Below are 69,389 nucleotides of genomic sequence, written 5' to 3' on the forward strand. Positions count from 1 at the left end.
AGCGGTTGCTTGAGAGCCTTTGAGAGTCACCCCGGGGGCTTGGATTGGGTCTCATGAGCAGTTGAGCGGGGCTGGGAAAGTGGGGGGCTGGGTGCAGAGCTTGGCGGAAAGGAGGCCTCTGTGTAGGACAGGTGACAGATGCAGGGCCCCTGGGCCCTCCTGGCTGTCTAGCCTTGGAAACTCCCCTCTCACCCCGTGACTGGCGTCCCCCTCCTGTCCTGACCGCAGGACGCTCCAGGTCCTCTGGGAAGGTCTTGTGTTTTCGGGGAACAGGATGAAAGAAAGGTCACCAGCTCCAGGTGTGAGTGCCCTTGTCCACTCTGGGGACCTCCCACTGGAAGGTGCTGCCCTGGCAGGACTTTCGGGGGCTTTGCGGGTGGAGGAGGGAGGGCAAGGAAGGGGGCTGAGCATAGCGAGTGTGGATGGGGCTGGCGGGCTGGAGAGGCCTCCCTGGGAGGGCACCGCATCCCTGTCACAACCAGGGAGGTGGCTGGAGCCCCGCCAGTGTGCTTGGAGGAGCCCTGCCTCCCTGTCTTAGGTGCTCACCGTCTCTCTCTCGCCTCCTCCACCGCGTTCATGGCTCAGCTGGGCCTCCCCCTTGGGCTCGCCCTCCTCCTTGGTCACTGGGCATGTCCCCTGAGCCTGGGGACAGAACATTGACCCGTGTGTGGTCATCAGGTGAAAAAATGGAGACTGTTTCAGGGCAAAATATTCCACTGAAATGGAGGAAAACATGCCCCATGCGCATTTAGGAATAATGCTGCGCATGGAAGCCCCGCCAGAGATATTTCTCATGTTACAACCCATCTGTTAAAAATGAGCCGCTTTCTGTACTTCCCTAGCCTACATTTGGTCGTCTGCTCTGTTTATTCAGCGAAAACTTGGTCCCCGTACAAAGCTACCTCAAACCTTGGCAGATCATCCTGTTCTTCTGCTGGTCAGAGAGGGAGATGGGGTCGTGCGAGATGTTATCACCCGCAGAATGAGACTGACAGAAAATGAGAGCAGCAGAGTCTCCCTCAGGAGCGTTTCAAGCACATCCAAGTACTAATTATAGAGTCATAACCTGCGGAAGAAGGGAGAGGAGTCTGGAAAAAAAAATGTGCATTTTTAGATCATTTTAATAAACTAGAGAGGAGACGACCGGCCACGGAAGGCGAGAGTCCTGGGGGAGGCCTGGGGTGGAGCCCCCACGGTGAAGCCAGCATCCTGGGCTTATGTCGCACACGGGGCTGCTCCATTTAACCATCACCCTGCCCACACGTGGATGGTTGAGATTTGAGAGGCCTTCTGAAACAGCCATCGGTGATCACTTTGGAGAACAGTCCAGGGAGCTCTGCGAGGCGACCAGGCTCTGTGTGGTCCTTTCTGCGTGAATGATACGTCCCGCCCTTTGATTGGACTGAGGGTTCACGCCCGGCTCAGAAGTGTGGTGTGGTCAGGAAGGAGGCCACGTGCCCCAGGGGGACTGACCAGCCCCGTCAGATCTGCCCCGGGGAAGTCCTCCCTTCCCTCCCAGGCTGGCCCCAAGCACAGCCCGGTCTCCAGGCAGGGACCCTGGCAGCGGGAGGGGCGTCTGGAGACCTCGCAGCCTTGCAGCCTTACAGGCCAGCCGGGCAAAGTCACCAGAAGGGCCAGCGGGCCACATGCTGGTCACTTGGTCAGCAGATGTGACGCCTGCCGGGCCCCACAGCACGACGCTGTGGGGTGTGCTGCCCCTTCCGGTCCACAGGTGAGGACCGAGGTCCTGGGCGGCGCAGCAGCTCGCGGTGTAAGCCGGTTAGTCCGCCTGCCGAGAACGAGAGCCCAGCTAACCGGCAGCGCCACCCGCCACTCCTCGCAGGGCCCGCTGAGGGCCGCCCCAGCACCCGTCTGTGCAGGGAAGCTCGCGGGGTGTTCGCATGGGTCCACACACGCAGCTGGGTCCCTGTGGGGGGTTGTACTTAAAATGAGCTAAAATCCACAGTTGTGGGCATCAGGTTGATGGACCCAGGTCACTGAGTTAAACCAGGGACCTGTGGATGACCTGTAGACTCAGCTCAGTGCAGCGCAGACCAGCCGCCCCTGGGCCTCACTGGGGGGGCTTGCGGGGGTGCGGGCAGGAGCAGTGAAGGAGCTGACTGAGGCCGTGTCAGACGCGGATTCCAGGCTCGTCCCCCACTGAGGGCCCTGTCCCCTTTCTCAATGGCCCCGTGCTGGCTGGCAGGACTCAGAAGCACCTTCCTTTTCCTTGCGGCCCCGGCGCCCAGGGCGTCTGACTGGAGGAAACTCACAGGGACGTCGGGAACCTGGTGGGGCGTCTCAGGATGCTCATGGCACCGGAGGCTCCCGCCTGTGCTGAGCTGGAACCAAGCCTGGTCCAGGGCAGCCCCTTTGGGCCAAGGTGGTAGCCAGGCTGAGGTCAGGGGGTCAGGAAGCCCCACACCCCTGGAGCTCGCCTTCCTCCTGAAATCCACGCTTCCCCCAGCGAGCCTTGTCCCCGATGGGACGCTCATCCTACAGCAAAAAGGCCCAGGGAAAAGTCCCACTCAAGTTGGTTCCATCTTCACAAATTCTCTCTTCATTGAGGTCAAGGTTATTTCTAAACCTCGTTTCCAGCCCCGGGTGCTACTGTGCAGTTTGGAGCCTGGAGAGCAGAGCCTGGAGTATGAGGTTTTTCTCCAAGAGACTGATTTTATGATTAATTCAAACATCTTGGGCTAGTGAATTTCTTTGAAGATGCCTACATTTGATGTCACTGGCACAGACTTAGAAATCCACAGGACAGAGCGTAGAGCCACCCGGGAGCTCTGCCAGCACTCACAGCAGATCATATCAGGAATCCGTTTTGCCAGAAATACTCTCGTCTTTACTCCCTGCCTGGAGCTGAGTAAGAAAAATGCCGGGGCCTCAGCAGGCAAGTTCTTCCCGAGTCAACGCAGTACCAGTGTCCCCTCTCACGGTGCGTCCTTTCCACAGAGTGGCGAGGCTGGCGGGCTCCTACCCATCCTTCAAATTGAGTCCAGATGCTGCCTCTTCCAAGAAGGCAATCGTTCCCGCCCTGTCTGGCGCCTGCCCTGTGGACACCTCGGCATCCAGCCCAAGCCTCACAGACCGCATGGGGCTGGCACTGTTCCACCACCTGGCCAGGTGAGCACTGTTACCCTAATATTTTCATTTTGTACCTGAGACACTGAAGCCATCGGGAAGAGAACTTCCTCAAGGCCACACAACTTGGAGTTCAAAGGTGGCGCACAGACCTGCTCCGTGGGCCCCCTGGGCGCCCGCTTAGCTACACCAGCGGGTTTCCACCTTTTCTAAAGCTGTGGAATTGTTTCTTCAGACAAGGTTGAAAATGGAGATCCAGGGTGTAAGTCCAGGAGGCCCTCTGGTGGGCTGGGGTGGGTGAGGCCAGCCTGCATGCTCTTCCTTTGTGGCTCCTTGTAGAAACCGCTGGCTTGGAACCCTGCACCAAGCTCACGGGGATGGGGGGGAAGGCGGCTCTGGGCTCAGCACCTCCCGCTGACACTGGTCGACGGGGTTGATGGCGCCCGGTGCCCTCCCTGACGCCCTGCTGCCAGTGTGGCTCCCCGCTCCCGACTGGTCAGGGGCGTGGTCTGCAGCCTTCTTTCCGCCTTGAAGTCTCTCTCTCTCTCCAGAAGCAGGTGATCACCTTGCTGTTGTCGTCCACAATTGTGCACATAAAACTGAATATTTAAGGCCGTAAGCAGGGAACCTGGGTTTTATAAAATGACTTTATTTAGGAAAGCACTGGGGTGTGAGGGTGCCGTCAACCTCGGGTCCGTTTCGTGCAGCTTTCTACTCTGTGCCTCAGTTTCCACTCCTGTCACCTAGGGATGAGTGGAGTCCACCCCCCGGGGCTGCTCTGAGCACAGAATGAGGGGCTGCAGCTAGATATTTCACAGCAGAGTCTGGCGCACAGTAGGCATTTTTATTAGGAGAGACCCCATATCTCAGTTTCTGCTCTTCCGACATGCCTGCTGGGCGTCCCCTCTGGGTTTGCGGTGTCCTTGTGCTGGGTCCCGGCCAGCAAAGCCAGTGGCCAGAGGGAAGGGATTTGGGTGCCAGGGTCTCACCCAGGTGGTTCAGTGCGGGCAGGGATGTTGTGCTCGTGCCCCGGCCCACACCCTGTCTTGTGGCCACGCCCTCCCTGAGGGGTCAGGAAGGCCAGCCTCCCGTGCGCTGGAAGAGAGGCAGAGGTGGTGGGTGTCAGCGAGCACCTAGGAGACACGAGCTGTTGCTGCTCAGGAAGCATCACTCCGACCAAGCGTTCACTCCGAGGACGATGGGGACCTTGCGATGACACATGGTACACAAGGTGGTGTGGTGAATAGCGACCTTGTGTTAAAATCAGAAGGAAAAGAAAGATTCCTTTTTATTTCTTTCATCCTAACTTTTGACCTTCAGCTGTGTCCTGGGAGCAGCAACGGCACAAAAGCTCAAGATAGAGCAAGCCCAGTGCAGAGAAGTGACGTGACTTCACAGAACGCAGGGCTAGGGCCGCGTTCGGTGGCTGAAGTGGAAACCCCGACGACCGCGCACTTCGTCTGTTGATGGAAGCTGCTTCCCACTCTTCTGCACCAGATGGAAACACAGAGGCCCCATTATGAACTGGCACTCGCGCTGTCTCCTGGCAGTGGCTTCTGTGCTGACATTTGAATTTACGCTGGTGGCAACAAGATTGAGAAATAGCTCGTAGTTCATCCTTCTATTTACAAAAGAGCCCGTCCCAGGAGTGCGAGTTTCACTCGTCAGAAAATGCGATGCCAAGATTGTGGAAGACCAGGCGTGTTTGGTTATAATCTCATCAGTCAAGGCAATCAGCCCCTCATGTCACTCTGGTCCCGGTAATTTATCACAAAAACCTAATTAGTTTTCTTCCATAAATCAAGTTCATGCCTTTGGCAAAATCGCAGTGTTTTCCAGAGCTCAGGTGGAGTTTGGGGAATGAGAAGAAAGGCTTTCCTGGGGGAGTGAAAGTTGGTGAGAAGTGTGGGGACCACAGGTAGAATGAGGGTTAGGACGGGCCCCGAGGGGCCCACAGGGAAGTCACCCGTGGAGACTCCTCAGGGAGCTTTTCTCCTGGGCAGCAGGAAGACGCCAGCCAGACGCCAGCAGAGGCCGTTTCATGTTTTCTCCATGCGGGCAGACTGCTACCTGTGGTAATACAAACGGTGGTGCATGTCGCCCCTTCTCCTTCCCTTGACCACCCTATCTGGACAGCTGCCAAGCCAGTAACCCGCAAGACTTGTTAGTAATAGACAGACGTTGAATGGATGGAGAGAAGGATGGATGGATGAACAGATGGATGGATGGATGGATGGATGGATGGATGAATGGATGGATAGATGAGTGAATGGATGGCTGGATGGACAGGTGACCAGGTGGACAGGTGGTTGGATGGGTGGGTAGCTGGATGGTTGAGTGGATGGACGGGCAGATGGACACGAGTGGACAGCTATAACCTAGTGCTCTGGGTCAAGAGAGGCAGTAAGCACGGGATTAAGAGCAAGCCCCGTGGAGCACGCTGCCTGTGTCTTACTCCCAGCGCCCAGGACACCCACCAGGACCCTGGAGGACCCCTTGACCGTCCAGTCTCCTCTACTGCAAGATGTGATTAACGTCAGGCCGTTGTGAGGATTGAGTGAGTTAATACGTGAGAGCGCTTGGAAACACAGCAGTCTGCTGTGCGTTCGCGATTATCGTGATTATCATATCAACTGAGTGACAGAGCCCCCCCCCCCCGCCCCCCTGGCTCCTTGGCTTCTCCACGCCGCCGAGCTGGAGGAGGGTGGTGCAGGCTGCTCTCAGGGCACAAGTCCCACGGGCTCTGGCTGGAGGGTTGGGAAGCTGGGGGTGGAGCCCAGAGTCTCCATGCTTTCATGGTGTTCCCCACTTTGACCCTGGCACCGGACGGCTGACGGCAGGCCCGTGGAGACAGCACCGTGCTCTCTGGCGGAGTGTGATGGGTCTAAGAAATCCTCCAGCTGCCCTGCACACGGGGGTGACTGGCTCCTACGCTGTGTCCTGAGGGTTGGGGTCTGCACGGCGGGGGTCCTGCCTCGACTACCCGCCCACCGCTCGCAGGTGCCGCTGAGCGCCCCCTGTGTGCCGGTGCTGGTCTGCTCTGTCACCTCCACCCTCACCCCAGCCCGCGTCGGATCTTTTCCAAAAAACCCTCTCCTCCCTGCTCTGCCCCGTGTCCTCTTGACCTCCATTCGCCAAGGGCTTAGGTTGGCGTCTGGCTGCCGTGGGTCTGGGACCTCTCCTCCCAGGACCAGCAGGCAATCGCAACCGGGTCTCAGCCCTCTCCCCACCTGAGTCTCCATCTCTTCCCTTCCCTTTCCAGTCCCTTAAGTGCAGATCTGGGCGAACTTTCCTAAGGAGGGTGTAGGGTGTGAGGTGGGACAGATAAGGCCCCGGGAGGGGCACGCGGATGTCCCCCGAGGCTCCAGGGGAGATGGTCAGGTCAGGGGGTGCAGTCTCCCACGGCTTCCTTTGTGTGGGGCGGGGTCGGAGTGCGCTGGGGTAGAACAGAGACCGGAACGGGGTGTTTGGACCTCTCAGGGTCTCCTCGGGGACCCCCGGTGCGAGGACGGCCCTGCCTGCACCGGGAGCGGAGGGCCGGGCAGTCTCCGATGTAAAGAGCTTCATTTCCTGAGCTGAGCCCTGCTGTGATTTCTGTTCCCAAAGCAGCTGGTCGTGGAGAGGGGCTGCGGGAGTGACGGTGACATGTTCCTGCCGGCTCAGAAACAGGGGAGATAAATTGCACGTTAAAGTGAAGATAATCCATAAAATTGCGACGCATGGGTCGGCAGAGCCACACACGCGACAAGGGGGACGCGGCTTCTCCCCCGTCTCTGTGGCCTGCAGCCCCACACCGTGCCTGTGCTGTGTGTGCCCGGAGCAGCACCGGTCACACGCTCCCCGTCCCCGGGGTCCCCAGAGGCCCAGCTTCTCCTGGGCCGTCTCGCTGCATCCCGTGTGTCAGGTCCCCTGGGGCAGGGCCAGGCTGGGGAGGCGGGGGTGCCCACTACACGTCCGGAGGGCGTCTCAGAATGCACGTGCCTGCCTGCGCTGTGAGCGTCTCTGTTCTGAACAAACTACCCAGCTGCCCTGGCGGGAGCCCAGTCTCTACTTCCATTTGGAAATCACTGTGGATCAAACTTCCGCGGTCGGATGGGCCGGCCAGGCTCCGCGAGCACCAGTCCCAGCCCCTGCCACCCCGAGCCAGGAGCAGAGATCCCACCCTCCCCTGCCTGCCCCATCCCCACCCCCCTGTCCTGATCTTTCCGACTCAAACACCAGTGTGCTGACATTTTAATCCTCCCAGGAAAAGGCCCCCCAAATTCCTCTTGGCCCCGTTTCTCTGCCTCGCCTGTCAGCAAGCTCCTGAACGGGTCGTCCCTGTCTGATGTCCAGAAACCCCCCGCATGGTCCCGTGGATTCTCCTCTATGCCGCCTGACCCAAGGCTTTGTCTCCATCTTGAACTTGACCCTCGCGGCAGTCGAGTGGCAGACCACCCCTCCTCTGGGGTCCTCTCTCGGTTCCCTCCCACCCAGAGGGAGCTCTCTGTCCCTGGTGTGGAAGGGTCTTTGGACTGTGATGCTAACCAAGCAGACAGCGGACGACAGGATGTGTTTAAAGTGAGGGGTAAGAAGGCTTTGCTTGCTTAAAGAAGCACGGAAAGCCAGGCACGAACCTCACCTGATGGTGGGTACACAGGAGACCAGGGGACCAGAGAGACACAGCTCTGAGTGTCATTCCAATACCTGAGCACCGTCGAGGACTGTCCTGTAACACAGGCGAGGAGGAAGGCCCGGCTCAGGATCTGGGTCACAGGCCTCCGGCTCCCCTCTGCCCACGACACCCTTTGAGGCCCGCTTGAACGCCAGCTCACCCCGACGCCTCTGGTCAGGTAATCACTGCCTCCCAGCAGCGCCGCAACGCGCTGCCGGTACGTTTATTAAAGCGTTTATTTCACCCCACCTAGCATAGTAGTTAGTAATTAACCTGCCTGTCTCCTCTAATGATGGATCTCTCCAGGGAAAGGCCGTGTGTTGCTCATCACCGCACTCTGCACAGAGGGGCTGATGAGTGGATAATCTAGGGAGTCCCCAGGACGGCTCACACCTACCTGAGGCGGTTCTGAGCCCGTGTCATGTTGGTGCCTGGGAGTCTCTCTGGGACAGACTGGGCTGCCTGGGATCTGTCCATGCCTGTCTTTGGGTGACCATGGAGTGACACGGACACCCAGGTCTCCCCAGGACGTGCTGCATCCCACCCTGGGGTCTTGGGCCGGCCGACGCCCCCGGCTCTGCTGAGTCCCATCCCTGCGTGGGCAAAGGGCTCTCCTGCATTCCACTTTTCCAGTCTACACAGAAGTGTCAACCCACGCCAAATAATTTGAAGATTTCATCAATTAAAATAATGTAAGTTCGGTTAATGAAAATAGCAACGGTGGTAATAATAACAGTGAGACACTCGACTCAATCAGTACTCAATTAACTTGACTGATCCCTTGTGCTCAGAAACACAGAAGCTTTCTTACGGGAGACTTGGGGACAGCGGCCTTCCTGGTCTGAATTTCACCTTCCTGTCTCTGTGGCGCTTAAAGAATGAGGTGTGTGGCCCTACAAAACCAAGGCCAGCTCCAGGTGAGGCTGTGTCCTGCTTTGGAAGTACCATTTTCACCCTCAGTGATTCATGGAATTCGGACCTTTCAAGGTAGGCCTGGCTTTTCCAGCCTGTAGCATGAAGCCCCTTGTCCCTGGGGCCCGTGGTGCCCCGGCAGCCGACGGGGGAGGTGGGTCCTGGGCGCTGGGTGTTCGAATCAGTGTTTTCTTTTCTTTTTTTTTTTGAATTAAATTTAATTAATTTATTTAATTTAAGTATGGTCAGTTTACAATGCTGTGTTAATTTCTAGTGCACAGCATGGTGATTCAGCTATATATACGTATATATTCCTTTTCATTATAGGCCATTACAAGGTGTTGAATATCGTTCCCTGTGCTCTACAGTAGGACCTTGTTGTTTATCTATTTTATTTATAGTAGTTAGTATCTGGAAATCCCAAACTCCCAATTTATCCCTTCCCACTGCCTTTCCCTCTAGCAACCATAAGTTTGTTCTCTATGTCTATGAGTCTATCTGTTTTGTAAATAAGTTCATTTGTGTCATTTTTTTAAGATTCCACATTTAAGTGATATCACATGGTATTTTTCTTTCTCTTTCTGGCTTACTTCACTTACAATGATGATCTCCAGGTCCATCCATGTTGCTGCAAATGGCATTATTTTATTCTTTTTTATGGCTGAGTAGTATTCCATTGTGTAAATACACCACATCTTCTTTATCCAGTCATCTGTCAATAGACATTTGGTTGCTTCCCTGTCTTAGCTGTTGTAAATAGTGCTGCTATGAATATTGGGGTGCCTGTATCTTTTCAAATTAGAGTTCCCTCTGGATATATGCCCAGGAGTGGGATTGCTGGATCATATGGTAAGTCTATTTTTAGTTTTAAGGAATCTCCATACTATTTTCCATAGTAGCTACACCAATTTACATTCCCACCAATAAAGTAGGAGGGTTCCCTTTTCTCCACACCCTCTCCATCATTTATCGTTTTCCATATAAAACGTACCTATCACCCAAGCTCCACTGCTTCTTGTCTATTTCAAACCTGGAATCTTCCACCATTCCTGAGTTGAGCAGAGTCTGGCTCCCGTGCTGACAATTCCAGCGCGTGTGCCAGTCCCCTCTCCTGGGCGCAGGTGGAGGGGAGAGTGACAGCAACTTAGCACCCGTGCTGGGTGGGGCTTCCTTCTTGTCTGCGCCCAAGGCGCAGCGCAGCCTGTGCTTCCTCCTGGACTCCCCTCCACGGTCTGAAGAAGCCCCCGGACTGTCTGCGCTTTACAGGTGAGATGACTGGAGCACAGAAGTGCGGTCACTTAGGGCCGCCCCACGCAGCCCACCTTCCACGCCTGCCTTCCTAGGCTGACTGCAATGACCTGAAGCACTTTGTTAACACTTTTCCAAGGGAGAGAATCCCTTCTGAGCACGTACCTGAGTGTTGCTTTAAAGTTGTAAAAAAAATATTAATCATAAATAAAAATCTTGATGTCATTTTAAAAGAATTCAACATTTTGGAAAATGAACCTGAAAGTTCGCAAAGTTCGTGCCTGGTGTCATGCTGGCTCAAGGCTGCAGATGCACGGGGGCTTCTCTGTGACAGTGTTTTCTTAGCACAGCCTGTCCTGGGGCACTTGTGCCTGGAAATACAGAAAGGTGAGGTCCTTCACCTTCCTCGACAGGGGGGACCCCTGAGCCCGCCCACAGTCTGGGCTCTGCGGCCTCAGTGCCAGCCTCATGGGAGCTGGACAGAGTTGCAGTCTCAGGTGTCCCCGCCCACTGTGTCCAAGAGCCACAGGGCCCAGGCACACCGACACCTGCAAAGTAGCTCTCAGAGGTGCTGCCTGAGATTCTGGGGGCTTCCTAAGGCAAAGCTCTGTGGTTCAGATTCCCTCTGGGCTTCTGGGGGCAGGGAGGCCAGGCTGGGGGCTCTTTGCTGGCAGGGAGGCTTTCCTCTGATGGCTGTCCACGCCCACACACGTGCCCACGTCCGGCCCAGAGCCTGGCTGCTCTGTCTTCTCCTTTTGTGCATTAACGTTTGACATGGGTTCAAATTTCGTTTGCGTTTTTTTTTAGTCATTATCTAAAGGGGAGTGCAATTGTTTATTCAGCAATAAAACTTTTGGGGCAGCAGAATTGAAGCCAGGGGCTTGGCCCAAAGTGCCCGAGGTGGGCCAAGGTTCAGGGCGGGTGAGACGGTCAAGCACAGCCACTGGGTTACCGGAGGGGCCGGTGGTGCTAACCTACAGGCTGAGTCTTGGGGCCTGCGCCTCTGCATTTGGCAAAGCTCCACCAGACTGGATACGCGACCTGCTTCAGGGCTGTGAGGTTGACACAAGGTTTAGTGGGACTGACAGTCTGGCAGCCGATGGCTCGGGGCAGGAGGTGTGAAGTCCAGGTGGTCAGTGCAGCCAGAGGGGGCCTAGGCAGGGTTGCCCCACCCTGCCCAGCTGGGCGGAGGGAACCCCAGGGATCCAGCCTCACCTGCTGGAATACTCCTCAGGGATAGCTCTGTGTCCCTGGATCTGAGAGCTTCTGCCCCAGAGAAGGGTTGGGATGTTCCTTTTGTGTAACCCACAGTCTCTTCCCTTGTAGAACCAGACTCTCTAGGACAAGGGGTGGAGACCAGTTAGAAAGCCTCAGAGGCCCCTTGAAGGCAGCTACCAACTTCTTGGGCCTGAGCTGGCCACTGGCTCTCCTGTGGTGAAGACTCTGGGCTCGGATTCTGGGGTCCACCATCTTCCAGACTCCCCCAACAGCTCAACATATTCTTGTCCTACAGGAAGGCCAAGAGAATCAGTTGTGCCGAACAAACCAGCAGAATCTGAAGTATAGCTAGTCAAACCGAGAATTCAGAAGGAAGGAAATCAGATCTTCACCCCAATTCCTTTACGTCTTCAAGTGCGGTGTCGGGAGGGGCCCGATGTGGCCACAAAGCAGCCACGAGAAAGAGGGTCCATGAAAATGCAGTGTTTTCTCTCCGTCCAGTTAGCTTTGGTTCCGGGAAGGGATAGGCACGAGGTGCACTGGGCAAACCGCAACTCGCCACATCCCGTTTCTGACCTCGCGGTGCAGGTGGCCGGCCTGGGGAGGGGGAGGCGAGGGGGGAGGCGGGGCCGGAGCGAGAGTGCAGAGGGTGGGGCAGGAACAGGCTTCTGGCTTTGCCCCTTCGGGGTAGGACACCAGACAGGACACTGTCTTGTGGCCACACTTCTTTCTGGTCATGCCCCTCTTGACGTGGTCTTTAGACTCACACACCCCAAAGTGTCCCCGTGTAAGAGTGGACGTGGGTGCCCAGTTAAAGTCCCACTTTGTGAGCAGTCATCTTGAGATGCAGGGAACGGGGCAAAGATGGTCTTAAAAACCAAGGGAGGTGTCTTGTGTTTATCTCAAGACCTGAGCAGCGAGAGGTACGCGGAGGTGGAGGGGAGGGTCCTCATGCTCCTCCCCCCACCCCCACCCCGACCCCCGGCTTCCCCTTTTCCTATCCCTGCCCTCCAGCCTCTCCCAGAGCCCTGGACCTCGGGCCCTGTTGGCATCTTTGCTCAGAGGAAGCTCAGATCGCAAGCCCTTCTGGCCCTGGTTTCTGAGAACAGCAGAGATAATCCCCAAATGTCCTGTTTGGTGCGACTGTCTGGGGTCAGATCTCGTACCAGCAGCGTCTTTGCTGTTCCTTATTCCCCCGCAGCAGAGGAAAGGTTGACAGGTTGGTGCACGTGTAAGCATCTCAGAAGACCACTTAGAAACCCCAAGAAATTCATTTCCAGAGTGAAAACGCTTCTGCCTCATGTGAATCTGGCCACCCGGAGAAGCTGTCCTCTCTCCTGTTCAGCTGCACTTGGAGGGACTGTGGCGTCTGGAAATGTCTAAGACGAGGGTGAGGGGAAGGTGGGGGCAGGGGCGGGGGGGACGCAGTGTGTCGTCAGTTCTCAGGGGTCTGAGAGGTGACTACAGCCCAGGGAGAAAGGCCTCCCTCTCGGACTTGGCGCCACCGTATCTGCTGGGAGCAGATAAGATGCACTGACTGGTCTCGGTGAGAGCACCGGACAGGCTGCTGGGGGGCAGGCGAGGAACCAGCGTCCATGGCGCCGCTGGCTCCCTGCTCCTCCTCCTTCTGAAAGTGGAGGATGGAAAGCAGTCTCTGCCTTTGAGGTTTCCCCAGGCTTTTCGCTAAACAGCCCAGAGACCGGAAGGCTCTCCACACTGCCTGCGGAGGGCGGGTCCTCCAGGGGCCCAGAGCCGTCTTGGTGCCACGTACGTGTGTCAGGCTCTCCACGGAGCTCCCCCGTGGATTCCCGGGAGGGGTCGTCAGTGTTGGAATCCGTGTTGGGTTTTTAGCTTTTACTTCAGAAATACCTGATGCCTTCCCACCTGCTTTGTGATGTCTGCATTCCCTGAGCTTCTCCACTACTGTTGGAATTCCACCTGAAAAGCTGGAAGCTTTTATAGCAACCCTCTGGAACAGAGGGCTCTTTGTCCTGTGCGCAGAGGAAGTCTGGCGAGGTTGGTGGAGGCTGAGGAGCACCTGCAGTCGCGGCGGGGTGAGGGGGGGAAGCCTCTGCCCCGTGTGGGTGTGGGTGGGCGTCCCGTGGGCCCACAAGCCCAGGCTGCCTCCGTTTGTGGGCGTGAGCCTGATCCTGGTCCTTCTCAGCAGCCTGGAGCTGGTGAGGACACGTCCCTTGTCAACAGATGAAGGCACAGTTCTGCGAGAGAAGGGACAGGCCTGCGGTCTCTCTGCAGGCCGGGGACAGAGGGGCCCATCCCTGTACAACTTCTGGGCTGCGCTGCTGCTCCAGCCTCTGCTGGCCTCGCCAGCGCCCCAGGGTCCCCAGGGAGCAGGTCAGCATCTGGAGGCCGGGGTGTCTGTGACCGTGGGGAGGATGAGCCCCACACGGGGGCCTGGGCTTCTGCGAGTCTGCTCCCACTGAGCAAACATCCACTTCCGTCAGTTCTGCAGAGGACTCGGAGCCAGAGCCGATTAGGAAACATTGAAATAGATGACTTCAAACACCCCTTCCTTCCGGCTTCCAGATCCTGGATGTAATCTCTAGGCTTCCTTCCCGGAAAAGGAGCTGTTCTCACCACAGTGGGGTTCAGGAGCAGAGCAGTGAGTTCAGATCTAAAAGTGTGTAGGGGGAGGGGTTGTAAGAGAAACCAGATCTTTTCACATCTCCTTAAAGGGTTCATCCGCCAGGATCACTGGGGCTCCAGCCTGCTCCTGAGGTTATTCACGGAGAAGAGCAGGGAGGGCAGGAGAGGCTCTGAGGGTCAGGACGTTGGAGAAGGAGGCCAGGCTGGGGGAGGTGGGCGGGGGGGAGGTGGGGGAGAGCCGGCACCACGCCCTCTGCTCAGTCATCTCCCCCTGAGGCCTCCGGTGGGACATCACAGTTCTGCTTGAACATAGGGCCCAGAGGAATCACAAATCCTTCCTGAAACACAGGTAAGATCCCTGAATGGGTCCAGCTGGAGCGGTTTGAGACCAGCCTTGGTCCTTACGTAATTTACTCCTGAAATAACAAACGTCCCGCCTCCCCAGTACCCCAGCCAGGCATACACACAGGTGACCGCCTCTCCCCTGGGACTCAGAGTCAGCCTGCCCAGTGGAGGCGTGGGCTCTGTGTCAAAGCACTTCCAGAAAAGCCAGTCGGGGAGCAGACAGGCCCTGCCCCTCCCTGCTGGCCCGGCAGGACCCGCCCCGGGCCACAGCCTGGCTCCCCGCCCCAGAGTCTCTCAGCTGAAACTGGGGCCCAGACCTTAATACGAGGCCTCTTAAACATAGGGAGTTTGCAATCCAAGACTCATCTAAGGTGGAAAAGCAGGTGCTTGTGGCAGTTTGGACCCTCTGGAGCCTGGAGAAAAGCTGGAACCTTATCAGATCACGAAGGAAACCAAGGAAACTGCAGTTCTGATTGCCCGTTCTGCCCAGTCTCAGGCACGGGTACTGCACTGATGAGGCCCAGCCTCCAACCATGCCCACCAGCGAGGCTGGTTCTCCACATTCTCAACGGCAGGTCAGGAAACGCCCTGAGAGGCTAAGGCATCACCCCAAGGGAGTGTGACCTGGGCACAGTGGGTTCGTGTGCATTTCTAGTAAAACAGGTGCTAAGACAGACAGCGCAGGTCGTCAAAACGGCAGCTCCTTAAATGCCGTGAGACGCACAAACCGTTTACTCACTTGTATGGAGACCTGCACGTGCCTGAGAACTTGGGGTGAGGGGACTTCTAAGCCGGAGCGTAATAAGCTTGGAATCCCAAGGTGAGCATAAAATTAAGCCACTTGGCCATTTATACCATTAATTCTTTTCAAAAAGATTAAATCACGAGCTTTTTTTTGCTTCGGGGCCTTAGAAGGTGAGACCGCTTTTCAGAAGGGACCCTCCGCTCTCGTGGAGCCTGTCCGCGGACCTGCCCTTGCTCCTTACAGTGGCTCGAGAAGCGAGTTCTCTAGAAGTGGTGTCAGAATTAAGAATGTAGATCTTCTGCACCTTTAAAACGTTCCTGTGCATAGAAGGTGAGCACGGCCCGCGGCTGTGGGTCTAACCTCCTTTGGACGTCTGAGAGACTTCGGATGTTCCACCCGGAAAACACACACACACAAACCTGTAATTTCACATAAAATTCCAGGAGGTTCACAGATGCCGCTGAGACCGTCTGGGACACCACCTTCCCCTCACTCAGTGTGGGGACACTGTGTCTTGTCTGTAACAGCCATGCGTATGCCTTCCAGCACGGCGGAGGCCAGCGTCCACGCGGTTCCCTGGTCCCTGAACTCTGTAACCAGCCCAGCCTTGCTGGGTGTTTTCAAGTCGTCAGAGAGACGCAGGAAGTGAGCTTTTCCACTAAACCTGACTCGTGTCTCCAAGCAGGAAGGGCGCTCTGTGGGGCGGTGAGAGGTGTGGGTGCCAAACTCACGGCTTGCTCCCACGGGGCCCTGGGGCCCCCCTGCTCCCCACACACCCACGGTCCCCATCGGCCTGGATGCGTTGCTCCACACCTGTTCTGTGTGGGTGGCCAGCACTCTGAAATGGGGACAGATCAAATGGCCTTTGCTCCAGGACCAAGGGCACCACCTGCAGAGGGATGTAGACAGCCAGAGAGGCAGCCGCTCAGGGCCTGCCTCGCAGCAAGACCATGTCTGTACCTCGCACACTGGACGCACCCTCACTCCAGAGGGAACCTGGCAGGTCCAAGGGCTCTGGGCCTTCAGAGGGGCTGTGAGTCAGAAATCCCTGAGCACCCCGCGTCCCAGGGAAATCCTAGTTTTAGACCCAGGCTGGGGACTGCCAGACCTGGGACCCCAGAGCTGCTGTGGTTTGGGGAAGAAGTTCCCGGAAAGTCACAGGAGCAGGGCTGTGTGCTCGCCGGATGCAAAGCTGCCTGTTCTGCTTTGGTCCATGTGCCCAGAGCCCAGCACACGGCCTGCTCCAGACTCGATGGTCAGCGATTTGAATTAAACCACATCAGCATGTGTGGCAAATAATTACTGAGTACTTGCCTCCCGTGGGCTGTGAGTTCCGGTGACGGGCGGGCTCTGGGCACAGAGGAGCAGGCCGGGCAGGCTGGTCTCTGCTCCCGGGTCGGGGGCGGCGCCACCGGCACAGGTGCAGGCCATCCTACACCCCCGCGCGGAGCTTCTTCCGGGGCAGAGTCACGCCCTCTCTTGCACACCCTATGCCCCTTTCCTCCCAGTGCACACGCTCGTGCACACGCACACGTGCGCACACATGCACAGGCGCACGCACCGCCGCCAAGCCTGAGTGTAGGGACTGGGCAAGTGTGACTGCGTCTCCCGCCCTCTCCCTGTCCTTTGTTTCTTCCTTCCTTCCTCTTCTATTTCCCTCTGTCCTCGCTTCCTTCCTGCCTTTCCTTTTTTCTTTCTTCTCTGCTCCCCCTTGCTTTCCCCACAACACGGACACCAGTCAACACAATGACACTCAACACAAAAAGAAGTGCTTAAAAGTGAGAATTGGTTGTCTCTTTCCTGAAACACTGTTCATTCCAAAAGAGTCTTTTTACATTGTTTGGGTACAACATTTAGACCACCCAACTGGTAAACAGACATAAACTGACACTGCTCTAAATACATTATTTATATCGTTTAAAAATTTACAAGAAGTCCATCAATAATGCATCCGAGTGGAGAAACGTAAATTCGCTTTCAGCCGAGCCCCCAAAACCAGATTGGACTCACCTTTCTCACCCCTCTGTCCTCTGCAATCAGCACACTCCAGAACCCGTCCGGAGAAATGAGGGCAGGTCAACCACAGGGTGGAACAGACACACGCCCACCCGAGGGCCCTCAGGGTTTCCCAAGGCTTCCATGTGCATCACGGCACGGGGTAGCAAACCGCAAACTGTACGCATCAGAATTTTAGGTGTCGAGGGGTTGACGTTCGCGAAGCAATCTCAGAAATGTTAAGGGCTTTTGTGGGGGTGGATGTGTGATCTCAGGCTTCCCGGAGCTGGACTCGAGGAGGACGTCCAGGAAAAGGAACATACACAGAGAGCTTTTTTCCTTTCTTTCCATATAGTAGTTTGCAAGGCTCATCTTAAAATTATTCTTCACTAAAGAAAAAGGCCCCAGAGCACGGGGCTTGTAAAATCCAATCATTAAAATGTTCAAGGAGTCCCTTGATAAAATACCAGGTTAAAACAGCTCAGTCATTTTTTCAACTCCACTAGACTGGGCCGATGGTAAAAGCGGCCCCGGGCGCACGAGGCCAAACCCAGCCAGCGGGATGACCTTCCCTGGAAGCCAGCCTGTCCAGGAAGACGCGGGAGAGGGACGGCAGACGAGGTGCGGCCAGGTGGAGACAGGTGCGGGGCTCGCATCTCCGGGCACCACTCTGACACCCCGCCTCCGTCCGCGCCGCAGGTGGAGCTGTGAGTGTTGGGATGTGCAGGCCAAGGGCCCGGAGGAGTACGGGGGCTGTAAGTCCTGGCCCTCCTGGTTCGTGTCGCTCAGGGGATTCCCGGCTTGGGTTCCATGGCGCAGCAGCAGACTTCCTAGCAAATCCAGACTTTTAATGGTTGAATTCCTTGTGGAAAAGACAGGGTACATATTTTCTCTCAAAGTGGAGGTTTTCCTCTTAGCTGGGACTGAACAACTCTGCTTCCCCAAAGCTGAGGGGCTGTGTCCTCCTGCAGGGCCTGACCTCGTGAGACCTGGGCCGCGAGCGACCGGGTGACCTGTCCTAGGTCCCGCGGGCATGTGCGGGCGAGGCTGGGGTTAGGACGCGCTCTCTCGGTGATTAAGGCCGAATTCTTTCGATGCCAGTTGATGACTATCCTTTGAAACAGTCACTTCTTGAAAGAGGAGGGAGTGCTAACGTGCATGTTCAGTGGCGAAGCTAGAGCGTTGGCCTGGACTCTCACTATCTTCAAGATTTAAACATAAAAGTGATTTTTAGAAATATACATTACAGGGAGGAGGGTGTAGCTCAGTGGTAGAGCGCATGCTTAGCATGCACAAGGCCCTGGGTTCAATCCCCAGCACCTCCACTAAAACACTAAATAAATACACTTAATCACCTCCCCCCAACAAACTAAATAAATAATTTTAAAAATTGTATATTCACTTGTATACTACGTAAGATTTTACTGGACGTTACTATGTAAGATTTGAATATGTACACTTATGTTACAGCCATGTTTGAAGGGAAATAAGGACCCCAAAGATTCCAGCCCCCACCCCTCTTATCTGAGATGTCACCGCACAGTCCTGGGTTTCTTTGCAGATGGTGGACAGGCGGGGAGGGCGGAAGACTTCTGTCACTGATACTTGAGAAGGAGATAACAGGAGCCTCAGCAAACCCCCTGATAAGGCGCGGAGGCGCCGTGGAATGCCCGGAATGCGCTCAGGCAGCGGCTCCGCGGTGGGAGCAGCCTGGGCCGGGGGCGGCCGTTCGTGCGGCCTTCTGTGGCCAAGTCATTTCTGGCCCTCGGCCTCTTTCACCTCTGAAATGAGAAGCCTGGGCAGCCGTCGCTCCGTCCCAAAGCCTCTGCCCTCCGGGATCTGAGAGAGCAGGTTTCCAGTCCCGGACCCCGGCTGCCACGTGCGCTCGGGAGGAGCTGGCACCCTTGCGGCTGCAGCTTTGTCCGTGAGACACGTCTGCGTGGGTCGTGGAGAGCACAGCAGCCACACCCACACTGCAGCTCTCGCGCCTGTCTGCGCAGCTTCTGTCCACAGCTCATCTCAGGAGTGTCTGCTGTGGCCGCGCTTACCTCAAAGCCTGTTTCAGGCAGAGGCAGCACTTTCCTCCAGTTCTTCCTCCTCGCAGAGCTGGCCTGTGCCGCGCAGGGGGTCCGGGAGGACCGGGGCCGGCTGACTCCTGGAGACTCACCCAGGTGCGGTGGGCAGTGGGGCCTTGGGAGGAGGCAGGGCCGGGTGCGGTAGCCACACTCAGCACCGCAGCCAGGCCTGCGCGGCACGTGGGCCCCGGTCGTCCGGCCACCCACCCCTAACCAGTGATGCTCCCGTGGAGGCCCTTTGCTTTGGAAAACCTCTTCGGTACTGTACTTCTCTATATAACAGTAAGAACAACTCTCGTGTTAACGATATAAACCATGCATGTAAATCCCACCAAAACCGTCCACGCTGGTAAATATGGCAGAAGAGGAGGGTTCCTATCTAAAACTGGGGCTGCCTCGTGCCCTGACGACCCCCACCGACCAGAGGGCGTGTCCCGTGGGGAGGGAAGGGCGGGGCTGACGGATGGGGCAGCCTCCCTCAGGGATTATTTTCTGTGTAAAGGCGGAGACAGACTCCCGGGGGCTTGTGCCTCTGTCAGGAGGTGACATTCTCGGCTGTTTACTCAACAAGCACTTATTAAAGGCACATCGTATTCTAGGCGCAGGTCTAGTTCTGGATGGACAAACATAGACACTACCTGGCCCTTGTTCTGGGGAGATTTCTAGCCCAACAGGGAGACCAGCACGCAGACCCTCACTGATGAAGGGTGTGGTGAGTTCTGCCAGAGGTGGGGGGCCTGGAACGTTCCAGAGCCCAGGAGAGGGGCTCTTCAGGCAGCCTCCCGGAAGTGAAGCAGGTGTTTTGTTTGTTTGTTTGTTTGTTTTCTGTTTTTTTACTCTCCAAAACAGTTTATTAGTATGATTAAAGACATTTTCTTGACTAATGATAGAAAGAATTTCTAAACATGACACAGTATCAGTGGCTACACCTCATAACCAGTGTTTGCAGCTGGATGGAGTTGCATTGCCAGTCTTCGTTTTATTAAAAACAATCCACATTTACTGGTTCCCTGTGAAGTCATGACCGTCGCTTTGACTGGGAGTGAGTTCCCACTGCAATTAAGTATGAAAAGTACATTCTCCATAATTGGAGTGTGACCCGTGTTACTCAGCAGAGTTGATAAAAGTCCTCAGAGAGCTGGGTTTTTGTTTTTTAACAACATTCCTTGTACGCACTACAAAGAGATGATTAGTATTTTGGCTTTTTGAAGCCCTAGATGACGTTTAGAACCGAAGTCCCAAAGGCCCCTCCTTCACGCGACTGAGAACCAGACCCTCTTCCAGTGTGCGCGTGCTCGGGGCAGGGGGAGGTGGCTGAAGGGGTCTCTGACCTGTGCAGACAGGAGAGAGCGAAGGAGCCAGCCGGGAGGAGACGGGGAGGGATGAGGGCACGGAGCGTGCATGGCCCAGCGTGAGCCTCTGAGGGCTCCCTGCGCGGAGGAGGAGGAGGGACGGTTTCCAGCCCTTAAACCATGGGCTTTGTTTTGGGGCCGGATAGGATCGCAGAGGTGGCGGGAGGACAGGTTAGAGGGGGGCGGACTGGAGAGGGACCACGCAGACCCGGGAGGCTGGATACTCAGGAGGGAGCGGGCTTGGGGGAGAAACACATCGGGGCTGCCACCAGGGGACCGGTGACAGTGCAGACATGAGGACGTGGGCTGACCTGCGCCAGGGGTGGCCTCTGCCTGAGCAGGCAGTGAAGAGGTCAGCGTGCCTTTGGGTCTTCCTGCTCTGTGGCCAGGCCTGGCCCCCGGGCTGCCTCCTGCTGGTGCTGCGCAGATGCAGAGGTGGCACAAAGCGGCAGGCGGCCCGGCGACAGCCCTGGGGGCTGACAGGAGGTTCCTGCAGACCCCCCGAGGCAGGCAGAGAAGAAGGGTCTGCACTGCTGGGTGCTCGTTGACCTCGGTTTCTGCAGCGCGGCGCTACCACCCAGTGCCCCCCTGGCCTGGTGGAGCCTGCACCCCGTCCCGTTGAGTGTGGATGACGGGCACGCTGGGCAGGAAGCAGGCTGCCCGCTCCCTTCCTGCTCCCTGGGCAGAATTCATGAAACAGCACTTCACACAATAAGCCCGATGACACGAGCGCTGGCCTGGTGGCAGCAGGGCCAAGTGCTAAGGACCAGGGGGCTGGCAGGGTCAGGGCGGGAGCCACAGGCTGGGGTCAAGGGCCGAGCAGCAGGAGGACCCATGGGAGCTGGGCATCCGCTGGTGGTATCAGGGGCACAGATGGCTCCACGAGCAGGTTTGGGGGACGGAGGACATGAGGAAGCATCTCCCTTCCACCAGGAACCAGCTGACTGGGGCTGTCCCTCCTCAGGGTCCCCAGAAGCTCCTAGTCTGTCCGCCGCCCAGGCAGCGGGGTGGTACCAACTCCTGACTCACAGGGCCGGGTTACGAGCCCCAGCCTGTCCTTCTCTCGCCGCATAGCCCAGGCCTTGTTACCTAGCTCTCCAAAGCCTCAGTTTACCCATCGGCATGGTGGCCTTTTGTAGCAATAGGGCCACTGTGAGGAGTCCATGGTTGCGCCAGGCAGAGGGCCCTGGGCCGCTGCGGATGCAGAGACCTGCAGGGCACTGATTCCTGGGGTCAGGGGCTCCCGCAGGCCCCATCGAGGTCTCTCCTGACACCCTGAACCTCCCTCTCTCCCGAAATTTCCTGGGCCACCCTGGGAGTGTGCTCGTGGGGTCGGGGAGGACCCCAGCCTGGCCCTGCCCACTGTGCGGGGCAACAAGGGGCCGAGTCCTTACTTCTCCTGGAGTTGGCCATGCCCAGGCCCCCTGCACCCCACTCGAGCTTCTCAGCTCAGGTCCACCACCGAGAATCCAGAGGCAGTCCTGAGGGAGAGGAGGTGCCAGCCTGAGCCAAAGGCTGAGACGCAGCTCAGGGCAGGAAGGCCCTCTCACCGGTGGGTGTGAGCCAGCCGGCTCCGGGCACTGGGTACACAGCGGGCTCCGGTTCGAGCAGGCGTGGGGCCTGGATGAAGCTGCACGTCCTTGGCTGCTAACCAGGGAGTGCGGCACCAGGACTGTCAGGGCCATCAGTGCCGTGGGTGGGCCCTGGTCCCGCCCCCTCCTCTCCTGGGGGTGCAGACGGGCGCTGGTTCTGGGGAGCCTGCACCATCAGGCCCACAACATCCCTCCAAGGGCGGCTGGCCGGTGCCGGGCCTCTCTGGGCTGGATTCTGCAGACTGCCTCCTCCGTCCCCTGCCCGGGAGCCGGGACATCGGGAGGGCACATCCCCAAAGGGCCAGTAAGCCCTTCTCCAGGCTGCAGGCTGAGCATAAGGCCCACCCCGGCTATAGCGGGCGACCCGTCAGGCCCTGGGAACCCGCTGGTTTACGCTCAGGTCCCGGGACCCAAAGCTGCGGCTGTGCCCGGGAGACGGGGCTGCCTCTCAGTCTGAGGCTGACGGGGAAGCTGTCTTTGAAAATGCTGTAATTAAACCCAAATCGCTGAGGGGCACTGGGAGTTCAGGGGCCGGGGCACTGGGAAGCTGGGTTTGTTGTGGCTGCCAGGGCTGTGGTGAGAAGGGTTAAACAGCCCTGCCCCCCCAGGGGGTGGCGCGGTCCTGCAGGAAGTTGCTCAATGACAGACCGGGTCCAAGGACATCGAGTTCAAAGACGGAAAACAGTAGGTGAGTGCCAGTCCCTTAGGGATGAATCTAGGCCATTGTTTAAAATGAAGTGTTTGGTCAGAGAGCCCACACTTGTGCAAACAGTGAGAGAAGGGCAGGGAGGCCGCGAAGCAGCGTGGGCAGAGCCGGACCCGGGCAGGGTGGGGCCGAGCCCACACGCCTTTTGAAGAGGTCCTGCGCACAGTCAGCAGGTCAGATGCTGGCTGGATTTGGGTCAAAGGCCTGGGAGGGCTGCTCTCAGGCACGCGCGTTCCTTTCCAGCTCAGTCATCGAGCAGCTGAGGCCCCTCCCAGGAAAGCGTCCCTGAACCATCAACCGCCTGTGAGTAAATGGCTTCCCCATCAGGTGACCTCCGGGGGCTGTGATGATGGAGGACGCGGGCAGCCCAGAGGAGAGGTGGTGGTGACTGTTCCTGAGAAAAGTGGATGTGGAGAAAGGGGAAGTGAAGTTGGTTTTCTGTTAGGATGGAGAACTGTCAGAATGTGGTCTCCGACTGGGTTAGAGGGAGGGAGACCTGGGCCCATGTGTCTTCTGGTTCCAACACCTGTGCGTCTGATGCCCCAGCACTAACACAGGGGAGCAGGCTGGGTCAGGGAAGATGACACACAGGTTTGGCCACGCAGGACTCGAGGCGACTGGGAGGGGACAGGAGGGGTGGGTAGGGACTGTGAACGTGGCGTGAAGCTGGGTGAGGAGATCTGGAGCTGCAGTCCCTGACCATCAGCATTTAGGTGAACATTCCGGAAGGAGAGGGCAGGAGGGCACGGGGTGACCGGGGACGGGGTGTGGAGAGGTCAGCGGGGGACGGGCGCAGCTGAGGGGCTGAGAAGGAACAGCCCAGGGACCGCAGAGCAGGTGGGACCGGCGAGGGCGCCCGTCCACACGGTGGCGGCCCTGCACTCACCGTGGGACAAGCTGCTCCTGCAGGACCCTCCCTGGGGCTCCTCTGGCTGGAACGAGCCGCTTGGTGTCGAAATGTCCTCTCCTATGCCCGTGAGAGCACAGGGTATGACTGTGGGAAGTCTGATGGAGAGGAGCTGGGACGCAAACTGACCGTTGATTTGATGCAGTTGGTGGGTCGTGGAGTCCGGGGAGGGGGTAACCAGGGTTCCCTGGCGCAGCTAGGGCTCTGGATCGTGGGGTTGGATAATACAGAGTTCAGATCCCGGGCCTGCTCCTCGCCAGCGGGAAACACTGGTCAGGAGGCTTCAAGTCCAGCTGGCTCGAGAGGGAAGGGCTGTGTGGGCTCAGATGAGGGCAGGGGTCGGCCGCCCCTCCACCGGCCTCTGTGTTGGCTTTGCTGTCAGGCAGCCTCGCTCCTCGTGGGGACAAGGCCATCATGAGCACACTCCCAGTGGGTCTGGCTGGGTCTTGCCTGCCGACCTCCAGTGGGGGACTGGAGGCACAGAGGCAGGGGGACCACAGGTCAATTAGCAGAGGGAGGGACTCCCAGAAAGGGTGAGGCTGGACAGACAAAAAGTCCCTGGTGATCACACACACCCGCACATCCTTCAGCGAGATACCCTGTTTCAGGTCCTGATCCGCTTTCCCATCTGCAGGGGCATCCGCGGTGCCACGTTACAGCTGGATGAAAGGCCCGGGGAGCTCGCGGCCCCAGGGCTGAACAGGCACCTGCGTCTGTGCAGTGGCCGCCCCGCTGCACCGCCAGGACGCTGGCTGCGTGAGCTCCCGCCCCCGATGGAGATGTGGAGGAGCAGAGACCGGCCTCTCAGCTGATTTGGGGTCTGGGTGGCTGGACCGAGAGGCCCGGGGTCCCAAACCTCCTTTGAAGAGCTACATCTTCAGTCACAGGGCCCAGAGGAAGGAGTCCCCGAGTGGGGAGGAGGTGGGGCAGGGGCCACAGGGTCCACGGCCAGCGTGCCTGCGCGGCCGGTCTTCCCAACCACCTCTGTCCAGGGGAAGCCGCGTCTGCAGAGCCCACGACTGCACCTGCAGCGTGGGGGCTGCTGGGTAATTATTCACCAAAAGGATGAACCTGATGGCCTAATGTATGAGACATTTTGAATGTTTTCTGTTTCATTTCTTCTTTGAAAGAGGACCGAGCAGCTGAGACAGGGAAGGAAAGAAAGGACCCGTTTCTGTGTGGAATCCACCCCTCCAGCCTCCCCCACATCCCGCAGGGATGTAGGCACTTCTGAATGTCTCATCACAATGTTGGTTGATTTGTAGTCAATTACCATTTGAGAAATATGTTCTGGGAGTTTTTATTTTTTAAAATTATCTAAACACTGACATTTATAAAAAGACAGAGAGCATTTTTCTGTCTCAGCCACAGTAATGAGGCGCTGCCCTCGGCCAAACGCTTTGTGTCAGCCTTAAATGACATCAGAGCTTTTGATATTATCCGCTCAATCATAGCCTGTCCCGTCCCAATTGGGAAGGTATTGTCCTGTAAAATCTCCCTCCTGAGCCAGGATTTCCTTTCTTCTTTTGAATTCAGGGTAAATTCTAGCTCAACAAACAGCTGTGAAATCTGGAATCTCCCATTTCTGTTTTAAAATGAGGGTCTCTCTTTGTGAGGCTGGATTCACAAAACTGGCCTCAACCGCTTTGGGCCTCTCACTAATATATTTGCAAATGAGAAGAGAATTGGCACACGGGGCTCCAATTTGTCCTGCCAGTCACCCAGCGTCTCCTCCCCACATTCCTAACCAGACGGATTTTAGATCCACTAGCAGCTTTCAGCCTCAGCTCAGTGAACCCCAGCCACGCGGGTGGGGTGGGGAAGGGATGCCTGCCTGCCTCACAGGCCTCTGGGGGAGACCTGAGGGGGCTGGGTCCACATTCTGTGCTCAGAACCGGAACCAGGGAGGAATGCGAAGGGCAGATAACGGGGGCCAAAGGGCTTCATTCTGTGCCAGGGTGCTCCTGCCTAGAGCCCAGCTCGACCCAGGGTGAAGCACAATCTACCAGAACAGAGGTGGTGAGACGGTGGCGAGCATCTCGTTCGAGGGTTTGTGGAAGCAGAGCTCAGCCGTGCTGCCCAGCACGTGGGCACGGGCAGGGTGGGGCGGCCCTGGGCCTGGCAGACCAGATGCCTGAAGGCCTGAGTTCTGTTTGGTAGTCTGGTTGCTGTGACCAAAGGTGACCAGGCAGCCTCTCTGCGTGTCTACATTTGTAAAATGGAGACTGGTGATAACTTGCTGCTTGTGAAAAATCAGAGAAGCTCATGGATTTGAGAACATTTAACAGAAATTGCTCTATGTGCAGTATACACAAGTCACAGGTAAATTACTAGAAAGACTCTTGTGTTACTGCTGAAAAAACGTTTAAGATCAGTAAAACCAATGAGTGTGACAAGGCGCACTCATGTGCAGCTTGAAAAAGGGCTAAGAGGGGAAACGTGCCCTCCCAGACACAGGGACACGGAGAACAGCTGTCTGGACCAGGGTGGTGCGGGGGGGAAACATTTGAACAGCCCGGAAAGGAGAGTCCAGACTCATTTCAAGTGAGTAATGGGAACTGTAGGTTATTTAATAAACGGTGTTGAGATAATCATTCATCTATTTGGGGGAAAAATTAGATTCCAATTCACAATCTTTGCAAAAATAATTTTCAGACAAAAAACGAATGCTGTGAAAGATTCTAAAACTGATGAGTGAAAACACATGAGAGAGTATTTCAGTTTTCAGGGACAGGCAAGGCCTTCCTAAGCAAGACCCCAAAAAAGGCAAAGAAATGAAGGACTGATAAATGGGGCCACGAAGGGTTGGTGGTGTTTAATTTTTTTCCAGTAGACTTTTATGGAAGCACCACATACACAGAGAAAAGCTCTCGGATCTGTGCCTTGCTCTGACCAGCGGGCACCGTGTAACTTGGAGAACACGCCTGGAGTTGTCACAGTCTTGGAGCGCTCCCTCTCAGAGGCCAGCTTGAGAAACCCGGTCAGAGGCGGGAGGAGTGGGGGGCTCTGCACCGCCGGCAGCCGGGCTCAGCCATGGGTCTGTGAGTGCACCGCCTGGAACCTTCCAGCTCTTCCAGGACTGCGGCCTCCGCCCAGTGGAGTGCACCTGCAGAGACTGAGACTAACGCTTTGTTACTTTAAGTCATGACGTTTTGGGGTGCTTTGTTACCGCGGTGAGAGCCCCGCCTGGGAGGCATTTCGGGACCCTCCATTCTATCCATTGGTGCAAAGCCCCACTTCTGCCAACACCCCGGCTTGGGGAGAGCCAGTGCTCCTCCGTCTACAGGAGAAGAGAGCAGACCAGGAGCGCACCTTCTGCCTTTAGGGCTGATGCGCGTGGGCCCTGGGACGACTTTCCTCTCTCCTGCGTGTTCACGGAAGAGCTCTGTCTCCACAGAAGGACAGATGAGCGAATGCTCCTTCACTGGTGAGACAGAGAGACCCAGCTGCTCCCTGTGAAGGCGAGGGCGTGCTGGCTTCAGGCACAGACGGATCCAGGGTAAGACCGCAGATTTAGCAAAAAAACAGAAACCAAACCAAACCAAACCAAAACAGGACACCCAGCTGCATTTGAATTTCAGATGAAGGATGAATAACTTTTTCGTATCAGGATGGCCTGTATTAGTTCTCCGGCTGAAATTCCACTCTGCTCTTTGCCCGGCAACCCTGACCTCTGCCCTCTCTCCTTGTCTGTTGTTTCATCAGTAAACACCTGCAGGTATAACCCCGCCCAGATAGAGGCCTTTGTCTTCCTAGGGTTAAAGGGAAGCCTCAGGCGGAAAACCCCACGGCCAGTCCCTGAACTCACGAGGCGGCTGGAGCGGTGGAGCCTGTGGCGCCAGTGCGTGGTTTCTGGGGGGACCTGGGTTCTGCCCTGAGTCGGTTCTCCACGGGAGAGAGGGGTTCTGTTGCCAGAAAATGGTGCTGGGGATGTGGTGATGGCCGGACCCCAATTCACTACAGGGTCACGGCTTGCCAAAAGCAGGGCGAAAGTCACCCCACTGAAATCATTACAGCAAGCGTTGCTTCTGTTTTTAAAGGATTTTCTCTCGTTTTAGTTCCTTTCCCTTGTGTTTTAGAAGAATCCATCCGAGTCGGCAATAATGCTCCTCTCTTCCATCTTGTAAATCTGCCCAGGCCTGGGGGCAGACACTGTCAGTCGATGTCAGTGATCACGGAAGATGATGTAGAAAAAGAATTTGAACTCCTGCTCCAAGAGCTATTATTACAGCTAAACTTGGCAGCAGACCCCCACCCTGGAGCTCCATGCAGCCAATAATAATCATGAGGATGCTGATGATAAAAGCATGTTCTAGGGTCAGAGCCAGACCAGGTGGAAGTCCTGAGCTGCCCGTAGCTGGCGGTGCACTCCCAGGGCGTGGCGGCGTTTAGTTCAAAAGGACACATGGTTTACTGACTTTTGCCCTGTGGGGAAACACAGGGTTGACACCCTCGGGTCTTGTCCCCCAGGGTCTGCAGCACCGTAGGGGTGCAGGTGGGCGACCATGACAGGAGCCGAGGTGGAGACGGTCAAGAGTGGGTCTGGGGGCTTGCAAAGAGGCTGGTGTGAGACGAGGAGTGGGGAAGGGGAGAAGCAGGGCTCGGTTCTCTGTCTTTCCCACTTCTCTTCAGGAGATGCAGGGCAGACGCGGAGGGAGGAAGCCCAGAACCTTCCAGCTGAGTGTGCTCCCAGGTGGACGGCGAGTTGCAGCTGGGTGTTGTGGGGAGGGGGCGGCGAGGCTAGATAAACGCACTGCTGTCTGCGGGGGGAGCTGGCTTGGGGGGGATACCGCGCACAAACACCCCTGTTGCTCTTGCTGGGGTGTTTTCTGAGAAATGAGGGACGTGCGCCACCGGAAGCAGGCTGGTGTCCGTTTCAGATCAAGGGTGAAAGAGTGAAATAGAGACGATTTGAACTCCCCCCCCCTCCAGCAGTGCGTCGGGGCGGAGGGGCCGGCGGCCAGAGTCCTGGGCTCCGTCTGCCCAGCAGGTGGACCAGCGCCTGAAGCTGGCTCATCTGTCGCACACGCGAGTAACGCCGCTGTCCCGAGGTGAAGAGGAGACGGCGCGACTCGCTTTCCCTGCTCCCCACACACTGGTTACGAACAGGAAGACAGAGAGGAGAGGCCGCCGGGCTGTCAGAGGGAAGAGCGAGTCTGACTCCACGTGGGTCTGTTTCTCTCACGTTAACCTTTGTCTTCTGTTGCTTTGCTACGAGTTAATCACTGAAGGGAGGTGCCTGTACACTTAAATGAGACATAATGGCCCATCTCTGGGAACCCTGCCTCCCAGGTAGTGAGTGTTCAGCTAAAACTCCTTTGTTTAGCTCACAGGAAGCCTCCTGACCAGGCCACCTGTGAAGGACTGCAGGAAGGGAGAAATGAACAGTTCCCCTCCGGAGGTTGACCAGGAAATATTTGACATTAGCCCCTCCCTTTTTGCATAGAAGAAGCATGAATTCTAACTCAGGCAAGATGCTTCCTTGGGACACCAGCCCACCATCTTCTCAGTCTGCGGGCTTTCCTTGCGAAGTCACTCTTCCTTGCCCCAGCAACTCATCCCTCTACGTCCTGGCCTGCCGTGCGGTAAGAAATTCCAGCTTGGACTCAGCGACAGTGTGAGCCCATCCAGCCAGGCCACGCACGTGGCTCACTTCCACGCACAGAGCGTGTGGTCTTGTGGCAAGGCAGGGATAATCTATCATGCAGTTAGTTAATAATACACAGACGTATAACTCAGGGCTAAATTATTTAGTGCAAAGTATAAACCCTGTAGGAGTTCAGGGAAATGAATAGCTGATGTTTCAATAAAAATGTTCAGCTGGATCATTTAGGTTTGGGTTCAGTTGCACGTCACAGAAAACATGCATAAGAGAGATTTTTAACCAGATAATGGTTTATTTTTCTTTCCCATAAAATAAATCTGGAGGTAGGCTGTCTAGAGCTGGTTTGTTACACTTCCCTTCTCCCAGTATCAGGGATCCAGGCCTTTCCTTTCTGCTCCAAATTTCCTCACAGTTGCAAAATGTCTGCTGTGGCTGTGGCTATCACGTCTGCATTCCATCTAGCTGAATCAGCCATGTTTAGACAGCTTTCCTGGAAGCCCCACCCAACAGCTTCTTACACGGCCATCCCTGCAGCAGGAGCTGGGAAGGCTAGTTTCACAGAAGACACGTTTCTGCTTCTAACTTGTAGGGATTTTGTGACCCAAAGGAAGAGATTGGCTCTGGGACTCAGAGTGGTGGCTGCTGGGAGCGGGCTCCTGACCGAGTGAGACACTCGGGCTCCTTGTTCCTTCCGCAGGGTCTCCTTTCTCTCCACCCGCCCCCTCCCCTGTCCTTCCAGGCTCAGCTGGGCTGCCCAGGAGAGAAGCGGCCGCCCAGGCTGTGGTAAACACGTCCATGCCGCGGCCTGTTCCCGGGGCGGCCCGGCTGTCGGCCCAGCTAGGGTCTCATTCCCCCCGGGGCCCCAGCGCCTGCACGAGCCAGGGGCCCGCCGGCCCCGGGGGAGCGTGTCCTGTGCCGCCGGCGGCATCGCCCGCCCCGAGCGCCTCAGTGAGGGCAGAGGAGAGAGGCGGCTCAGGGGGCTCCCAGGCCGGGCCGCTATGGGTGCCTCGTAATTACTTGACCAAAGGCCTTTTTCGGTTCTGCTTTGTTTGGTTCTAAACACGGCAATTCAGCCAGGCCACCCCCTCACTGACCCCTGACCTCACTGCGGCAATGACCCCCTTTTGCTCAACGGAAGGACATTTCTGACGCTGAGGTGCCTTCTCAGATTATTTTAATTGGATGGTGATGACAAGATTCTGCGTTTAAAACGAGGTGGAGCAGGGAGCGCTCTCCCCTCACAGGTCAGCCCCGCGACGAGCGCACGGACGTGTGGGGAGGGGAGGCCCCGGGCGAGCACGAGGACAGCCAGGCCGCGGCCACGGCACCGAGAGGCCCGCTCTCCTTGTCTTTCAAAAGTAACATCGTGTTTATGAGAATGCTGTCCCCACGAAAGGCAGAACTTCATTCCAAATCTCGTCACCCAGAAATCATTACTGTCCATCTTTGGTCAACCCGCATGACCACCCTGCCCCTGCCCTCCCCGGGCTCCACGGCTCAGGGCTGGGGGCGGGCAGAGCGCTGCCCCCAGAGGCCCTTTTTATTTATTTTCCCCAGACTGCCCTTTGGTCGTTTCTTTTCCACTTCAGGTTTGTTGGTGGAAATTGTCAGAATTTTGTCCACTTACCTTTTCCCCAAGGTGTTGTTCTACGGGGCAGACGTTCGTTGGTTCCTGTGCTTCTCCACCGGACGTCACTCCTAGAAGACAATGGTGTGAAATTATCGCCTCTCCTCCTTTGGATGTGACTCCTGTGCTACTAAACCGGCGTTTACAGGTCGACTATTGACTAGGGTTTGCAGAATGATGGCTCTGTGGGCTGGCTGTATTTGGAGGAGGCCCCTTTAGTGTATTTTAAATAATTTAAAATTTAAAGGTAATTTCTGTAAAGGTCAGTTTCTGGCTTCCTCTTATGAAACTTACTGCTGGGGTCTGGCCCCAGGCCCGCCCCCAAGTGGTGCCACCTCTCAGACACTCAGCCTCCTTGGCTGCCCACCCTCCCTCAACCTTGACCTCTCACCCCTGGCCCCTGACCTCTCACCAGTCCTCAGACCTTCTTTTCTCTCCTCCCCTCTGGATGTTGATGGACCCACCCCCGCCCCGTCTGGGTTCCGGGCAGTCTTCTCTTCCCCCCGTGTCCCCCAAACAGCTCACAGGTGGCTCTAAGGGGCTCCCGGCCCACCTGCAGCCTGGCCCAGCATCCCCGCCACGTGCCCAGCTGAGCGCCTGGAGCCTGCGGGGTCCCTCCTTCTCACGCCCGCACCCAGTCTCCAGGAAAGTGGCTCCACCTTCAAAATTCAGATCTGGACCTCAGCCTCCACCCACCCCTCCCACCACCATCGTTCCCCCTGCAGTGCTCTAAGGGACTTCTGTATCACTGTTTAAGTGTCCTGCCTGCCGAGAATTGACTCTCCGCAGAGCAGCCGGCATACTTGCAACGGCTCCTCTATCCTTTCAGAATGAAAGCCAAGGGCCTGACACCGGTCCGGCCCCCTCCCGGCCCCCTCCCGGCCTCCCCCTCTCCCCATGCCTTCCTCTGCTGCCCTTCTCCCTCCTCCCTGCACGCGGACCTCGTGCCCCCGTGGGCTCCCACCTGGGGCCCTCAGCTCCCGCACCTGGAGGACCCTCCCCCGTATCCCTGTGCTAACCTCCCCACTCTTGAGTCCTTGCTTAGCTGCCCCTTCGTGGTGAGGCCTCCCCGGCCTTACGGGGTGTGTCCCCACATCCTGTCCCGTGGGTCCATCTCACTGTCTTCATCTGTCTCTCTTGCTAGACTGTCAGCGCCTTGAGGGGAGGGTCTATTCTGTTTTGTTCACAGCTGTGCCCAGCACATAGAGGGCGATACACACATAAGCACGAACTCAGCCAGTGAGCTACAAAGGAATAAGCCATGGAAAGCGAAGAAGGACTTGGATTCCAACCCCTCGTCCGCCAGTGCCGTGGCGGCTCTGTGATTCGGGGCTTCGCCCCTAAAAGGGGGGAGTCCTGCCTCTCAGGACCGTGGTGGCGCACCTGCCATCACACTGGGGCTCTGCTTGTTCACGGAAACGAACACACCTTCCAGCCGGATTGACCGCGTACAGTAAGGAGTTATTTGGGCTGGGAAAGTCACTGAAGGAGGAAGGTTTACAAGGAGGGGGTTAGAGAAGAAATAAAGGGAAAGTGTGTTCTGGAACCCCCTGCCCAGGGAAGGACATCTCCCACCCACAATTAATCAGCACAGCCCCACAACAGCCAGCGGCAAACGGGTGCCGAGTAGTCACGCCCATTTCAGAGGGTGGTGTGGAGCCGAGGCCTCCGCCCACCCCTGCCTGGCTGCCCGCGATGCCACAGCACCTAACCCTCCCCTGCTGTCACTCGTCACCACTTCACTTCTTTCTGAGCTTCTATTAATAGACGGCTTTGTGGGGACCTGGCGGAACACACCGCTTGCAATCAGCTTGAATTTAGAAAGTTCAGTTTTGAAAATCATCGATTAGATTCAGCAGTCCACGTTTCACTGAGAAATTTCAATTATCTAGACTCAATGCCTATTATTCAATTTGCGCATAGAAACCCGACATTTCTGCTTAATTTTGCTTGTGTCCTGCTGGGCTTTATCTCGTGTCTAAGGAAGTCATCGTAGTGACGATTAGGGAAGTTCCCAGAAGTACCCAAATCCCCCGAATCCTCACGTTACACTTAAACTCACCACCAACCTTCCAGAATTCCACTTTTCCTCCTTGGTTTTATGCAAATTCCAGATGTGAGGATTTACATAAGTGAGTGTTTCTTTAATAGCTTTTCCTTGAAATGCAGAGAAAGGGGCTCTTATGTCTTCCTGAAGTGGCTCTGGTGCCACTAAAACCCAGCTGGCACCTGCCTGACATGTGGGCCACACGGCGACCGTGACCGGGGCCCGTGGGGACCCGAGTGCGAGGGGCCTGGGGTAGCCGTGTCGCCCCCCTCCACCCAGAGGGGGCGGGGGGGGGTGTCTCGTGCGTCCTGTGAGCACAGCTCACACTCCTTTCCTGCGGTGCCAGCTCGGTACTCACGAAGCGCTCGCGGGGGAAAGCGGCTCCGTGCGCGTTCGCGTTACTAGTGCGGCTGGACGGAGCGCACGGAAGCTGGACTGAGCCTGGAGTGAGGTCACCGTGCGCTCCCTCTTTTTTTCTGATGAGTTTCATAGCGAGGAGACGGGCAAGGACTTGGAGAGCCTTAAGTCATCGCATGGCGACACCGGGCCACCAGGCAAAGCTGGTTTGCTGCGGGCCCAGAGAATTCTTCTGAATCCTGTGTCCTCAGTGTTCTGGTCCCGTCCTCGTGACGAGAACTCCTCCTCCCTTGGCCAGGCCTCCCCCGAGAGGGGACGGGAGGCAGGAGCGATTTGGAAGGGGAAGTGGACAGAAAGCACTGACTCAGCCCCGGGACCAGCCCCACCGGGAGGCTGTCAGCCCCTCAGGGCGCCGCCCCCGCCCCCCCAAGATGCTGGGACACACCCCCGGCGGTCCGTCCTGATGGCCTCCCAGCCAAGCTGTAGGGCCACCTGAGGTGTCCAGAGTGCCTTTCCCCTTCATCCAAAGAACACACTCTTTTTGAAAATAAAGCTCCTTGTACATAAAAAACTGTCACTAACCATTCCTGAGCCGGCATATTGGGGTGCTTCAGGCACTTGTCCCTAGAGAGTGCCTCACTAGCTTATTTAGAACAAATACGTTAAACAGTGGTTCACACTCGGCTGGTTTTCCAGGTACCGTGGACGTCACTGCTTGCCGTCGTCCCAGGAATGTGCTGCCCTCAGTCCTACCGCATGTGTAATGCATTTACCTGAAAAAGAAAGCAGTTTTCAGGGGCTCCAGGCCATGCTGGCTGCTGGGAATCCGGAGAGGGAGGCACATGGGCCTGTGTTTGGGTCCCCTCCCTCCCGAAACCTGCCAGAGCTGCTGCCTGCCCCGGCTCACAGCTCTGCTTCTGGGGTCCCCCCCATCCCACCATGGCGGCAGGGCAGCCGGCCTCACTCCTTGTAGTGTCTCTGAAGGAGCCTCGGGCGCACGGAGCAGGTGGGCCTTTCGTGTGTGTTTGAGAGACTCTTCCTATGAGTAAACTTACGTCAGAAAGCCCACTGTTGGTGGGTCCCTGGCTTTTTAATGACAATATTGTCACCGCGCCTCCACCACCTGGCTGGCACCCGCCGTCCCGCCTCTCAGTGAAGTTGCTGGACTTTTATAGACATCTTGTGTTCTCAATTAGCTCCTCAGCTTTTGAAACCAGGCCTGCTCCTCGCTGTGTCCCTTCTGTGCTGGGGGCTCAGTGTCAGCTTCACACGCCCAGCACGCCTACCCGGGTCGCACACCAGCTGGGCTCAGGCCCCCACCAGGGACAAGCTGTGGGGGGGTCCCCATTCTCTCTAGCAGCCACCAGAGAGAATCTCACTGAGACTCTAGCCCTTTGTGTTTCACTGTGAGTTTGTGTGCATTTTCAGCATGTAATCCCTAACAAGGGTCATGAGTTCTGCTTCTAAAACCTCATATTTCAAAAACCACATGCAGCTAAAACCATCTATGTTCTTTCGCATCGATGACAAGTAAAAGCAGAATAAATTAAACTCATCAAACATTATTTATCAATATTTTCCAAGATAAATTCTTCCCGAGTGTGGGACACAGGCTTGGCACTACAGGAAACAGCTTCAGGGGCACGTGCAGTAAGGCCTGTATTTGACCAGTTATTTGTTGTGATTTGTGTCGGGAAAAGAAAATACTGCAGGCCTAAGGCTGCACTAGGCTTTTAAGTTAAAAAGAATCAATTTAAGAAAAACTCCAAGGCAATGATGCTGTGTGTGGTAAGAAAAAATGGCTGAAATTTTGCGAAAAAATAGTAAAGTTTGAGAATTGCAAAGTGTGAATAAAACATGTCCCCAAACTGAAGAGTTTACTTCTCACAGCTTGTTTCCTTAAAGGTGCGTGTGTGTGCGTGTGCGTGTGCGTGCGCGTGCGCGTGTGCGTGTGTGTGCGAGTGCCTGTGTGCATGTACGTGTGCGTGTGCACGGGTGTGTGTCCTGTACGTGTGTGCGCGTGTGAGTGTGCACGTGTGCAGGAGGAGGGCCATGCACGGCTCTGTTCTCCTCCCTGCCCCCACGCTCAGCCCTCTGCCTTGGCTTCCCGGCTTTTGTGCATTTAATCTGGGGTTTCTGTTCCTGATGGTTTTGTTGTCACTTTTATTGTGTAGATTTTTTTTTGTTTTTGGAACTTGGTAGGTGCAGAAGGTTGTTAGTTAGTTAGTCTGTTTCAATAAACTGGCTTCCGTGGCCTCGCCAGTGTTTCCGCGGGTGAATCTTGCCTTCTCGAGCCAGTTCCTGCTTCTCATCTCAGTCGGCTGAAGCGTATTTTCAAGCGGATTTTTCCAGGAAGGTGTCTTTGTCAGTTCTTGCGGACTTGACATGATTCCTGTTGCTTTTAACTAGATTATATTTTTTGATCAAAGGACAGGACATGGTTTAAATGCGCAGACCTGTCTTTACACAGGAATCCAAGCCCGACTGGCTTCAGGGTGTGGGGGCCACGTCTTCCTCCTCCTTGAAGTCTTGTACAGGCCTCGTCACAGGCCGCTGTGGAGCGTGGTGTGCTGGAAACTGAAGATAATCTTAATTTGCTATTTCTTTGTATGTAATTTTTTTTTCTCCTTCTGGGCATTTACAGTGTTTCGACTATTACTTCCCTAATGGGGGTGGTATTTATAAGGTTAGGCAAGATGTCCTTGTTTTGCGATCCATAAACCCTTATTTCCAGACCCAAAGCTCAATAACCATGGAGACAAAACCATACACTTAGTACTTGAACACGCCAAGTAATAGCACTTCAGTGTGCTGATAGTTCCTGAGAAAGACATCTTAATTTGGGGGGGAGTAATTATGTTTACTTGTGTATATGGGGGGACTGGGGTTTGCACCCAGGACCTTGTGCATGGCAAGCACGCGCTCCACCACTGAGCTACCCTCTCCAAGACACCTTAAATGAAGAACACTGGGACTGAAACAGCTGTCCATGGGTTTTCTGTCCATGGGGGGCGCAGAGCTCAGAGTCAGGGCCCCACGGTCTGGGGCTCATCCCACCAGGAAGGCTGGGAACGGTTGGCAGGTGATCCCCGGGACCCCCTCAGGCTGGACCACACGTGCTTTCACGGCTCCAGGAAAGTGGGGCAGTGGGTTTTAGCCATGAATGGAAATCGGTGTCGCTTTCAGCCACGAGAAGCAGAAACTCTGACTCAAACTGGATTTAAAAGAAAAAAGGAAATGCATGACCTCACACATCAGGAAACCGGGGCAGGCGTGGCTGCAGAGGCTGGGAATCAGCACGCCATCGGTCATCCACCTCTTCATCCCGAGGCCGGTGTTCCCTGTCGTCCGAGGCTGAGAGCAGCCGGGCGGGGAGGCAGCCTTCACGCCGGCCCCAGCCTGGGGGTGGGCCTCCTCCTCTTCAGTCTGACCAGCGTCCTGCCCGCACGACCCAGACTCCTCCCAGAGGGGCACCTGCCGGGGGCCCACAGCTCACTGGTGGTTCTGGACCCCAGACACTGGGGGGAAGCCCAGAGCCTCCTGGGGTTTCTGATGCCACCAGGCTCAGACCCATGCCTCAGGAGGGTGAGATGATGTGGGGAGGAGACAGAAGTGAGAACAAAATTGGGGTTCTGTCAGCAGGGAGAAAATGCGCTCACGGAGGGAGCAGCGGGGAAGTGCGGGAGGAGCAGCCTCGCCTGTGTTCTGACTGATGGAGGAGAGAAAGAAGAACCCGAGACTGAAGAATCTGCTCCATGAAAAGGCAGGTGCCGGGGTCCCTGGAATTTGGGGCCCTCTTGCGAAGCTGAAGCAGAGACCCCGCCTAGCACCTGGTCTGGGGGCCTCTCCAGTCTCCCCCACCCCTAGCCTGGGGGCTGCTGGGAAAAGCGTGGGTTCTGCAGGACTAGGTCCAAGGGGCCCCAGCTGGCCCCCTGCCCTATGCCTGGACCGCGCTGTGAGAGGGCAGGGCCCAGACTTGGGGCGGGAGCAGAGGACCCCCTGTGCAGGATCCTGCCTCGAGGGCAGGGACGCGTGTCCTGATGACTCGGGTGCTCAGTCCTTCCCGCTCTGCTCCTGTCCCTGACGCAGGGTGGAGATCACCCCGGTTAAGGAGGGTCTCTGCAAGAGGAGACGGGACAGCCCCCGGGCTGCCATCCCCTGCTGGACCAGGCCATGTGGCCTTTCCCCTGGACGGTCCGTGGGCCAGGGCCTGGCTCCTCCCTCTGGCCAGCGGCCGTCTCTGGAGGAGGCTCCGATGTCCTTCCTCCCCCACCCCGCTTCCCGCTCTCCTGGGCCTGCTCTGTGGTCTGCACGCTCTCCTTTCGCCACACACAGCTCTGGCCCCCTCACCACCTTTCCAAGTCTTTCATGTCCCTGCACATCCACCACACAAACTCCAGAACATCTATGATGGGGCAGGTGGCGACTGCCCCACACACATGTCCCTGTCCGACAGGCTAAACCAGTGCTTAGCCAGTCCTCCTCCAGACTGCTCACCACCTGGGACCCCTCCTGGATGCACTGGAGCCCCGGTCAAGCCCCCAGTCTCCAGAAATGGATGCCTGGGTTCCAATCTCAGCCCTCCCTCCATGTGGACGAGCTGGCCACACGACCTTAAGAAGCTTTGTCATTGCTTAAGTCTCAATTTCATCAGCTGGAAAAGGGGAAGTGGTCATTACCTTGTGCAGTACAGTAGCATCAAATAAAGAGTGACTCCAGAGTGCTCAGACACTGTGAATGCTTCACACACGTTTAACCACGGCCCCACCTTCAGTCTCCTGCGGTGGGGGCGGAGTTATGGGGGGGGGCATGTCAGGAGTCCCGTAGCAGCAGCTGTGAGCATCATGGCCCCTGACCTGCTGGGAATTAGTGCCGCCCTTCAAAGCCTCATTAAAAAAAGAGAAGAAAGAAAGGAAGGAAGGAAGGGAGAGAGAGGAAGGAAAGAGAGAGAGAAAGAAGGGAGGGAGGGAGGGAAGGAAGAGGGAGCTCCCAGCAGCAGGAGTGGGACCACTCACACCTGGGGCCGCAGCCCGGAAGAGCCCGTGGGCAGCTGGATGGTGTTTCTGAGAGGACTGGGGTTGGCAGTTTTGGGATGACTGCCTGACGGCCTTGCCTCAGGTGTCGATTTGACAAGTGAATATCCTCCTGTTGTTCATCCAGCACCCACACCTCTCCAGAGGACAGGCTGCTCGTGGTGCCAGGGTGGTAAAGGTATAAAGATGCTATTTAAATTATCTCATTAGTTTTATTTATCACTTTGTTTATAAAAACGATGATAAATGGAATGAGCTTTGAATTTCCGAGTGCTTTATACACCCTGCGGTGTATATTCAAAACGAATTCTTTCCCAACACAAAAAGAATCCTTTGCCAAGTGGGTTTTTCACAGCCCACATCCCTTTTCCCCGAAAAAACGGCCAGGAAAAAAAAAAAAAAAACCCAAGACAGAAGGACTTGGCAATGCTCAGTTGTGTAACATAATAATCCTGAAAATTCTGGGTAGACAAACAGATCAGATTAAGCCCGAGGTGTCAGGGTAAATCCTTTCTTATCACAAAGGCCAAGAGCAATTTAAAAACTCATGTAAAGACAGCTTTACAGTTAAAAAAGAACCATCTCTTTATTGCTTCTCCCTTATCTGTACAATAATACAACCTGGGGGAGAAGCCGCGGAGAAGCAGGAAAAGACTGGAAAATAAAAATGTCCATTTCCGCTGCGCGGTGCGCCTTCTACTCAAAGAACCACATTCACAGCCAGCAAATATCCTTCCTGTTCCGTTTGTTTTTTGCTTTGTGCCCAAAGCGCAGAAGGCTAGAGCACAGCCTAACTCCCACGGCCCTGGGTGCTGTTATGCACACGACCCTCGCACCTTCTCCTGCTCAGTGAGGTGTCCTGGGCGCCTTCCCACACCAGCAGCTGCACGTCTGCTCTCGTCCTTTGCCCAGCGGCGTTGCAGGGCTCGACCAGCACTTGCCCACCAAGCCCTTGCCAACTGGCATGCAGGTTTTCCCCAGCTTTTGCTATTATAAGAAAATGCTGCAGTGAACATCTGTGTGCATAAATCTTTGTGAATTTAGGTGAGTCTTTTTTGGATGCATCCCTAGGAGTCACTGCGTCCTCTCCAAGCCCGTGGGAGAACGGGAGGGGCGGGCGGACTTCCGTGGGGCTTCCTTGGCAGCAAAGAGCTTAGCCCCTCTGGGCAACAGCCCGTAGGGCTGTGCCCCCAGGCCCACGAGGCTGCAGGAGGCTCAGTGCCAAAAGGAGGAGGGGGGAATCACCTCTGTCCGAGTCAGCACATGGAACACAAATTCCTGGTGCACGGTGACCCTGCAAATTCGCAGACCCGGATCGTTGATCTTGTCCCGTGATTACAGCCGTTTCTCAAAGCCTGGTCCTCAGACGTCTGAATTAGAAATTCCAGGCAGGGCACCGACTGCCCAGGCCCAGGTTGCAAGACGGCTCTGCTGCCTCGGATCCAGGTGGCTCCGTGTGACGATCTGAGAACGTGGGGCTCGGCCGTCTCTCCTGACAGGGAGTTCACTTTGTGTATTTCCTGCGCCCCTCACATACTGGGACTTACCCGTGAGCAGTTCCTGTCGGCATTTCTTTTTCATTTATTTCTTTTTATTTATTATTATTTTTTATTTTGGAGGGACGTAATTAGGTTTACTGACTTATTTTTTTTAACAGAGGTACTGGGGACTGAACCCAGGACCCCAGGACCACGTGCACGCTAAACACGCGCTCTACCACCAAGCTCGACCCTCCTGGCCTTGTGTCGGTGTTTCTGTTGACCGTGACCTCCCTCACCTTTCTTCAGATTTAGTTTTTTGCACTCTACTGAAATGATCACGCTTATCTTGTCCCCCTTTCTCCTCCGGAGGCTAGAAGTCACACATTGTCCGTCTAGCCCCTTGGTGCTGCCCCTAAACATCAGAGCAAGCCCGCCCCACACAACAAGACCTGAGGTAAACGGTCTGTCCCCGCGACCTCCGGAACACGGGGACACCCGAGCTTGCACCCCTGACCCATCTTCCCGGTGCTGGTCTCGTTTCATCTTGTTATTAACCGCCTTGCAGTCACTGCGGTTCATGTTACTACTGTGAGGAATGTCTCTGTCCATGTTTATTCATGTGTACCATCATTTTTATACATCTCATTGCTCCCTATTCCCATCAAACCCCATCCTTCCTCTGGTTCTAACTTTCTTCTCACTGAATGAAGTTCCGCAGTCATTCCGTGGAGGGGGGAGCGCTTCAGATCTTTGTCTGGAAGTGTCCTCTCTCTCGCCGTTGCACAGTGGTTTATCTGAGTGTGGTTCTTGGCGTGATCTGGTGTCAGTCCAACTGCAGTGACATTGCGTTTTGGTGGCAGTGTGTCTTTTCTTTCTGGTTGCTTTAAAAATGTTCTCTTTGTCTTTGGTGTTACTCATCTTTGCCTTGATATGCCGTGAAATAACGAAAAACACTGTATAGGCAGGCTTCGGAGATACAGCAGGTTCCATGATTCTCATCTCTGGTTAAGGGAAGGTCTCAGAATCAGAGCCCGAGTGAAGGGGGGAGGAAACTTTCAGAGAAACTCAACCAAATGTGGGGATGACTTAATGGGGATAAAACCTGGCCCAGCAGCCTGGTGCCCACGAACCGACCAGGCGCGCGGCCAGAAAGCTGTGCGGCTCAGGGCAGTGGGGGCCGCCAAGCACTTCTGTTACAAACCCACCTGTCTGTACTGTGTCCCCAGAGATCTCTGGGCAAAGGCTGCAGGAGCGTCAGCGTGAGTGTGCGGGTGGGGCAGAGCCCCGTCTCCCGGCCACCTGCCAGGACACCGCTGCTCACCTGGGCCCACTGCATCTTAATTACAGCAGCCAAGTCCCAGAGTCCCCATTTGTCAGGTCCGTCACAGCAGCTGCGGCGTGCTCGGAGCATCCAAGACCAATCTGTGAAGTTCCCAGGCTAAGCCACCGCCGTACGCAGTGCCAGGGAGGGGGAGGGGTGGCGCCGAGCATCATTCACGGGTTATCCCGGCCTCCAGACGGGCAGCATGGTGGCCTGGCCAGGGCGAGACCCTCCCTTCTCTGTAGAAGAGGAATCTCTCGTGGCTGCCAAACTCCCGGCGTGGGACCCTTCCTTCCAACCAGGGGGCTGCGGAAGCCAGGGAAGGAGACCGCCATTCTTCAACAGCAGACTCTGGTCTGCAGGCACCACAGGGAGGCCCAGCCCCAGCACCACATGCTCTGCGTGAGCTCACAGCCCAGGCATGCTGTGCACCCTCAGACGTGAACACACGTGTCCTCACCTGGACACCAGGAGAGCGGGCACACACCGCGCTCCAGAGGGGAAAGCGAGGGAGGGGTGGGTCTCACCCGCGGGAGAATGGGGGAGGGGCGGGGACCCTGACAGAGCAGAGCTCGTCGCTCTGTCTTCTGGGAACCCCTGAGTCCCGCGCGGAGGGCGCCCTGGGAGTCTTACCCCTGCCCTTCTCCCCGGAGCGTGCACGCGAGATCAGCGTGGGGCAGCCGGCCGCCAGCAGCACCGGCGGGGGCGGTGTTCCAAGTGGGGGCCTGGGAGGCGCTGCCCCAGGACCGCCCGCACACGCGGGACGCCGCCTCATTCTGGACGCTCCTTCCAGGTCGCCGACTCGATTTTCTGAAAACCATCTGGATTCTTCGAGAGCGGATCCTGCCTCCATCTGTTCTTTGTCCTGGTTCCTCTCTTCACAGGAACCGCACTCTGGCCTGGGGGTTCGGGGAGCTGGGCTCTCAGGCTCCCAGCAAATCACACGGCGGTGGTGGCAGGGTCGCAGGCGTCACACTGGCCCCGAGAGGCGAGACCTCCCTGCTGTGGGCTCCACGCGAGCGCTTAGCCCCCAGCGCACCCCGACCCGTCACCTCTGTGGAGTCCTGGCATCTCTCCCGCTCTCTGCTCGCTTGTGAAACCACAGCTCCCCTCGCTGAGAAAGGAGGCAGTTTCAGTGGAGGCCCAGGGTCCTGGAGCCACGCGGCACAGGGCTGGACGTCTGCTATTTCTCTTCCTCGAGGGGCAGGAGGAAGGCTCAGACTGGGGCTCTCGGGCGCTCCCTGCTGTCGTCCTGGGGAGAAAGGGCAGCTGCTCCTCCAGGTCCCACGTGCACGCTCACACACGCGCGCACACATGCACACACGTGTACACATGCATATACACACCCACCCACATACCCACACAAATACACGTGCCTGAATACACACACACACGCACACACACACACACACACACACACACACACACACCTTCACATTCATACTTACACCTTGAATGCGCACACTCACACATACATACACTCACACGCATGTAAATACACGTGTGTATGTACACACACATCAATACACACACACACGCATAATCACGTTAGGGCTTTCCCAGATCAGCACGTGAAGTCCGTCTTGCTCCTGAACCTAAAGAGAGGGGAGCCACGTGCGGGACCTTCCTCCTCTGAGACAGGGGCACATCGCTGCGGGGACAGGGTGATGGGCAGACACCTGTGGTCCTTCCTGGCCCCGCGAGGGCAGAGGCTGGCAGGGCCTGCCACCTCCTGCGTCCTGGCTTCCAGCCCGGCCTCCAGCTGATCCAGACCGCCGGGATCCACGCCTCACCCTGTGGCCGGGGGCGGGCGTCCGGGACTGGTCGCTCACACATTTTTAAACGCGGCACTGGCCGCTGCCTGTAAGACCTGGCATCGGCCAGCAAGAAGGCCAGACTTCCCAGGGGACAAGACGTTGGTAACTTGCGGCCATTGATTGTGGCCCCCACCTTCCTGGCCTGCAGGACGGCTCCCACTCTGACGTTACCGCTCTCCAGAGGCGGGGAGGAGGCCTTGTTCCCAGGGGCGCCCGGGCACCCACGAAGCCCACCGCCACTCCTCTCCCATCGTGTTCCCCATGAGTAGGAAGAGAGGAAGGAGCCGTGTCAGGGAAGGGAGACCTTTGGGACTACGTGATGGTGACTGAAAAAGCTGGGAAACTGACGCGTCAAGTTTCCAGGCACAGCCTGGGATTAGGGAAGGCAGAAGCGGGAAGCATGATTTTAAGCCTCTGAGGAGGAGATAAGATACCAAGCACTGAAAAGTCAAAGTGCACAGACAACCTCTGGGGACGCGATGGAGCGCTGTCCCGGGCAGGATGGTGGGGGCCGGGGGCAGCCGCAGGCATCTGACAGGTGAGCCCACAGGGTTGCCCTTCCCACCCTCCCGGGGACAGCACCGGTGCCCGAGCTGCCAGAACAGACCTGGGGAGCCAGCCCGGACGCATCCAGACCAGTAGGACAAAATCGTGGTGGTTTCCGTGTGTTCCCCCGAGGTCAGACCAAGAACTCTCTGCAGTCAGGGATGCTCACCAGCCCGCCTTCCCTTCTATTTGGCGAGTGCTCTGGGGGAGCAGACGCCCCGCTCAGTGCAAACCAAGGCTGTGTGGGTCCACTGCTCGCCCCCTCCAGGGCAGGGGACAGTGGTCGTTCCTCCTTTGTAAGAGTTTCAAGTGACTGTTTCTCAGGTGTCTCTACTTTTCCTGGGGGTGGGGTTAATCTGCATCAGAAACTCTGAGCTTGACAGACGCTCTTGAGAACCCAAAACAAGACGTTCAGTTCCCAGACACGAGCGTGCCTCTTGCTGATGGCTCTGCGCAGAGCAGCATGGCTGGTCCAAGCAGGGAGCAGCTCCCTGGGTCTGGGTCTGCAGCTGGCGTCTGCGTCAACACGCACGTCTTGAGTGTAGGACTGTTCTCTATCTGCCGTGAAAATCCATCTTTTCTCAGAAAGGTACGTGCAAACAGGACAGGACACTAGGCCGGCCGGCTCATTGGAGCCCTGGTCTCTCAGCCTCGGCCCCCGGCGTCCCTGTCTCTGGTTTCCTTGCACGTTCAGCACGAGGGTCACCACCCTCTTCTCCCTTCAGTAGGTGCCACCGCGAACTCTGTTGTCAACCGTGAACTCCTCAAACTGCATCAAAGACTGGGGACCAAATCATATTTCCCACCAAGTCAGCAAGGGCGGACACTGTCTCACATGGAATGATGAGTGCGTACTCGTGTGTGTTTTGTTTTGGGCCAAACTGCTTGGTGGTGTCACTTGGCATCGTCAGGGGGATGCACATAGTAAGTGCAGGGACAGGAGCCCTGGCCACGAGGACGACAGGCTTCTGTGGGGGGTGCGGGTGGGGGTGGGGATGCAGCACTGGGTACTGAAGAAACATTCAGGGGACGTTGTCTGAGATGGGAAAACCCACACGCCCACCGTGGTGAACCCTGACCTCCTGGCCAAACAAGGAGCAAGGCTCTCTTGTCCTCAAGCCTGAGAAACGGCTGGAAGAACGCATTCCAGCTGTGAGTTCCGTGCGGATGGAAACGGGCCCCTGCTGGTTTGATTGAGGTGGGGGAGATAGGGCAGGGTTTGGTCCTTGTTGGTGGAACGCGTGCCCAGCCAGTGAGTCACCCCCCCAAATCCATCTTGACCTGGGGCAGCTCCCCCGACAAATGAATGCTCCTGGGGACACTGAACTTGTCATCAGTCGGAGGACTTTTTGGATGATCACCAAGTATTTTGCTAATTAAACCTATGTTACTACATATCTAAAAAATGGAAATATTGAGAACTTTCTTTGTCCCAAGCAACTTTTGAGGGGGTTGGCGGATTTTGACTAAATTTGTTTTGAATTGAGAAGGCTCCTCATGCATCTGACATCTGCGTTATCACCCGATCATCTTGGAACCCACGAGGCTGGAACCAACGTGGAGGGTTTTATATCTAATCCAGGCACTGACTGCAGAGCCCCCAGGGAAGGCCGATTTATTTCCCCTCCACTGAGATATTCACCAGCTTCTGCAGCTGCTCTGAGTCCCTGAGAGTCCCCGCCGGGCTGAATGGGCTGGCCCCGAGCAGCCTCGCCTGAAGCCCTGGGGAGAGCCCACCTGGACCATGGAGGCCTCGGGGAAGGGGCGGGGCTGCTGCTGGGCGGCGGCTAAAGCAGAGCCTGGCCTGGTGACTGGCCCGGCGGCTTGCTTGGTCTCTTGCCGACTGGATTCCACACTGACACTGCCTCTGTCTTCTGGCCGATGCTTTCCCTTGGAAACCAGGCATTGCACCTGAGCCCCATCTTTTGTATTGCGGGAAATCTAGTCGCTCCCCAAGTGTTTCTGAGGATTTCTGTGTTTTGGGGGTGGGGGAGTCAGTGGGGGCTGGAGTTCTTCCAGATCTTCTAGATCCGAATCGCAGTGTCTACGGGTCTCAGCTCTCGCCCCTCCTGGGCCAGCCAGCAGGTCACCACGGTCCTCTGTCACGTGTGAGTGGTACTCTGTGGCTGCTCCCCCAAGAGCACTCTAATGCAGAGCTGGACCCTCAGAGCCACCCGAGGGGGTGTGAGGACGCGGGCATAGGCAGGGACAACCTCAAACTGCTGACCGAGTGTCGCTTCACTTGCCCCCTCTCCCTTCCCGGGGGTCTCTGCCGGTCTCCCTGCAGTATGGCTGCTGTCTCCAGACTGTGCCCACCTCCCAGTCGGTCCGCATTCTGGGCTCCCCCGAAGTCGCTGGGGCCCATCCTACCGTTCGTCTCCCAAGAGCAGGTTAGCCTGAGTCCCAGCACTCAACCCGGACTGGCCTGTGCCTACTCACATGACCCAGAACTGCTTCCCAGCACAGGTGCCACCTCCCCCGAGCTGCACCCCCAGGTGCCCAAGACCAGCGGAACGTCCCACCCTGTCACATTTCCTTTCAGAACCTCCCTCGTCGGGCTCCCTCCCAGCCCCCTACCCCGGAACCAGCCCTGGAATTGTGATTCCCTGTTCCTGCCGCTTCTGTGAAGTGAGCTCAGTCACTGTGATGTCAAGCTGGTGGTCAGTGTCCAGGCTGGTGGTCAGTGTCCAGCCCCAAGCTCTCTCCCTGCCATGGGTGCTGCCCATTGCCCTCCAACTTGGCCCCACCTGGGACCAAGCCTGGCAGAGATGAAGTGTACCCCTCAGCAGTCACGTCCTAACCTGGTTAACCACACTAGGACATCACCGCTGGGCCCGGGAGAGCCACGTCATTATGGAATCACCAGTGGTCCCCAGGAGCTGGGGGCCGGGGCCACACGTGAGCTCGGGGGCTCTTGGGAAGCAGCATTGACAGGCTTCTACCTTGGGGTGAGAAACACGGACCCCCTCAGCTCCCAGCCACGTCCCAGATTATCATCAGCCATTCAGATCGGGTCCCAGCCAGGAGTTCTGAAACCTGGAGACTGCCCTTCCTGCTCCCTCCTGAGGACCACTGTCTCTGGAACAGGCACCGTCTCCAGACAGACGCCCAGTCTCGCTGACCTCCCCGGGCTCCCCCGGGATCCTGCCAGCACCTCTGGAAACTGGCTCTGGGGTCTAAACGTGCTGTCACCCAGGGTGGGATAGGGCAGGGGGGCTGGACTGCTCGCGGGCCCCTGATGGGGGTTGAGCCTCCCCATCGGAGGATGTGTCCACTGGAGAGAGGAGAGGAGGCCCCCCCCCAGGCCAGCAACCTTGGCAGACCCAGCCCTCCTCCCACAGAGCGTGCCAGACACGCCAGCAGCAGCCCTAATGTGCTCCCTGCTCTCCCCAAACAGACAGGAGGTGTTTAGGTCACCAGGAATGATTTCTGGGTTATGTGCTTGGCATCCCTGGTGCCAACAGAGTCCAGGGGCCGCTTACAACAAAGCTTTAATGCCTGGTTACAGGCTGAGCAAACAGCGTGCGGAAAAATGCAGTGCATGAGCTGGTAGAGCGGTCTCTGCAGACTCTGGGTGCCTCAGCTCCTAACACGGGCGCCCTAACCCCGGCTTAGTGGAAAAATAAAGGGTTGCTTCACCAGATCCTGCAGGAGGGGACTGTTCAGGTCTGGGGTATGTGTATAGCGCCACGGGGCGATAATTCATTGCTGAACACCCTCCGCTAGCCTACGGACCCCAGACCACAAAAGCCCTCAGTCCTTTTGAATAATCTCTTCTCTGGCTCTTAAACGGGAGATAATTGAAGACTGTTGTAGACGGTTAGTTTATAGAACAACAGCCCTGCAGGACACTCAGCTGCCTCTCCTTTCCCAATCGCTGGTTTTAATACGGACCCTTCTAAGGCCCAGGCTTCCTGCCCAGGAGAGTTATGGCACTGTTGGCCTCGCACACCTCCCTGCTTCACTTCAAAACGTTTTCTGTCATTTTATTCAACGTGACCTGCAGCCTGTGAATTCACAGCAGCATCAGAACACGAGTTTTCCTTAATCTCCCCAAAATAGTGATATGAAAAGCACTGGCCACGGAGGAGCAGGAACCAGGGACCCCAGGGGTGCCTCCTTCCAGAGGAGACTCAGGTCTCCTGGCCCACCTGAGTCTCCAGCATCCTATTAAGTTTTCCAGCCCAGGAACCAGGGAGGGGCCGGAGCCCTGTACCTTCTGCTCTGACATTCACTCTAAAGTATCTGTCTCCCCATGGCTGTGGGTTCCAAGCCACTTTGGGTCCTGTGGGATCTGCTGTCCTCTGCGGGCCTGACCCGGGGGAAGCTGAAGCTTCTTGGGACTCCTGGGGCCAGGCCCCTGCAGCCACCCTCTGCCTGGAGCTCAGCACTCTGCTGCCTGAGCTGAGAGCGGCCCAGAGGATTTGTGCAAGCAACAAACGCCCCAGGGCGCTTCGGTTCGTATGTTAGGAAGCTTCTGTAATTGGTGTGAGAGGAAGTGGTGCGGCTGCCTCAGGCGCCCCCCGGGCTGAATGGCTGTTTTAAAAATAATCCCCCAGCCCCGCCCGCAGGGACAATGCAGCGGGCAGCTGGCTGGGGCGGGGGGGGGGGGGGGGGGGACCGACACCCTGGGCCGGGGGCCTGCGGGCGGGGCAGCGCGGGCCACCCCGGAAAGCGCAGACACTGGGCTGGCCCCGGCGGGGACCTGATCCCCGGACGCGCCAGCACGTGCGCCTCCGCGTTCTCCGCGCTTCGGGAAGACGAGCCCTGCCGTGGAACGAGCGGGCGTGCGCACGCGTGCAGAGGCCCGCCGGGCTGTGTGTGGCGGTCCCCGGTCCCCGTTACTACTGCGCCGAGGGCTCCCCCGGGGAGGAGGAGGCAGAGCGCCCCCCACAGTCCGCGGCTGTGGGCGGAGCCGCCCAGGTGTGTGAGCCCGGCTGCCCCTTCGTCAGGGTCTCCCAGGCCGGCTCCTTCCGCCGCCCCTCTTGAGGACGGTACCCGCCGGCGGAGCTCGGGGGCCGTGCATGTGGAACGCTCCACCTCCGGCCGGTGGGCCTGGGCTTGCCGTGGGGCCTTGCCGCGCCTGTTTCGTGCAGCGCTGAGCAGCGTGAAGACTCAGGAGACCCCCCTAGTCTATGGAGCCGCTCCTCCTATCCACGCGACCGGCGGCATCCAACGCTAGGTGGCAACGCCCACCCCCATCAGAGGAGGGTGCCGTGGGTGCGGGGCTTCATTTTCCATCTCACTGGGTCGGGCGGACTCCACCGTGGCCAGGTCTGGTTTTCTCTCCTTCACTCCTGGTCACAACATCCTGGGTACAGGATGTCTGTTTATCCGGGAGGATCGGGGCTGAACTTAAACAGGCCCGGTATGCAGAGTCAGAAGGGAACCGGAGTGAAAAGTGCATGGGCGTGCGTGCTGCACACAGGCGTGGGGGTCCGGGCCTGTCTCCCAGTGCGCGATGGGAGGGGGAGGCGCCCGCGGGGCTCCAGCTGCAGGCTCCCCCGAGGTTCCTTTGCATCCTGTTCTGGACCGAGCTGCAGCAGCCCCTGCCGTGGACGTGGGGGAAGCCTTTGTTTCCCTTGGTGAGTAGGTGCCTGCTTGTTGCCGTCCACACCACCCCGGCTCTGAAGGAGGAGGTCAGTGGTGAGTGACTGCCTGGGAGAAGGAGAACACGAACACATTGTGGGGACAGAGGGCATCACTCAGCAGCGAGGCCTCCTGGCTCGGGAGAGCCTGGCTTTTCTTCCGAACCGGCTTCTCTTCTCCTGAAGGGATAACCTGACCAGGGCTGTCCGGGCCTTGCCTGGGTTTGGGGAGCTGGGACTGGCCTTTGTCTAGGGCCATGGTGCCGCATTTCCAGTAACCTCCTTTATGTGAACGTTGCCACGTGGCAGTCAGAAGTCGAGCTCAGCACACAGGGTAACAGCGTGACAGCTCCTGCGCAGTCTGTGTAGTGGGAGGAGCCAGAACAAGAGGTCCTTAAACGCGTCTTGTTCATGTGACTCCGCCCATTTGCATGCAAGGCCCCCAAGCCTGGTGTCGTTCTCAGGTCCCATGTGGCAGCAGCACCCGGATCAGACCCGGCCTCCCGGTTCCCTCCCAGGGCCCACAGCTGCTCTGTCTGCTTGTCTCTAGGGAGATAAAGCGAGATAAGGGCAAAGCTTAGGGTCATCGCTGACGCAGAATCATCAGGGACATGGGCTTAGTGGACAAATGACTGCCTGAGGCCGCCGAGCAGTGCGCTGAAATCAGCACAGTCCTGCAGGCAGCGCACCGGCCACTTTTGACGGACAGACAGGAAACACGTTCCTTCCGTCAGAGCCGGGGTCCCAGGCCACTGCGAGTCCGGCAGCAATGATCTGTAACAGTTATAGATGCTCCGAGGAAGCGAATGGGGTGACGCGAGGGGGCACTGGCCCCGTCTGCAGCTGAGGCACTCAGCTCCCATGGCACATCAGATCAACAGAGGGGCTCTGGGAACGCCCCGGTCCCGGTTAATCGGGGTCTCCTGGGACTGGCCCTGGGCACCAGTACTTTTTACTGATGATCACCAGCTGGTTCCAATGTTTGGGAGCCACTGCTCTAGAGAAACGTCACTAGACAGAACCCTCAACAGTCCCGGTCATGCACAGCTCACCGCAGTTCTCATCTGTGAGACATCACGAGATGTAAAACAAAGCCCTGACTTAACACACATTTTTCAGGAGAAAACATTACTCACATTGCATGTGAGATGCACCCTTTCCCCAGAAATATTACAAGATGAAAAAGTACACATAAGAATCAAGGATGTATGATATTTGAGTAAAAATGAATAATCTAAGCTTCCCAAATTTAGGTGTATCTTCCAGGCATAATTAATAGTCACATGTCAAACCAAGATTCAACATAATCTGAAAGATGGGAACCACGAGCTGATACCAACCAGCGGGCATGTAACGGGGATGTGAGCAGAGAGGTTCAGAAGATGAAATGTACAAAACACAGCAGAGCGAAGCATTAGATCTGGGAGCCTCAGCAGACTGAAATTCAGAATGACTTTGTGCTAAAACATAACAGCTAATATTGTGACAACCAAGCACTTTATATATGCTGGGAGTATTACACAGAAGCCTTGTCATCGCCTTTCTGAGTCGTGAGCCTCAAAGGCCATGGGCCCCATTAAGTAAGACTCCCAGGAAAATGTCCGAAAGCAAATGCTCAAGATGTGTTCACTGCCTCCCCGAAGTCAGCCCTGAACCAAGTTCATACCTCCTTTTACGGTAACATCACTGACCTCAGTCCATCCTCAGAGGCTGGCCAGGCTGATAAACGTTCTGACACCACTTCTTAGAAGAAAGGGTAAGGGCATTTTTTATGTTTATCTTGGAGACGAAAAAGAAAGAGTATGTGAGAAATCTCAGAAATGGCTCCAAAAATTTCCCAAGTTGTCATACGAAAGAATTTGCAGATACAGTCAGCAGTGGACCAGAGGGCAGAGCTAGCAAGGACTGAGAAGTGGAAATTAGAGGGAAATTTCCCCTTCACAGAAAGGATGACTTTTCCCCATACAGTTGCCTCCAAATGGATAACTCTGATTGTGAGTGACAGGAGTCTCTCCTAAACCCTAAATCTCCTAAATCTGAACAAAGTCAAGCAGAGGAATGGAGAGAGACCAGGGAAGATAAGGGAGTGGGGCTGGGTCTTCTTCTGGGATGTCCTCGTCTCTCGGAGCTTTTTTAAGATCATAATTACACGCAAAACAAGGACAGGGACCATGGAGTAATGACGTGATGATGGTGGTGATAATGGCGATGCTGATGCTGGGGATGGTGATGGTAGTGATGATGCTGATGGTGATGATGGAGATGGTGGTGATGGTGATGATGGAGATGGTGGTGATGCTGCTGCTGATGACAGTGGTGAGGATGGTGAGGATGGTGGTGGTGATATTGGTGACGATGACTGTAAGGAGACTGCAGTGCCTTAAATTCAAATAGGCTTCTGTGTGCATTTCCATACTAAATAGAGAACAAGATAAACTCTATATTAGACTACATAGTGGAACTAAGATGAAAAGCCTTATGAAAAACTGGTCAGCTTGCCCTGTGTATATGAGGTCATTTTGACTTGACCCTGGACTTCTGAGAAGGCCCACAGTTGCCATAAGCCTCAGCATCTGAATTTTTTTTTAAACCACTTTGAACAGCAATTTGGATTTTGTCATTTGTTTACTTCCAAAGAACAGCAGTCAACTTGGACTGGTCAAATTGTTGTCTTAAATTCTGATCAGCCTATGTTAGCGAAACTGTCCAACTCCCTCAACGTGGCCCTGGGCTTTGTCACTGATGGTGGATGTTCAGTGTGTCGATGTCACTGGGACACGGATCACAGCTTTTCACGTTGCACCCAGTTTCTGCGAAGGATGTCTGCATTCTTGCAGCTCCTTAGATGTTTAGTAAGAACTCTGCCTAATGCTTACGTTGTATTAATCTTGTGTTTTCAGCCCTTCCCTCTGTGGGAAACTTGGAAGGTTTGTGTGCTTTTAGGAAACATCTTGATGAAAAGGAGGTCTTTCCGATTTCACTGCTGTGGGCAATTAGAACGGTTCAGAGCAGCCACCTTCCCTGAAGTCATGAGCACGCATGCTTCCAGGACGAGGAGGAGGGGTCTTCCACGATGAGCCTTTCTCAGGACAAGGCCTGTCTCTGCTCCCTGGGGTGAGCACCTGGACTCCTCCCCCGCCGACTTCTGGCTCAACTCCCTTCGGCCAGGAGGAGAAAACACAAGGACGCTGAGGTTCCGTGGGCTCGGGCGCTCAGCCCCGCCCCGCGCCGACGCCCCGCCCCGCGCCTGATGCCTCTCGTGCCTGCAGTGTCGTTCCACCTCCTTTTGGTTGAAGATGGTTGCCCTTAAATGCTTCCCGGGATCATTCGTGGCCTCTGCGTCCGTGCGTGTCACCTCCCGCCTGCAGCAAGGCCAGGGTGGAGAGGAAAGGTCACCGCTCCAGGCCACCCGTGCTGATGGGAGCCCCGTTTCCGCCACGGGGATGTGCAGCTGGGCGACGTAACAGTCCTCAGGGTGGAGGCCCAGAGCAGGCGGTCCGGGCCTTGGGGGGAAGCCGGATGTTCAGCGGGGTGATGTCTCTGGCCTGCTACCAGCCCTGCCCTGTCGAGGTCAGGGGAAAGCATGACACAGGAATTCCTGAGAAAAAGCCAAAGGGAGCTGCCAGATTTCCCGTGAGGCCCAGGCAGGGAACGGGGGTCTGAGATCCTTCTGGCTCACGGTGGGGTGTGGGGGGCCCTGCGAGGAGTACAGGGAGAGGGGAGGCCAGAAACAGACACGTTGGGTTCTCCCAGGATCCCGCTGGCCACTCCAGCGAGGCTCCCCATTTATCCTTTAATTGTGTGACCAAGAAGAGCCCATTCGTGCCAGGGGTGGGGGCCTTACTGCTCCTCCTGGACCACAGGATGAGAGGTGTGTGGTCATGGCCCGCGGAGCCTGCGTGTGTGTCTGGCATCCGGGACCCCCAGGACCCATGGGAGGGGTCGAGGTCAGCCTCCTCCAACTTGGGCCACGGTCCCTGCATGCCCTGTGTGTCCCTGTCCATGAGAGGGGCCACGTTGGCCGGTGGGTTGGTGTGGGACAAGGCCTGCAGTACCCATACAGGCAGCCCTGGTAGGTCAGTCCCGGGTTGAGGGGACCCATATGCTTACTGCACTCCGTGAGCAGGAAGGTGTTGGACTCCTTGGCTGGTGTCTGCAAGTCGCTTGTGTGTCTTCACAGCAATCAGCGCGGCCTGGCCCTGGCTCCTCCAGAGGGTGGGGGCCTCTGCGGGGCTGGTGATTTGTGGCACTGAGCCCCCTAGTCTCCTGGCCCGCAGTTCTGCAGGCCCGCCCCTTCCTTCCTGTGAATGTGAGAGCCCAAGTGCAGCCCACCCTGGGGGTAGGGGAGAGGGCAGACCTTCTACTGGGCTTCCCCAGAGTCCCTGCGGCTTGTCCATGCAGCCAGGCTGCAGGGGGTGGGCTGTGGGCAGTCCCTGTCCCCGGGCCCAGCCAGTGGGGAGGCTTTGCAGCATCCACGCCTGCACCCGCCCCTGCTGGCCAGCCTCACTCGCACTCTGCCGCCTCTAGCATCTTGTCATCCTACCTTCCCAGTTGCCATGACAACGCATTACCTCTGAAGATGGTTTCTGGAAAACATGCCGTTTTTGGAAAATGTGCTCAGGGGATCAACTACTTCCTATCTGACCAAGCTTCTGGCCTTTCCACTTCCAACCCCCCTGGGGCACAGGAGGGAGAGCTGGGGCCCAGGAGACAGCAGGGGACAATATTTGTCTGCGCCGGCCGGTCAGGGCTCCAGGTCAGCCAGACAGCCGTCCACTTGTGTTCTGAAATTCACCATGATGCGAGGTCAGCTTCTGTGTGAAGGGCTGAGCGTCTGCTCTGCTCCCGGGGCCGCCGTGCTGGGGTCTGCAGGGGCTGGTGCCTTGGACCTGCAGCTGCTCACGAGCCCCCTAACCCCCTACCCCACCCCCCTGCTGGCCCCATGCCCGGGAGCTCTCTGAGGTCAGGACCCAGTCTCCAGGCCCACGTCCCCCGCAGAGCCTTGCAGGCTGCAAAGGCGGAGCAGATGCAGAAGGCGTCAGACAAAAGCAAGTGAGCCGGAAAAGCACGGGAGTCAGACGTTCGGCGTCTGCCTCCCTGGTCCGGCTTTTTAGAGTTAGGCAGGGGAGGGGGAGGGGGGAAGAGACCACAGAAGCAGCAGTAAACAGAAATACAATATTCTGGGGAGAGCTGTGTCTCTGAACGGCAAGAAAAGCCAAGTACAGACAAAGATGACAAATGAGGCTTATTCAGAGACAGCCACTGTCCCCAGAAGGCTGTGTCATGCTGCTGTCTCATTCATGTACATGGCTTGGCCCGAAATTCAGTGAAAGAAAATGTCCTGTGTTGCTACTTAGTGCTGTGATTAGGAAGTAAGGGCAGAAGTGCACTGGTGTTTGACAAAATCACAGTTTCCCCTTCAATGGATGAGATAATTTTCAAAATCAACATGCAGAGACCAGTGACAGCTCCTTCTGCTAAGATACCAGCACAGGTGGCCTCTGCGTCACTGAGCAGATGTTTGCCTGTTCATCCCCTCTTTGAGCATAAACTCCGGCATCCAGGGGCCTCCCCACAACACCAAGGAGGTTTGTGGAAGGCACCCTTGGCACCTGGGTCTCCCGTCTCTGAGCTTGGTCCACACCAGGACATCACAGACACGGTGCCATTTAACACACGTGCTCCCTGGTCAGGGATGTGAGGGCACTAGAGAGCTCGTTTCAGGACAGACGGAGGAGGGAAGCCCTGCTTCATGAGGGAGGGGAGCTTTGTTATCTGACGGAGCTCCTGCCGAAACGCAAGGCAGTCAGCCAAGGCTCAGCTCTGCTGCCCACGCCTGGGAGAGCAGAGGGGGTCCTGCTGTGGGACCCCAGGTGGCTGATGGCAGGGACGGGGCGGGACTGGGCGGGGCTCACCCTGCCAGCAGCTGCTCACCCCGCACGGCCGCCCGTCTCTGAGATGGACACAGCCCTGGTACGTGACATGCGTGAGCATGTTCAGGAATGGTAGAATGTTCTAGAATGTGAAGTGCTTACGGACTTCTGCTTTGTCCTGTGCGCACCCTCACTCCACTTTGCTCTGATTCTGCCCGAGACCACTGGCCACACGGTCACGGGAGCAGAGACGACTCTGTCAGTCTTGGTGTCCATTTCCTCCGACCGCAGAGCCCACCGGCCTCCTCACACACTCCCGGGAGACCTCGGGGCCTCGCGTCCCTTCCCTGGCTGGAGGGAAGAGTAACAACGGGCCAGCACGGTGCGTGGGCAGTGGCTCTCCCCCAACAGTAACCTCGTATTTATGTGCTGATTTACCATCGCCAAAGCTCTTCTGTGTGCTCTTCTGTACCTTGGCCTTCATCGTAGCCTGGGGCGGGGAAGGCCCCCAGTATGCAGACAGGGAGCTGGAGCCTGGACATACAAGTCCTGCCCGAGCAAGGGGTCTGCTGACAGGAGCCGGATCTTCTGGCCTCGAGGCTCAGACCACCTGTCACTGACGGCCTTGAATGGGCAGGTGTCGCATCTGCCCACGAGGACGGTCACCACCGGTTCCCTCCCCGGCACCCCTCTGACTGCTCGCAGCGGTGCCCGGATGATGTTCAGGAGCACGCGGAGTCACAGCTTCAGCCCCAAGGAGCACCACTCTGCTCATTCCAGGAGCAGCCAAGGCCCCGGAAATTAGCCGATGTTTCTTTCCATTGCCAGTCAGAAGGCCCCGGAAGAATCCAGAATCACACCTGAGCCTCCTCACCCCTGGCCCACTCTCACAACACCCCCCCCAAACCCTGCACCCCCCTGCACTTTTGTCTGCAAAGGCGTCATGGAGCACGGTGATTCCGCCCTCCCGCTGTGCGCGCTCCACATGCCACATCCACAGGAGACAAGCCATGCTCGGAACCAGGTCTTCTGTGGCGCCGGTCAGCGAGGGAGGCTGGGGTGTGGAAGGCAGGGCTGTGTGCAGCCAGCAGGCCTTGTCTGAGAGCGCCCTTTGCTGGGCATCCAGGGTTGGAGACTCTGTCGCGAGCCATCTGCTACAGGGAAACACAAGAAGACAGGGGACCCCAGGAAAGGATTCTTGCCATCGAGAAATTCGCAATCTCTGGGAATTTCTGCCCCTCATTCACTTGTGTGGTTCCTGCAGGGACCACAGCTGCACCAGATTCCTGTTCCCATAGGACCGAATCCTAGCGGGAGGGCGGACGAGGAACGAGGTGACTGATGTCAGCCCAGACTGGAATCAGGACTACGATAACCCAGCCGAGAAACAGGTCAGAGCGTGATGGGGAGGGGTGCTGTGGGTGGGGAGGTGCTCTTTGAGCAAATGCAGGCAGATAAGGACCAGGATGTGGGCGTCGGGGCAAGAGACTCTCAGGAGGTAGGAACCACGGCACGAGGTTGGACCGGCTCGTTCTGCTCCACGGAGAACACATGGCCGCCCAAGGGAGGTGAGTGGGGCGGGGGTGCGGGGTGTGGAGGGAGATGAGCGGCTGCCCCGTCTATTCCAAGTGAGGTGGGAACCCCTGAACAGTTCATGCCCCGGGGATGATGACATCTGATTTGCATCTCAAATCTCTGGCTCCCATAGGGTGAGCACGTCGTCCGGGAAGAGCCGGAGGGGGAAGTGTCACTTGCTGGTCAGGCGGGAACTGTCTGGACCACAGCCAGCGCGTGGGTGCTGAATGTGGCCGGGCAGGAAAACAGGGTGGCTGTAGGAGTGGAGGTCGGGGTACAGGGTTGGGTGTGGGATGGAGGTGGAGTGTGACCCTGCCTCTCTGCCTGAGCAGGTGGGTTGTGGAGGTGCTGAGAGGGGGCAGGTGGTGGGGGGCCGGCTGGGGGTGAGGTTAGAATTCCAGAGCTGAGCCCGAGGGGTTCTGCTGAGGGCGGCCATGTGGGGGGCGTGAGAAAGGTATAGCCAGAGGCTTTGATGGGGTGAAATCAGACTGGAGGCGGGTGGTGTGGACGAGTCGCCCAGGAGACGGTGGGGGAGTGAGAGACTGGAAGGCGCTCCTAGTGACCCTACTCGGGAGACAGAGGGGGACTGAGCAGCCATGGGGCCACCAAGCAGGCAGGACGGCCTGGGCCGGGCGGGCACCCGCAGCAGTGGCCGACAGTACGCACAGAGGCCACCGTGGACCGGGATGGGCCTCACAGCCCTGGCCCCAGAAGTGGCCAAAGAAACCCTGTTGTCGGCCACTCTGTCCTGTTGTCGGAGCTCTGCTGTCTCAGCCTCTGGGGATATGGTCGGAAGGTGGAGTCTGCAAGCAGCCGTTTGTGAAAGGGCCTCTTGTTCATCATGAAACCACGAGCCAGTCCCTGGGAACGCAGGCCACCCAGGGGCACCTGGCTGGGGTGGGGGCCGGCCGCCGTCCCGCCCGCTGCGGGCTCTCCGTTCACTCCCTATTCAGATCAGAGCCGCGCAAACGTCTCCCGAAGAACCAGGCCCTTTGTTTCCCGAGACCAGATACAGATTTGGAGCGTTCTCCTCTGAGTGAGCGCAGTCACCTCTTCACGAGGAATCTCAGTGTCTCTGGACATGCCTGATGAATGTGGTGGCCGCTCAGGGCAGGACAGCATGGGGTTCAGAGCCCTGGACTTGGGTCCCAGCCCCAGCGCTGAGGAGTGGGACTTCTGGAGAGACACACTTGCAGTCTCAGTTTCCCCCTGAGAAAACGGAGAAACAAAGTCCATCGGATTCCTTTAAGCTTTAAACTAGTCAAGACACACGAACGTACCCCTTGTAGAGCTGTGAAGCCGTGGACAGCTGTAACTCCTACTGTAATTTATAACACACCCAGAGAGAAAGGTGTTGTTGAGACAACTTTGTGAGAAGAGGACACACTGTGGGCGTCTAAGTTAACCATTAGGAGGGTCCCCTGGCCTGGCATCTTAGGACGCATTCTTTAACTCAGGATTTTAAACGAATGACTCATTCTGCAAAAGGAAATATGCCATTTACTCCATCTACTTATTTTGCACTGGTGTGATGGACCGGAGGTTGGTGGGCCGCCCGGATTCATACGCGTATGTCGAAGCCCCAGCCCCCACAGTGGCTGCACTGCTGATGGGGTTTCTGAGGCAGAGACGGAGGTTAAATGAGGTCATCCGGGTGGGGCCCTGGTCCAACAGGATGATTGTCCTCACAGGAAGAAACACCAGAGAGTCTCTCTCTCTCTCTCTTTCTCTCTCTCGGCATACAGGGAGAGGTCGTGGAGGACACAGGAAGACGGCGGCCCTCTAAAGCCGGGGGGAGAGCCCTGACCAGGCACCAAACTGCTGGTGCCCTGGTCGCGGACACCCAGCCTTCCGACTGAGAGAAAGTGCCTGTTGTCGCAGCTGCGCCATCTGCGGCTCTCTGTTAAGGCAGCCAGAATGACTAACATAACAGGTATATTTTAAATGATAAGTCACAGAAGGAGAAGGAAACCCCAGTTTAAAAATACAGGTTTAGATGAGGCAGGTCCCCGGGATTCAGGCCGGCACACGAGCTGCTCGTAGCCTGAGTGACAACAGCCCTGGACATTCCGCGTGACCACCCGGCCCGTCTCCCACTCCCTGGTCCAGGGCTGGGAGCTGAAGTAGGGCAGCGGCACAGAGCTAAGTCCGGCCCGGTGGCACGCTGACAGCGCCCCCATCAGGTGGTTTAGGTGGCTCCTGTGACGTTAGCATCCAGGTCCAACCAGACTGCGTGTCCCTTGTTTATCAAAATCTCTAAGATTTAGAAATTTCTCAACACACACTCGGTGCCACGTAAATACTGTGACTTTCAATTTTATTAATTGCTCTAACATGATTTTTTTTTTCATCCTAACCTCAAAGGTTGTCATTCAGTCCCAGTAGACCATCCACGAAGCAGGTAGTGATTTGAAAATGTCACCCTCACCACGTGAGTTCTCAGCTCACACAGACGGCCTGTTTCTGTACAACTGTACCCTAACTCTGCGTTTCGTTTGGGTGTACTTTCAGTGCGGCACCTTGCAGTCTCTTTTCCCCTCCGGGCACGGTTGTTCGGAGTTTCCATGAACTCCCCACTGAGGTGGAACGATTTCTCGGCTTTCGTGTACTTGAAGGTACTTTACAGCTTGCAAGCCTCTCTCCCTGCCCTGCATGTCCGAGTGGCCCGTGTCGGTGCCCCGCCAGTGGTCCCAGGAGTCACGCCCCGTCCGGGGGGCACAGGCAAGGGCTGGGAAGCCTGAAGGGAGCCTGGCACCAAGTGTGCGGGGCAAGTGCCCTCCTCCCGGCGTCTTGGGGTCAAGAGCTCAAGGGCAAGCGGGGGGGGTGTCCGGCTTCACCTCGGCTCTGGGCTCGGTCGGGCCTGGCGGGTGTAATACAGGCAGGTGGAGGACACGCCAGGCCAGGGCTGCCCTGACCTCCCTGACTCACAAGGACTCTCTTGTTGGGGTCAGTGAGGGCTCCATCCCGTCCACGCTCTGACCAAGGACGCCAAGCGTGTCTGCTCGCGGCTCGGAGCTCCGTCTCTGGGGAGGGAGGGTTACCGAATGAAGTCGCTCAGGCCCGCAGCCTGGCAGGGTCTCTCTGCCCGGCTGGGGACGGCTCTTTTTCCGAGGATGGAGCAGTGAGAACCTTTCTCTGAAACCCGGGCTGGCGTCTGGAGTCACACAGGAGATGCAGTAGCAACCCTCAGAGAGCTGAATGACGGGGGCTGCGAAAGCGCCCACCCCCGCCTGCTCCCGGGACTCCTGGAGGAGGCCGGGCACCCGCAGGAGAGCCGGCCCCGGGGCTCCCCGCTTGCTCCAGCTGAGAACGACTCAGAGACCATGATGCCAGTCTGACGTCCCCAGCAGCGCCTCCCAGACCACCCAGGAGCCCTGGGAATGAGAATGTAGCTCAAAAAGTCCTGGGAATTCTGGGGGACTTTCCTCCAGGATTTGCTTTATTTTGGCTCTGTGGCCTGGACAACATGTCTTAGGTATAAAATATTTTTCTAATTTTATGCCACCCTGCTCCACAGTGTCAAGTTTTTTAACTCTCAAATTGGATTTTCCTTGTACAACCAGGCAGATACTTCTGTTTGGAACTTTTGGGGTAAATAGAGTGAGTGATAAGGCCGGATAACATGCTTTTTGGTGAAAAATGCAGAAATAAGATTGGGTTACTTAGGTGTGTCACACGCTGTCCTGAAGTCAGGTCCAAAGGGGGATTCCAAAAGTGCTTCAAGCTCTGGAAACAAGACTGGTGTCAGTGAGGGGCTTCCTGAGGGAACCGTTTCAAAAGACAGCATTGCACGGATGTAAAAGGTACGGAATCTGATTGAAGAAGCAAAACTGGTTATCGCTTTAAAGTCACTTTCTATAAACTCATACATCAACGAATCGCAGAAATAATGCTGTTTTCTGAAATGTTAATAAAGCGCTGCAGCCGGCAGCCAGCGCCCCTCTCAGCCCTAGGTGCAAGTTGAACAAAGTGAAATAGGTATGTTTCTGTCTCTGGAAGATTTCCAAGGCAAGACAATGGCTCCTTCATTCAAGATCCTCGAAACTTGGATGGGATTAGTCCCTGCTCTGATGCCAGGAAATTTATTTTTAAGATCAGGGAAGAGTATGTGGGAGGGAGGGCTTGGGGTGGGGCCGGGAGTGCTAGCAAGTGTCTAACAACTGGTTCTCCCCAGAAGTGTGTGTGTGTGTGTGTGTGTGTCTGTGAGTGTGTGTGTCTGTGTGTGAAGTCTTTCTGATAGAAAGGATGTGAAGCACACAGCTTAAAACCGATGCTGAATGCACAGCACTCTTCATTGTAAGTCAGCTGATTCTCTCCGATGCTTCAGGTGATTCTTCCCAAACCTTTGTGTCTGCAGCGGGCCTGTGGTGCTGCTTCTCTGCTGTTTCCTCAATGGATTAATCACCATTCAATCTGATATGTGATCTGCTCTTAAATTGTTTCTCCTTCTCGCTTTGTACAAGTTATGCTGATTGAAGTGAAACCTCTCTCGGCCCCCGCCCTCCTGACCGTGGCAGTGCTGCCTGTTTTTAGCTTTGTGCACAGTGGTCAGGGCTGGAGCAATGTTCTTTCATTGCGGCTGTGGTTAACAAGTAGTTTGAACAGTCCCCTCAGGGCAGCAGTTGCTGTGTGAGCTGGTGCGGCATCGCTGCGGTGTGTCCAGGAGTGGGGCTGTGGGTGGCCAGCCTAGGGTACTGAGCTCTATCATTCCCTGGTAAGTTTAAGGCTGCCTCAAGAGAAAGAAATCTTGGAATTTTCTGGCCTCGTGTGAACTTGCCGGCATGTCAGGATGTTCAGTTCATCTCTGCCCCCGATTTAGGGAGATGAAAGACGAACGTGGGATGTCCTGGGAGTGTCTTGGGGGCCCACAGGACTTTTGGGATGGGTTTGGGACAATCAGAAAGAGATTTACCATACCATTCCCTTCCTAATTTAACTCCTGATTTAAAATAAGAGCAGATACTAACTAGTATATATAAAATAAACAACAAGTTTCTACTGAACAGCAAAGGGAACTATATTCAATGCTTTCTAGTAACCTGTAATGAAAAAGAATGTGAAAACAAATACACGTATGTACACGTATGACTGAAGTACTGTGCTGTGCGCTGGAAATCGACACAACGTTATAAACTGATTGCACTTCAATAGCATTTTTTTTTAAAGAGGCACTCTTGAAATTTACAGAGAAGATGGGTTCACCTGGGGGCCCTGGGAACCAGGGAGAATTGCTCAGCTCATTTAATTAATACTCATATTAGGCCCAACCCCTCTCCCGTTTGCTTTCATCTTTCGTCAAATTCTGCAGAACTCAGAAAATCAGAAAGGAATTTGAATATTTCTCTTTCCACACAACCTGAATTCACTGACTGGCGGGCTGTTCATGACCTCTGGGTGTGTGTGGAGCCCACACGGTTCTTCCAAGCCTCTGCCTTCTCTGCCCTTCGAACATGCCGCCCTGCTTGTGACTGGAGAGGTGGCAGGCGGCCATAGTGGCCTTTGACTCCGTGAGAATTTACGATCTGTTTCGAAATCCAGGCTGTTGGGAACACACAGGCACTGCCACTTGGCTTTGTGCTGAACAGGTGAATAAAGTTCAGCACAAATTGGCGTGAAGAGCAGTGTGTACACACACGTGCACTTACACGCACATACGTGTGTACACGCAATCGCGCACACGCTGGCTTACATACATCACCCACAGGCACAGAGAAGTACGTGCACGTGTGGGTATGCGCGTGGGCGCACGCACACCGCGGCCGGCTTGCCCCCTGGATCCTGCATCCCGGGAGGCTCAGCTCAGGGGAGCAAGGAGCGGACCGGCCCACACAGAGCCAAGGTCTCCAGCGGAGCCGGAATCCCAGGGCGCGGGCGCGGCGTGCGCACCGGGGACAGGCGTGCCGGGCTCGGGGCGGCGGGGACGGGGCCTCCCGCGCACGCGCTGTGTCGTGATCACTGTCCCGGGGGCGCCCCCTCGCCGCCCACGGCGGGTCCCGCCCTCCCGCCTCGCGCCGGGGGGTCTGGGAGAGCGGCGGCCTCCCCCGGAGGTCGCGTGCTCAGCGGCACCGTCGCCCCCCCGACCGGCCCGTTGCCAGGAGGGTCCTGCCTCGCTCGGACCTGCAGTCGTGTGAGGCCGCGCCCCCTCGTCCCGCGCGCGTGCCCACGGCTCGGCCGCGCCCAGTGGGCCCCGCAGTCGCCCCGCGGAGCCGCCCGCCTCCCGCCACGCGGTCTCGTCGCACGTGTCACTCTTCACGGGGGCTTGTTTCCCTCGGTTTCAACGCCTGGCGGCCAAGGGGAGCTTACTAAGATGAACTGAGGCCCAGTCTTCGCGAGCCCAGTGCAGCGGCGCTGACGACAGTTAGTCCTAGGAACTGGGTTATCTGGGAGCGCCGCGCCCTGCTTTCCCACGCCCACTCGTCTTTTGATGTGTCCGAGACCCCTACCCTCTCTGCCTGCGACCGGAGAGCATGCGTGTGAACTGTCTTTAAACATAATGGTGCAGCGGCCAATATTTTACACCTGTTCCGTATTTTAAAAAGCAATCATAAACAAGATGACAATCCCACAGGAAAAAGCTCAGTATTAATAGAATGGGAAAGTTCACATAAAACAAACGATGTTCCTATTGTACGGAATATGTGAAGTAATGTCTTTGCAAGCACCTGTTTTTGAATAATCAGAAATAATAGACTGCAAAGATACGGCCAAGGGAAATCAAAACTAACTTAAGGTTACAGGGTAAACACCAGAGACCATAATTAAATCTTGGTATTTTAATTTCAAATTTCACCGTAACGCTGTGCTACATCCCACCTCCAGCTCTGTGGGGTTCGCCTCAACTTTATCAACGCCCAGATTTGCAGTTTGTCCTTTTCCTCTTGGTCAAAAAACACTGTTTTTTGAGATTTGTTTGGTGAACATGCTAGATTTTCACATGATTCTTATTAAATGCAGTTGGAGACACTTCTTGTCTGGGTCTTAGAGAGCGTGCTCTGTGTGGGGAGGACAGGAGCCTCCGTGCTGGGCAGGACTGAGTGTGCGGGGCTGGGGCGGCCCGTAGCAGGGGCAGGACGCAGGGCCGGGGCTCAGGGGACCAGGAAGTGGACTGAGGGAGACGTGGCTTTTGTGGGACAAAGACGATGGCTGGTTGAAGTTGTCTGAGTGTTTCTTCCCTGACAGTGAGGGATAAAACAGCATGTCCCCAAGTGAGGGAGGGAACCAACCTTCCACTTCACGGGGTGTCCCCCCACCCCCGCTACTGACGTAGTAACACTATTAAACAGTAACGCCGCCTCCTCGCCCGGCTTTCCCTCCTGATCTCAGTTCAAGGCACCATCTCCACTGGGAAATGCAAGCCAGAAACTTCTCACTGCGCTTGTCTCCAACTCCTGCCTCCAGAGTTAGTTGACCGTTCATCCATCCATCGTTGGTCTGTCCATCCATCCACCCAGGAGACATTTTTCAGCACCAAATACTTACCACTGTAGTAGGTGCTAGGGAGACAGTTGTGAGCAGAAACAGAGAACCTCAGTCACCCCCCTCCCCGCTTTGCCGGCTGGAGTTGGGGGCAGACAATCAAATAACCACCCTGAACAAGGCTGACTTAGCAACTGTGGAAAGTGTTATGAAGGAAAGGACCCCGAGTCTGTGAAAGCATGTGGCAGGAATCTGACTTTGCCCTCCTCCCTGGAGCCAGACAAGTGAGTGGGGGGTGGGGCGTGACGGTGATGTCTTCTCCCAGACGAAGAACTGAGTGTGACGGTGTCCTGCTGAAGGGGCAGGACAGGGGCCTGAGAGGGGGCCCGTGCAGGGGAGGCCAGGCCGCAGGGGGCTGCAGGAGACAGGGCCAGACCAGCCAGTGCCTTGGGGGTCAGGCGAGGGGCTCGGGTTTCATGTGAAGAGCAAGGAGTCACGAGATGCCACTGAGGCATCTCTGCCGAGAGGGTTGTGACATGTTCACTACAACAACTAGATGCGTTTGCTGTTTTACAGAAAACCTGCATCAAACTGGCCTAGGAAATCAAAGGTGGTGACCGTGTTCGTTCATGTCACAAAATTCACGTAGCAAAGGTTCCGTCTGTGCTGCAGAGAACATGGCCCGTCTGTGTCTAACTGGCCCCATCCCCTCGGGGTTCTCTCTGGGGTCAGGTGGCCTCTCCCTCCCGACGAGGGTGGAAGGAAGCCGGCTGGTTCCAAGATGGCTGTCTGGGTACAGGTTTGGTTTTCTTGGCCAGCGGGGAAGAAGAATTCTACCTCCTTGAGAATTTCCCCGAAGTCCCAGATTTTAGATGAAATCATCTTGTGATGAGTTTGCCTGAATGTGTGCCTAACTTGAAAGAATCCGGGGGGCAGCAGGAGCGTAGAGCTCAGGGGTAGAGCACGTGCTTAGCAGGCACGAGGTCTCAGGTGCAATCCCCAGTGCCTCCATTCATAAACAAATAAACACATAAATAAATAAAACCTAATTACCACCCCTCAAAAGAAAGGAGTCCTGTGGGCCGAGCAGATCACAGCCCCAAGTGTGGCTGGGCATCTGGGTCGCTGTTTGGACGGGCCTGGAGCGATGTGGGGGAGGCGAGGAGCAACTCTCCCCTAAGGCCACTCTGGCGGCAGCCCCCCGGGTGGCTCAGAGGGCCCAACGCGGTGCACTGAGCAGCCAGGAGGGTGAGTCGGCGACCCCGAGGGCGCCAGATGGACAAGAGCGGTAATAATGCAAGTGGGGAGAGATGGGTGAATTCCAGAGATATTCAGGAGGGAAACACACGTGGAAGACGGACTGGGCACGAGGCTGTGGGAACTGTCCTGGGCTGGCTTGCGGAAGCTCCTCCGCGGCGCTGCCGCGGACCAATGCGGAGAGCCCTGGAGGATGGTCTCCGAGGGGGGGGTGAAGTTTGCTTGTTTACCCTTGAAGCTGAGTTACGACACCCAGATGGAAATGCTGGACTGCAGCCAGAGACGCAGATCCACCCCGAGCCCGTCAAAGAGGTGCGGGCTGGAAGTGAGACTTTGAAAGTCATCTTTATTTAAAGGCCTCCTGGAGTCATGGTCCCAGGGAGACTGTAGGATGAGAGGAGAAGGACTGGGAGGAAGAGGCCTGAGGAAACCTAGCATTTCCTGCTCAGGAGGAGGAAGAGGAATCAGACAGGAAGCAAAGAATCAGCAGCCAGAGGCATCTCTGAGGTCAAGGAGCGAGCGGAGGGATGACAGGTCCTTGTCCCGGGACACCACGATCCCCAGAACAACATGCAGGTGTGCCTTTGCTCAGAGTCACCACCTGGCACTCTCATCGTGACCTCCCCTGTGTGCACAGCATCCGCTGGCCACACTGCCTCCTGCACCCCGATGTACAGGCCCCCAAACCCAAGTCCCGGCAACCTCACCCCACCCGTCGTCCTGTTACCACATTCCTCTCCTTCCCGACACACGGTCATGGCCCGCCCACCGCTCTCTGGCCGGATGCACTCAGTCCTCTGAAGCCGGGAGGCCCTGGTCCGGTTTCCTCCTGTTCCTGGAGCTTTGTCCGTCCAGACGGGGCCTGCCACGAGCTGTCTGGGCCGCACCTCACCCCTTCCCCTCTTCTGGGTCTGGCTGGCCCAGTCGCCGTCTTACTTCTTATCGGCTCCGTCCAGCCCCGGGTGCCCCGACAGGGCAGGCGGCCTTTCTTCCACGTCCGCGCTGCTCGAGGCGGTTCCTGCTTCCTCCAGGCTGCAGGTTGGCACGAGGTGCGTCCTGTTTTCCCAGAGTGGGTGGCGGGTGGGGGGTGGGGGCGCTTCCACTTTCACGCTGGTGGCCGTGCTGGCCACCGTGAGACCCCCTCCTGATCTTCCCACCCGACTCTGCGTCCACGCCCCCGCCGCGGCGAGGGGTCTGATGCGCTGTGTCCCCACTGCCCCTCCCCGGGGACCTCGTAGGCGCTGGTTTACCTGTGGTTGTGTGAACGTCTGTGCTGTGTGCCGGACGCCGGGCGCCTGTGCAACATGCATGTGTGCACGTGGAGCTCAGGGGAGGGCAAGGCAGGTCTCACCCGTGTGGAGGGGCTGGTCCTCACCCGTCTTCAGCCCTGGCCTCAGTGATGCAACTCAGCCCGTGGGACGTGTGCGGAGCCCCGCGGCTCCACCCTGCCCTCTCCCCTCCATCGCATTCCCCATCCCTCCCTTCTAGTGTCACACGTGTCGGCAGCACCGATCACTTGCATCGCGACACGCACAGGCGCGTGCACGCGCACGGTGCTTTCCTATCTCTGTGGCTCTGGTCAGGCTGCCCCCCCACCCCACCCAGGGAACGGGCTGTCTCTCAGGACGCAGGGTTCTACTAGGCATTTTATAGCCTGTGTTCAGATACAGCGTCCGTGCCTTCCTGGCTGTTCACGCTGCCCGACGTCCAAACAGCCTTTCTCTCCCAGAGAAGTGTTGACAATCACCTGCTCTAATAACTAGCTTCTGCCTTTGACTAATTTGATTTCAAATGCTGAAAACTCCAGACTACATCACGTTGTCTTTGCAATAACAAGTTTTAAGAAGCAGTGAGCTCCCCTCTTCTCCCTCCCCCCCTCCTTCCCTCCTTCCTTTACTTTCTGTTTGCCCACAACTCGTCTGCTGTTCACAGGCCGAGGCAGCAGCAAGATGACCAAGAGCAGAAAGGGTGGGAGGAGCACTTCCCATGGATCTGTAGATGGGAGTCCCACCACCTCGATTTGTCTTTTATATAACTTTCTGCTTCTTAAATTATCACCAGACACATGAGTTTTACACCCAGCTGCACAGGAACTGTTTGAGTGTGGTTAATTATATCCCTTCAGGACATGTTAATTTTTCCATAAACATTATATTTGTTCTGAGTTTTCATCCTCCTCTGCTTACGTAATACAGAGTAGATTCCAGAAACACAGGTGAGAATATCACCCAAAATGTGCACTGTTTTAGTTCAGTGCATTTGCTTAATTTAACTGTATGGAATTTACTACAACTAGACAAGCTAAAATAATAAAATGAAGTGAGATAATAAACAGCACACATACAGGTTTAGCTGCAGAAACAGGCGAGCGAGTCATCTTGATGACACTGCTGCTTCCTGGTGCTCCCGCGCGCTGGTGCTGTCTGCTTTGGCCGCGTCATCTCACGGGTCTCCTCAGGGAGGGGCTGAGGACGCTCAGCCACAGAGGGTAAGTGACACGCCCAAAGTCACACGTCTGTCCCACACACTGAGACTGGACCCAGGCTCCCTGTCCCAGAGACTAGACCCCGAATCTCTGTTCAGAAAGTCCTCGTGATCCACGTACTGTGAATTTGTCAAAAGTGAGCAGCAACAACTCAGCCATAAAAAAGAATGAGATCGTGCCCTCTGCTGCCACGCGGACGGAGCTGGAGGCGATCGCATGAGTCAAGTAAGTCAGGCAGAGACAGACAGATACCACGCGATATCACTCGTGTGTGGAACCCCCCAAAAATGATACAAATGAACTTATTTACAAAACACAAATAGACTCACTGACAGAAAACAAACTTATGGTTACCACCGGGAAAAGCAGGGTTGGGGAGAGGGATAACTTAGGAGTCTGGGATTAACAGAAACATACTACTATATATAAAATAGATAAGGTCCTGCTGTGCAGCACAGGAAACTATATTCAATACCTTGTAATAGCCTATATTGAAAAAGAATATGAAAAGGAATATAAATGTAAAACTGAATCACTATGCTGTACACCAGAAACTAGCACAATATTGTAAATCGACTTAACTTCAATTTAAAAAAATGGGCACCAAAAATTCAAAATAAATGGCATAAACAGTTTTGGTTTGGGACATTTACTGAAAAATAAAACTGGAAAGTATGCAAATAAATTTATTTTGTTACATACTTAGCAGAACTTAGATTTTCATTGCAATTCTGCCAAATACTTATTAAAAAGGAGAAGGAATCGAATATTGTGGGGGGTTTCTGGTATAATTTTTCTCAACAGAATTTTAGGTGGCAGATCCTTCCCTTCACGTTTGGAGGCTTGATCGTAAAGAAGGTAATTCTGGCGAATGTGTAGATGCGTTTTCCCAAAGGACCGTCTTGGAGGATTGGACGGTTCTCTCGTGAGCTGTGGCCGTGTCACCATCTGCGCTGCTTCCCCTCGAGTTCCGGCTGAAGGTGGCCTTCACGGGCTGGTGTCTGTGTGAGAGTCAGTATTTCTTCTGCGTTACATTCATTGAGTTCGTGGGTGACACCTCCTGCCAGATCTGTAATTTTATTTTGTAATCATCTTGCACTGTAGTCAAATGTTTGCCATTCAATAACCAGTGAAGGACCTGTGACCAACCCCTGTGACGAGTCAGAGTCTTGCCCAGCGGGATATAAGCCCCTCCTACCGGCTTCGAGTTTGGTCTGTGACTCGCCTTGGCCAATGGAATGTGAGTGGACACGGTGTAATCAGAAGCTTTAAGTGTGCTGTGTGTCTGGCTTGGCTCTGCTGTTTCTGCCACTGATGGTGAGAACATGGTCTCAGGAGGATGAGGGATATTTGGAGCAACCCAAACACAACCTGCAGTCTGTACCTAAGACCAGGCGGACTTCGGCTCAGCAGAGCCCCTCACCAAGCCCGCGTGGACCAGCTGGGCAGCAGTCCCCCGGGAGCAGGGGCGGGATGCCAGGGGCCACGACCCTGGGCTTTGGGTCCTTTGCTGTACAGCCCGTTGCACCAGTAACTTAGCAGTACATTGACCAACAAAGGTGTTGGCAGCCTGGGCAGAGCTGGAGATGGTTTTGTGTGGAGAGGAAGATCTGAGCATCTGAGTTATCATTTCATTGGCGGAGATCTTCATCTTCGGACATTTTTTGCTACCCTTACATCTGAATAACTGTAAGGACTGGGTTTCCTAGGATTTTGCAGAAAGGCCTGAGACCTGCCCCAACTAGGACAATGGTCTATCCCCAAACTCAACTTTCAACTGACTCATACACAGTGAGCACTGGGCTTGTCACCAGGCCCCCACATCTGGTGTGTCTTTGGCGTGTTGTCTCTTCCAGAGCAGTCGGGGGAAAGGACACCAAATAATTCTGTTAAATGATAAGCAGGCTTTTCCAAGGTCCTG

At 56.3% G+C, this 69,389-nt stretch overlaps 3 long non-coding RNA genes across 15 annotated transcripts; all 3 read left to right on the forward strand.

The window, feature by feature from the left end:
• The first annotated feature begins 3,160 nt into the window (after positions 1-3,160).
• Positions 3,161-16,852, forward strand: LOC123619993 (uncharacterized). 3 transcript variants are annotated; one of them, XR_012508450.1, is made up of 6 exons: positions 3,161-8,433; positions 8,533-13,135; positions 13,287-13,471; positions 13,582-14,888; positions 14,981-15,143; positions 15,257-16,852. It is a non-coding gene; the product is annotated as an uncharacterized LOC123619993 (long non-coding RNA). The 3 variants fall into 3 exon arrangements; XR_012508449.1 differs by having other exon boundaries at positions 8,533-10,288; positions 11,415-13,135; positions 13,582-15,143; XR_012508448.1 differs by having other exon boundaries at positions 13,582-15,143.
• A 5,364-nt stretch (positions 16,853-22,216) lies between these two features.
• LOC123619989 (uncharacterized) lies at positions 22,217-38,018 on the forward strand. 10 transcript variants are annotated; one of them, XR_012508459.1, is made up of 4 exons: positions 22,217-22,515; positions 22,777-22,836; positions 24,075-36,839; positions 37,166-38,018. It is a non-coding gene; the product is annotated as an uncharacterized LOC123619989 (long non-coding RNA). The 10 variants fall into 10 exon arrangements; XR_012508458.1 differs by lacking the exon at positions 22,217-22,515 and having other exon boundaries at positions 22,522-22,836; positions 24,075-36,481; positions 36,719-36,839; XR_012508453.1 differs by lacking the exon at positions 22,217-22,515 and having other exon boundaries at positions 22,522-22,836; positions 24,075-32,125; positions 33,204-36,839.
• An 18,120-nt stretch (positions 38,019-56,138) lies between these two features.
• On the forward strand, positions 56,139-60,402 carry LOC123619985 (uncharacterized). 2 transcript variants are annotated; one of them, XR_012508460.1, is made up of 4 exons: positions 56,139-56,303; positions 58,056-58,243; positions 58,675-58,711; positions 58,822-60,402. It is a non-coding gene; the product is annotated as an uncharacterized LOC123619985 (long non-coding RNA). The 2 variants fall into 2 exon arrangements; XR_006728669.2 differs by lacking the exon at positions 56,139-56,303 and having other exon boundaries at positions 56,720-58,243.
• The last annotated feature ends 8,987 nt before the right edge of the window (positions 60,403-69,389 follow it).

The sequence above is a fragment of the Camelus bactrianus genome, chromosome 8, assembly GCF_048773025.1.
Source record: "Camelus bactrianus isolate YW-2024 breed Bactrian camel chromosome 8, ASM4877302v1, whole genome shotgun sequence".
Lineage (NCBI taxonomy): Eukaryota > Metazoa > Chordata > Mammalia > Artiodactyla > Camelidae > Camelus > Camelus bactrianus.